We start from the raw sequence: 71,015 nt of genomic DNA on the forward strand, positions 1-71,015 counted from the left end.
TTTCGAATTTTTGAGTCATCACCCTGCTAAACTCTTCACAAGACTTTTGGTTAGTAGAACCAAATATTATGTCATCGACATAAATTTGGCACACAAAAAGATCATCATCACAAGTCTTAGTAAAAAGAGTTGGATCGACTTTCCCAACCTTGAAAGCATTAGCAATTAAAAAGTCTCTAAGGCATTCATACCATGCTCTTGGGGCTTGCTTAAGTCCATAGAGCGCCTTAGAGAGCTTACACACGTGGTCGCGGTACCGTTCATCCTCGAAGCCAGGGGGTTGCTCTACGTACACCTCCTCCTTGATTGGCCCGTTGAGGAAAGCGCTCTTCACATCCATTTGGAACAACCTGAAGGAATGGTGAGCGGCATATGCTAGCAAGATACGAATGGACTCTAGCCTAGCCACAGGAGCAAAAGTCTCCTCAAAGTCCAAACATGCGACTTGGGCATAACCTTTTGCCACAAGTCGTGCCTTGTTCCTTGTAACCACTCCGTGCTCGTCTTGTTTGTTGCGGAACACCCACTTGGTTCCCACAACATTTTGCTTGGGACGAGGCACCAGTGTCCAAACTTCATTTCTTTTGAAGTTGTTGAGCTCCTCTTGCATGGCCAACACCCAGCCTGGATCTAGCAAGGCCTCCTCTACCCTGAAAGGCTCAATAGAAGAGACAAAGGAGTAATGCTCACAAAAATTAACTAATCGAGACCGAGTAGTTACTCCCTTGCTAATATCACCCAAAATCTGGTCGACGGGATGATCCCTTTGAATCATCGCTCGGACTTGGGTTGGAGGTGCCGGTTGTGATTCTTCCTCCATTACATGATCATCTTGTGCTCCCCCTTGATCACACGCCTCCTGTTTATCATCTTGAGTTGGAGGATGCACCATTGTTGAGGAAGAAGGTTGATCTCGTTCATCTTGTTCCTGTGGCCGCACATCTCCAATCGCCATGGTGCGTATTGCGGCCGTTGGAACTTCTTCTTCATCTACATCATCAAAATCAACAACTTGCTCTCTTGGAGAGCCATTAGTCTCATCAAATACAATGTCGCTAGAGACTTTAACCAAACCCGATGATTTGTTGAAGACCCTATACGCCTTTGTATTTGAATCATAACCTAACAAAAACCCTTCTACAGCTTTGGGAGCAAATTTAGAATTCCTACCCTTTCTTCACTAGAATGTAGCATTTACTCCCAAAAACTCGGAAATACGAAACATTGGGTTTGTTACCGGTTAGTAGCTCGTGTGACGTCTTCTTGAGGAGGCGATGAAGGTAGACCTTGTTGATGGCGTGGCGAGTCGTGTTTATGGCTTCCAACCAAAAGCGCTCGGGGGTCTTGAACTCTCCAAGCATCGTCCTCGCCATGTCTATAAGTGTCTTGTTCTTCCTCTCTACCACACCATTTTGTTGTGGTGTGTAGGGAGCGGAGAACTCGTGCTTGATCCCTTCCTCCTCAAGGTACTCCTTCACTTGAAGGTTCTTGAACTCGGACCCATTGTCGCTCCTTATCTTCTTCACCTTGAGCTCAAACTCGTTTTGAGCTCTCCTTAGGAAGCGCTTGAGGGTCCCTTGGGTTTCAGATTTATCCTGCAAAAAGAATACCCAAGTGAAGCGGGAAAAGTCATCAACAATAACTAGTCCATACTTACTTCCTCCTATGCTTAGATAGGCGACCGGTCCGAAGAGGTCCATATGTAGCAGCTCCAGAGGTCTTGATGTGGTCATCACATTCTTGCTGTGATGCGCTCCTCCCACTTGTTTACCTGCTTGACAAGCTGCACAAGGTCTATCTTTTTCGAACGTAACATTAGTTAGACCTATCACGTGTTCTCCCTTTAGAAGCTTGTGAAGGTTCTTCATCCTCACATGTGCTAAGCGGCGATGCCACAGCCAGCCCATGCTAGTCTTAGCAATTAAGCATGCATCTAGACCGGCCTCCTCTTTTGCAAAATCAACTAAGTAAAGTTTGCCGTCTAATACACCCTTAAAAGCTAATGAACCATCACTTCTTCTAAAGACAGACACATCTACATTAGTGAATAGACAATTATATCCCATATTGCAAAGTTGACTCACAGATAACAGATTATACCCAAGCGACTCTACTAAGAATACATTAGAAATAGTGTGCTCATTTGAGATTGCAATTTTTCCTAACCCTTTCACCTTGCCTTGGTTCCCATCACCGAATATTATTGAATCCTGGGGATCCTTGTTCTTGACGTAGGAAGAGAACATCCTCTTTCCCCCCGTCATGTGGTTTGTGCATCCGCTGTCGATAATCCAGCTAGAGCCCCCGGATGCATAAATCTGCAAGGCAAATTTAGGCTTGGGTCTTAGGTACCCAACTCATGTTGGGTCCTACAAGGTTAGTACAAATATCCTTAGGGACCCAAATGCAAGTTTTGTCTCCCTTGCATTTTGCCCCTAATCTTCTAGCTACTATCTTCCTATGATTTCTACAAATAGCGAAGGAAGCATTTAAATCATGATATATTGTAGAAGGTTCATTCATTACTTTCCTAGGAACATGAACAATATTCTTTCTAGGCACATGATGAATATTTTTCCTAGGCATATCTCTACCATGCACAACATGGGAACTAGAAGCAGTCATAGCATATGAAACAACTTTATTGCAATGAACATTCCTAGAATATTTCCTATCATTGTATAAGAAAGCATGGTTCTTTTGCACACTATTTGCCATAGGGGCCTTCCCTTTCTCCTTGATGGAGATGGGAGCCTTATGGCTTGTTAAGTCCTTGGCTTCCCTCTTGAAGCCAAGTCCATCCTTAATTGAGGGGTGTCTACCAATCATGTAGGCATCCCTTGCAAATTTTAGCTTGTTAAATTCATTCTTGCTAGTCTTAAGTTGGTCATTAAGACTAGCCAATTCATCATTCAATTTGGAAATTGAAACTAGGTGTTTACTACAGGCATCAATGTCAAAATCTTTACACCTATTGCAAATCATAACATGTTCTACACAAGAGTTAGATTTACTATCTATTTCTAGCTTAGCATTCAAATCATCATTTATGCTCCTTAAGCTAGAAATTGTCTCATGGCAAGAAGATAGTTCACAAGAAAGCATTTCATTTCTTTTGACTTCTAAAGCATGAGATTTTTGTGCCTCTACAAATTTGTCATGCTCTTCATATGAAAGGTCCTCTTGTTTCTCTAAAAGTCTATCCTTTTCATTCAAGGCATCAATCAATTCATTAATCTTATCTATTTTAGTTCTATTCAATCCCTTGAACAAACTAGAGTAATCTATTTCTTCATCACTGGACTCATCATCACTAGAAGAATCATAAGTGGCATTGTTTCGAGTACATACCTTCTTCTCCTTCGCCATGAGGCATGTGTGGCGCTCGTTGGGGAAGAGGGATGATTTGTTGAAGGCGGTGGCGGCGAGTCCTTCATTGTCGGAGTCGGATGACGAATAATCTGAGTCCCACTCCTTGCCAAGGTGTGCCTCGCCCTTAGCCTTTTTGTATGCCTTCTTCTTCTCCCTCTTGTTCCCCTGTTCCTGGTCACTATCATTATCGGGGCAGTTAGCAATAAAATGACCAATCTTACCACACTTGAAGCATGAGTGCTTCCCCTTTGTCTTGGTCTTGCTTGGCTGCCCCTTGTGACCCTTTAGCGCCGTCTTGAAGCGCTTGATGATGAGAGCCATCTCTTCATCATTTAGCCCTGCCGCTTCAACTTGTGCCACCTTGCTAGGTAGCACCTCCTTGCTTCTTGTTGCCTTGAGAGCAAAGGGTTGAGGCTCATTGATTGGACCATTCAATGCGTAGTCCACGTATCTCGCCTCCTTGATCATCATTCGCCCGCTCATGAACTTCCCAAGAACTTCTTCGGGCGACATCTTGGTGTACCTAGGATTTTCACGAATATTGTTCACCAGATGTGGATCAAGTACAGTAAAGGACCTTAGCATTAGGCGAACGACGTCGTGGTCCGTCCATCGCGTGCTTCCGTAGCTCCTTATTTTGTTGATGAGGGTCTTGAGCCGGTTGTATGTTTGGGTTGGCTCCTCGCCCCTTATCATTGCAAATCTCCCGAGCTCGCCCTCTACCAACTCCATCTTGGTGAGCAAGGTGACGTCGTTCCCCTCATGAGAGATCTTGAGGGTGTCCCAGATCTGCTTGGCATTGTCCAAGCCCCTCACCTTATGATACTCGTCCCTGCACAAAGAGGCTAACAACACAGTAGTAGCTTGTGCATTTTTATGAATCTGTTCATTAATAAATACAGGACTATCCGAGCTATCAAATTTCATTCCATTCTCAACAATCTCCCATATACTTGGATGGAGAGAGAACAGGTGACTACGCATTTTGTGACTCCAAAATCCGTAGTCCTCCCCATCAAAGTGTGGAGGTTTGCCAAGAGGGATGGAAAGCAAATGTGCATTTGAGCTATGCGGAATACGAGAGTAATCGAAAGAAAAGTTTGAATTGACCGTCTTTCTTTTGTTGTAGTCATTGTCGTCGTTGTCCTTTTGGGAAGAAGAGGACTCATCGCTGTCGTCGTAGTAGACGATCTCCTTGATACGCCTCGTCTTCTTCTTCTTCCCGTCTCTTCTTTTGTGGCTCGAGCCCGAGTCCGTAGGCTTGTCATCTTTCGGCTCATTGAAGATAGACTCCCTCTCGTTGTTGTTGACCACCATCCCCTTTCCCTTAGGATCCATCTCTTCGGGCGATTAGTCCCTTCTTGAAGAGAGCGGCTCCGATACCAATTGAGAGCACCTAGAGGGGGGTGAATAGGTGATCCTGTGAAACTTGAAACTTAATCCACAAAAAACTTGATTAGGCGTTAGCATAATAATGCCAAGTGGCTAGAGAGGAGTCTCAACAAAACACAATAACCACAAGAGATCAATCACAGAGATGGCACAATGGTTTATCCCATGGTTCGGCCAAGACCAACGCTTGCCTACTCCACGTTGTGGCGTCCCAACGGACGAGGGTTGCAATCAACCCCTCTCAAGCGGTCCAAAGACCCACTTGAATACCACGGTGTTTTGCTTGCTTTACTATATCTCGTTTGCAAGGAATCTCCACACTTTGGAGCCTCTCGCCCTTACACTTTGATGTTCACAAAGAAGCACGGAGTAAGGGAGGGATGAGCAACTCACACAAGACACAAAGATCACAGCAAATACGCACACACAAGACCCAGACTTGAGCTCAAGAGACTATCACAAGTTTCACACTAGAACGGAGCTCAAATCACTAAGAATGTCGAACAAGTGCGCAAGAATGGAGTGTGAGTGATCAACAATGCTCAAAGGATGCTTGGTGTACTCCTCCATGCGCCTAGGGGTCCCTTTTATAGCCCCAAGGCAGCTAGGAGCCGTTGAGAGCATTCCAGGAAGGCATTTCTTGCCTTCTGACGCCTGGCGCACCGGACAGTCCGGTGCGGATCTCTTTCCTTATTTGGCGAAGCCGACCGTTGGCGCCTTGGAGCCGTTGGCGCACCGGACACTGTCCGGTGCACACCGGACAGTCCGGTGCCCCCTTCTAGCCGTTGGCTCGGCCACGCGTCGTGCCCGGATTAAGCGGCCGACCGTTGGCCCGGCGACCGTTGGCTCACCGGACACTGTCACGCCGTTAATTTCTTCCCGAGAGCAGTAAGTTCGCCTGAGCCAGTCAGCACCACCGGACAGTCCGGTGCACCCAGACAGTGCTGGCTTTGGCTGAACAAGGCCATCTCTTCTTCAATTCGTTTTCTCCTGTTTCCAGCACTTAGACACAATACATTAGTCTCTAAAACAATGTACTAAGTCTGAGAAACATACCTTTATACTTGATTTGTACTTTGTCCACCATTTGACACTTAGGCACTTGTATTGGACACTAAATCACCAAAACACTTAGAAATGGCCCAAGGGCACATTTCCCTTTCACAAGCCCATCAAGACACCCATGGGAACAAATGGGAATCTCGACCTCGACACGGGAGGTAAGTCCGTAGATCAAAAGGTATACCGGTCGATGATAGGATCTTTACTCTACTTATGTGCATCTCGACCGGATATTATGCTTTCAGTATGCATGTGTGCAAGGTTCCAAGCCGATCCTAAGGAAATTCACCTTAGGGCTGTGAAAAGAATCATGAGATATTTAGTTTATACTCCTAAGTTTGGACTTTGGTACCCCAAGGGATCCACTCTTGATTTAATAGGATATTCCGATGCCGATTGGGCAGGGTGTAAGATTGATAGGAAGAGCACATCAGGGACTTGTCAGTTTCTGGGGAGATCTCTGGTGTCTTGGGCTTCAAAGAAACAAAACTCAGTAGCTCTTTCCACCGCCGAAGCCGAGTACATTGCCGCAGGCCATTGCTATGCGCAATTACTTTGGATGAGGCAAACACTCAGGAACTATGGCTACAAATTGAGCAAAGTCCCTCTCCTATGTGATAATGAGAGTGTAATCCGCATGGCGGATAATCCCGTTGAACACAGCCGCACTAAGCAGATAGACATTCGGTATCACTTTCTAAGGGATCACCAACAAAGGGGGATATCGGGATAGCTTATGTTAGCACCAAAGAACAATTATCCAATATCTTTACCAAGCCTTTAGATGAGAAAACCTTTAGCCAACTTAGGAATGAGCTAAATATTCTTGATTCTCGGAACTTTGATTGAAACATTGCACACATAACTCGTTTATATACCTTTGATCTTATCTCTTTCACTTTGGTACTAATGCATATTTCTTATTATTCTCGTACCAAGACTACGACTAATGTGTTTCCAAGTATAGTTCTATACAAAGACGTAGATTGAAAGGGAAATGGAGTCTTCGGCGAAGACAAGGCTTCCACTCCACTCCTAATGGTATCACTTACCCTTCGCTGTCACTCCGCACCACTCTTCGATTGGTATAATCTTTTCACTCATTTTTACGTGTACCAATAGGGAAGAAAGTAAAAAGGGCTCTCAAAGTCTCTGTTTTTTGCGATTAATGCCAAAGGGGAGAAAATATTAAGCCCAAAGCAAAAGGACCGCACCGCCAACTTCAAAAATTTTCAAAATGATGATTTATTCAGGGGGAGTTTTGTTTAAGTCAAAGGAAAAGCATTTGAGACAGGGGGAGAAATTTCAAATCTTGAAAATATTTCTTGCAATCTTATTTATATACCTTTGACTATTTGCAAAAGACTTTGGAAAGATTTTCCAAAAAGATTTGCAAAAACAAAACAAGTGGTGCAAATGTGGTCCAAATATTAAATAGAAGAAAGCAATCCATTCATAACTAATAAGATTATAAATCGGTTTAATTCCAAGTAACCTATGCACTTACCTTATGCAAACTAGTTCATTTCTGCACTTATATATTTGCTTTGGTTTGTGTTGGCATCAATCACCAAAAATGGGGAGATTGAAAGGGAAATAGGGTTAACCTTTTCCTATAATTAATTTTGGTGATTGAATGCCCAACACAAATATTGGACTAACTAGTTTGCTCTAGAGTATATGATCTACAGGTGCATAAAGGTTCAACACAAACCGATAAAAGACTGAAGATAGGGTTCAAATACAAATGAGCAAAGGAACCGAGAATGTCCTGGTCTGGCGCACCGGAATTATAGCGGAGCGCGCTGGCGAAAACCCGAGAGTGGCTGGTTTGAGATCGTACGGTCCTGGTGCACCGGACACTGTCCGGTGTGCCAGCGGAGCAACGACTCATTCGCGCAACTATCGACTGCAAAAGCCGCTGACTCCGTGAACAGTGAAGAACAGTGCGCGCAGAGTCAGAGCGCAGAAATCAGAGGCGCACGAGACACTGAACATTGCCTGTCCGGTGCGGCACCGGACTGTTCAGTGCTACAAGAAGACAAATGCGCCAACGGTCAAATGCTCCAAACTCTAACGGTTGGGTGACGTGGCTAGGGCACCGGATAGTGTCCGGTGGCGCACCGGAATGTCCGGTGCGCCCATCGACAGCAGCCACCCCCAACGACTTGTTGGTGGTTGAGGGCTATAAATACCCCAACCACCACCACTCCAAGCATCCAAGTTTTCCAAGGTTCTCATTCAATACAAGAGCTAGTGCATTCACTCCTAGACACAAATCAAAAGAATCAAAGCCTCTCCAAGTGCCAAATCCACTCCAACCACTTAGTGACTTGAGAGAGTGTTTGCTCGTGTTCTTTGTGCTCTTGTTGCTTGGATCGCTTTCTTCCTTCCTCATTCTTGTTACCAAGTGAATTGTAATCAAAGCAAGAGACACCAAGTGTGGGGTGGTCCTTATGGGGTCTAAGTGACCCGTTTGATTAAAGAGAAAGCTCACTCGGTCTAGGTGACCGTTTGAGAGAGGGAAAGGGTTGAAAGAGACCCGGTCTTTGTGACCACCTCAACGGGGACTAGGTTCTTTAGAACCGAATCTCGGTAAAACAAATCATCGTGTTCATTCGCTTTATTTCTTGGTTGATTTGTTTTCCCCTCTCTTTCAGACTCGGATTCATTTCTAACGCTAACCCCGACTTGTAGTGTGTGCTTAAGTTTATAATTTTCGGATTCCGCCTATTCACCCCTCCTCTAGGCGACTTTCAACTACACCAACAAAAATTAACAAGTTCATGTTTTCCTTTTCCTTGTCCATCTTCCTTTCATTCTGAACATGTTCATATCAAGTTCCCCAATATTTTTTATACCTGTCTTGCATTTATTTGCCCATCTATGTCTGCAGAATATCATCACTGTCCATCCAGTTCTAAATAAAAAATGAACTTTGTAGTTCTCAAAAAAGCTGTCAAGTGTCACATGTAGATAACTAGAAATACGAAGAGTTAGATCATAAAAGTGCCCTACGTAATCTGCCATCTTCCTTGCATTGATCCAATCATTCTCATATGGATACCCACACCTCCTTTGCTTACATACAAAACAATTGCATAGTAAGTGTCTTCTTCCAAATACCTTACAAACACTTTTTCATAAACATCTACAACTTTCAACATAAGATACGTCGAGTCCACCTAGTGCATATATCAAGGCTTAAGAATGCCTTGATTTGCACATTCTACTCCTCTGCAATATCCTTGAATTTAACCAACCTCAACGTTCCATTCTTAATATATCTAACAAATGCATGTACACACTTCACTGAAATGACCACTTCTTTAAGTCCATCTTGTGCAATAAGATACACAATATGTGTATCTCATCTCATAAGGAGGTACTTTCCTACAAGTATGGTACATTTGGTACTATTTGGTTGTCTCTTCAGATATGATAAACACTGTCGTTAGCACTAACATTATCAATTATGACTGTCATAATTTTTATAACCCCCATTTTCCATCAATCATCTATGTAAGTTCTTCCCGGTGCCATCCCCTTACGACCCTCTACTTGGAAAAAGCTAATGACCTTATGCAAATTCCAAACATCATCAACAAAGTGTGCAGTCGCTGTCATATAACTGTATTATTGTTGAGAAGTCCAGCAATAAGTGATAAGGCAAACTCTTTCACATATTTTAAAGTGCATGAACTTTGCTTTTCCTAAAAGGTGAATGGTGTCCCCAGTGCAAGTCCGTCGAGATGAAGGCTCAAAACGAGGGCAAGCAATGCACATAAACTTTCTAAATCTTGCCTTCTCACCAAACACAAAAGGAAGTTCATCTTGTATGACCATTTCATTAAAAAACTTGTCTAAGCAACTCAGGATCATACCTCCATGTGCTAACACCTTTTCCATCATTTTGCTTGCAAAGTACCTTGCTTATTGTCCTTTGTTCAGTTTATGGGGATCACACTTACATATATTAAAGTGCTTTCACATTCCAGATGTACCATTGGTTGTTGTACCAGCTCTAAATTTATAGATGCGATACTTGCACTGTCCCTTCTTCACCACATTGTCGTCATCCTTTATTTTGATGAAATGTTGCCACGTTTTCGGATCAGGGAGCCATCACTTTTCTTCCACTTCCTTTATTTTCTCCATCACTAACTTAAACAACCTCAACAGAACCACCGGTACCTCCCACGATTGAAGCGTAAGCACCATCACCACACATGTTTCAATATAGATGACATCTAAAAAATAAACCAGCAACACATTTATACATCAATAATCATATACCACATGAGTTGCAACAGAGAGAGCATAAACAAGGGTGGGGGAGCAAGGAAGGGGAGACTAGAAAAAATGTTAGAAAGTGTAACCTTAATTGAATCATTCGATTGTTGGCTAACCGAATTCACAAATTGTAACCCTACAGATAAGTCCCTACTTCCTATGTTATTTAGGGAGAGGAGGATAATCATCAGACAGTACAACAGACAACAATAGACGAGCACTTGCATCGAGAGGCTAACTGGCATGGTCGTAGCAGTAGACGGGCATCCAACTTCATACTTGCATCGCCTCTTGAAGGACCAATGACAGACTATAAAAGCTGGACGCTGAAGGCAATGACACTCCTAGAGGGTCGAGGCTAGAAGCAAGTGTCGAGCAGTGTTGTTCGGGTCGCTGGTCCTGGAGATGGAGGCCAGGGGTGAGCGGTGACGATCTTGGTTCTGGGGGCTAGAGGTGGGCGGTAGCACTTTTGGAGGCTAGAGATTGGAGGCGAGTAGATGATGACCGCGCTCATTGACAATCACGATGGTGGCGGCTAGCCTGCACTGCATAGGCAAAGGTAGGTCGACTTGAATGCAGTCATGTAGGATGTCTAGCCCTAGCGACTAACTAGAGGCCTAGTAGGCCAGCACAACACAGGTACTGTAACATCCCAAAATCCCAACCCAGGTTTGAAACCCTAACCCCCCCCCTAATCTCCCCCCCTTGGTTTTATTCTTCTCCCTAACCCTACCCCTAGGTCACCCAATCATTTGCATATACTTAAAATGATTTGAAGCACTTCACATAGGCCACATTTATCACCAAGTTCATTTAGAGAATTTTTGTTAAGAGGAAAAGAAACAAAATGTCACAAAAGTAGAAAAGAAAAAGGAAAGAATTAGAAAAAGAAAAGAAAAAGGAATTTCCTCTCCCCTCTCGCGGCTGGGCCGACTTCGAGCCCAACTCGCGCGCGCCCGCCTCCCTCCCCTCTCTTTCCGGCCTAGGCAGCCCACACCGCGCGCCACTTCCGCCCGCTGACAGCCCGACCCCGCCCATCAGCGCCCCGCCCCTCTCTCTCTCGTGCGGCCCTCTCTCACTGGCAGCCCGACCCCACCTGTCAGCTCCTTCTCCCTCGCCCCTCCCTCCCCGGCGCGATCGCCGCCGAGCACCCTCGCCTCGTCGCCTCGCCATTAATGCTCGCCAGCCCCTCCGCGACAACCCCGCCACTGTGCCCGAGCCGTCCCCTCATCCTCAGCCTGCCCGAGCCGTCTCGTCGCCGTTTGCTCCATGCCCGCCATCATGGAAGCTCGTCGGAGCTCGCCGTCCCCTCCATCCCTCTCCCCCTCCCGTGCGCCTATAAAAGGGACAGCCGAGCCCGAGCACTCCACACCAGCCCCGGCCTCCTCCTCCACACCTCCCCGAGCTCAATCGAGCTAGCAGCGCCGCCGTGCTTCCCTCCACCGCTCCGGTAAGCTTCCCTCTCCCTCCCTGGTGACCTTCCGTTCAATCAAATAGTGCCAAGAGTTCTACCACACTTCCACGTTCACGACACGCCACCTTCCCCACTCTATCTCGACCGGAAAACTCACCGGCGGCTTCGCCGTCGCGGAAGCCCGCCACCGTGCCGCGGACCGGCCGCCCTAGGCCCCCGCAGGCGAAATTAGCCCCGCCCCTGTGATCCTCATCTACCACTCATGCTCCGCCACCGCCTCCCCGTCGCAAAACCGGACCGACGGCGGAGAACCGCCGCGGATCCTCACCGTCGGTCGGCCCCGGTCGAGCCCCTTCCCCCCTCCGTTGTCGCCAACACCGTCAGCCCCATCCTCTCTCGCTGGCTGGTGGGCCCGCGCCTCCACGCCGTCCCCCGTCGTCTCCCCCGCACAGCTGGGCCAGTTGGGCCGCCAGCCTCGCCCGCGCGAGCGCCCGCGCCCATGTGGGCCAAAAATCCCCCCCGGCCCACAAGGAAAGGAAATCCTTTTTCTTTTTCTTTTCCCATTTCTTTTTCCCATTTTCCCATATATACTTATATGCTGATATTTTATGCACCAATAATAGTTTAAATAAATTATTAGGGCACAAAAATAATAAAGTATAACAATTTGCACACTCCACAAAAGTCACCATGTTTGATGTATTGTTTTTGGCTATGTTTTAATTAGTGGAAGAGGGATCCGATCCTCCGAAACTCTTAGCTCCGGAAGAAGGGCAGGAACCCGACCCCTCCGAGATTAACCTTTTGTGCCAGGAAAGCTTCGACGAAGGCAAGTCCATCCTTCCCTTGATGCATTATTTACCTATTTCTCTCTACCACTGCCTATGCCTGGATTATGGGATGGGAATCGAATTGCATGGTAAGCATGAGAGAGCCTGCATTAACTATTATTTCGATTAAAGATATGGGACAAGTAAAAAGGGGTATAAGTGAAATGTTTTCCAAAAAGAGTGCGATGATGGGTACTCACCCTCATCACCTAGTGAAGTGGGATGATCAGGGACTCCCTGGTTTAGGGGAGGGCCTAAGGTGTTGGCTCAGCTGGTTTAGGCGTGAGCAGAAGGATCGTCCTCTCATATAAGGACCGGTTTGTCATCTTTCATTACCTGTACTCCCAAAAAGTACAACCACTCGAGGCTGTGTGGGCAGCCACTCAATCTGAACTCGTACGGTCCCACCCCAGGGTTATGAAGGCTGGGGTAGCACCGGGAGGATAAGGAAGGGGAATGTTTTGTCCGGTTTGGACATGGTGGTGGCCTGACTCCTTCCGGTATAACCATTAAGGTTCGGACGTACAAGGAAGGAAAGAGTTTCCGATTCGGGTCTCATTGGCCATGAGATCGCAGAGCCGGACTAGTGGGTAAAGTGTACCCCTCTGCGCAGAGTCTAAACCTATTCGAATAGTCCGTGTCCACTGGTATGGACGAGTCTGGTATGGTATGACAATTAGTGTTTTCTACCACAACTGGGAACAGGGAAATGTGTGTGTATGTTCTGGAAAGAAAGTAGAACCACGGGAGCGGGAAGCTCAGTGGTAGTCAAGCAAGTGTTACTTCTATTGTTTTGGGAAAACCCTAACTATTGAGTACTGCCTTTCTCTGAAAAAGTATGAGTGACTTCAACTCCACCACAATAAGCATGTACAATATAGGTCACTTTCTCTTTACGGGAGCCGGGTGGGCTTGCGGAATACCTAGTGTATTCACCCAGATTTATTTATGTTTTTTAGCAGCTGAAGACTTCTTTTCTGCTATGCTTGATTGATGGGGTTGTGTCTTCACCCAGTTCTGCCTATGGCCTAGGCTATTTTATCTTCCACTGCGCTTTATTTTGTTTCGGCTCACTTTCGAGCTTGTATCCCCGGTATTGTAATAACATTATTCAGACTCTGTAACTATTTGAAGTAATGAATGTGATTACTAGCCTCCTGGGACTAGTAATTGTATCACATTTGAGTCCCAAAGGATCGGGACGCTTCAGGTGGTATCAAAGCCTATAGGACTGGCCGTAGACCACAGCCCTGACCTTAAAAGTTGCCTTAACAAGAAAACACCTCTTACCTCCAAGAAACACTCTTTCCCCTTTTCCCCGATATTAATAGACCTTTCTTTTCGTCTACCAGATGGAAAACCCCTGTGTGATTAGGACATCCTATTGCTCAGAGGAGGAAGGCTTTCCTCACCTTCTTCGAAGCTGCGCACTGCGCTTGGGGATCCGCAAGAAGCCCGAATACGTCTGGAAAGAGTACCGTGAAAATGGAATGGAAAAGTGCTCTATGGCGGTCTACTTGGGAGAAAGCCGGAACTACCCAAACCACCCTCCTTTCCAAATTACCTTCATCGGGCACCGCTTCCCAGACACATGCCAGAGCGTTGCTCGAAAAGCCCTCAAACAACTATGCCAAAACTATGGCCGAGAGATCTTTGAGACTCCCCTCCGATATTTCCCACCCAGCAACAAAAACGCCCCAACCTGGAAGAAAAGACTCCAGGCTCTGTCAGGAGGAGATCCCATAGAAGATGATCCCACTATCGTCTACATGGTCGGATACCTCCACACCCTCGACAACCACTACGATGAGCTCTCCTCCCATTGTACCCACCTAAACTCCCGAGTGGAAAGCCTAGAGCAGCAAGTCAAAGAGCTTACGCAAGAGAAGGCATCTCTCCAGGAGAGTCTCAGCATAGTGGAAGGCGAGGAAGCCAACACCCGTGAGGCCTATCGGACCTTGAAGAAAGACTTTGACAAGAAGCTGAAGGCACTCGCCCCCAAAAAGAAGATCCAGAAGAAGACCACTAACCAAGGATGCCAGACAAAGAAGAAGAAGAAGAAGGCCCCTCTAGCCCTACCTCCCCCCAGAATCGATGACTGGTCCGACGAAGAAGATGTATCCCTAGCCAGCCTCGATGATCTTCTCAAGGCATTTGGGGACACCTTAGACAAGGAACTCGCTAGCACCTCGAAGAACGCCCTCGTGTAGTTTTCCTCTGTAGTAGTCTTATGCTTGTAATGTGATGGTGTAATGAATAAAATAACTTGGTTGAGAACAATTTGCATGTGCATAATAGTGACTCTCTTCCCTGGCAGATGGCTTCGGATAAAACCACGCCTACCGCCTCAGGGATTGGAGCAGGTTTCCCCCGAAGAGCTGAAGGGGAAGTCGTTAGAGAGGAAAGTGAAACCCACCTCCCCGCACCTCCACCCCTACCCTTAGACCTAGCCCAAGTTCTAGCCAATCAGACCCGACTCATCGAGGTCCTCACTCGAAATCTGGATAATCAGCGGCCAAATGGTGGAAGACCGCAAGACAGAATGGGGGACTTCCTGAGACTCAAACCTCCCACGTTCGCCGGATCAAGCAACCCCCTCGATGCAGACGATTGGATGCGAACGATCAAAAGGAAGCTGGAAGCCATTGGTTGCCCAGAAAATCAGCGTGTTCAACTGGCTGCCCACCAACTCTCTGGGATGGCCTTAGCCTGGTGGGACACCTTCAACGTCACCATCAGAGATGCTACCTGGGTGGAATTTGAAGCAGCTTTCCGGGAGCACCATGTGCCCCAAGGATTGGTACAGCTTAAGGAGGACGAGTTCCGAGAATTGACTCAAGACGGAAGATCTGTCAGCGAATATGTGCACAAGTTCACGGAGTTAGCCCGCTACGCGCCAGATGATGTCAATACTGAGAGCAAGAAGATGGCCCGTTTCCTCAAGGGACTCAGGCCAGAACTCAAGACAATTCTGGCTAGCCAAGACTTCCTCAACTTCTCTCACCTTTCCAACAAGGCCATGCAAGTTGAAAGAGCTAAGGAGGAAGAAAAAGGACACCTCAAAAGGAAGTTCCAGGTTCTCCGGGCACAGCAGCAGGACCGGCACCAGAAGACTCGATCATTTGGGTTTCCACCCAAGGGGCCCAACTTCAGTAGGCCAGCTAGACCCACTCCGTCACGATTCAGCCAGCAGAGTCAGAGCTCTTTCCATTCTCCCTCGGTGGCAAGCAACCAACCTTCGGCTAATGCATGTTGGCACTGCGGTGATCCAAGTCACTTCAAGAACAACTGTCCGCAGCTGAAGCCGCAGGGACCCGCCTACTCCAACTCGGTGAATGGCCCGAAGAATACCTCGGCACCCGCCCCCAAGGCGCCCTCCGCCGTCAGCCAGCAGAACAAGACTCCGTACCAAGGAAGGGCACGTGTAAATCACGTCGATGCCAGGAAGCTCAGCAGGCTCCGGGAGTAGTACTCGGTGAGTTCCTTGTTGAATTTACTCCCGCTACCGTACTTTTCGATTCTGGAGCATCCCACTCTTTCATAGCCACTAGCTTTGTGGAAAAATATGGCATTCCCTCTACTCCCCTAGAGATTCCTTTGGTCACCCGAACCCCAAGGTCCGACCTCCTATGCCAGCTAAAATGTTCCCAAGTCAAAATCCTTTTAAGTGGGGTAGTGTTCCTGGCAGACTTAACCGTCTTGCCATCCAAGGGAATTGATGTAATCCTAGGGATGGATTGGCTAACTAAACACAAAGGCATCATCAGTTGCGCAGACAAGACAGTCCTCCTCACCGACCAGCAGGGAAAGTCAGTCTCTTGCCAGGCACAGCCACCCGCCAGTGACCCAATGATGTTCAGTATAACAACGGAAAGTATATCAGTAGTAGAAGAATTCATGGATGTGTTTCCCGAAGAATTGTCAGGAATGCCGCTAGAAAGAGAAGTGGAGTTCTACATAGATCTGATTCCTGGAACAGCACCCATCACAAAGAGACCATACCGCATGGCTCCAACCGAGTTAGCAGAACTGAAGCTTCAAATCTCAGATCTTCAGCAAAAAGGGGTACATTCGTCCCAGCTCATCACCTTGGGGAGCACCAGTCCTGTTTGTCTCCAAGAAGGATGGAAGCATGAGAATGTGCATTGATTACCGATCGTTAAATGAAGTTACCATCAAGAACAAGTACCCACTTCCTCGGATCGACGACCTCTTCGATCAGCTTCAAGGAGCCAAGTACTTCTCCAAGATAGACCTAAGGTCTGGTTACCACCAATTGAGGATCAAGGAAGCGGATATCCAAAAGACTGCATTTGTCACCCGGTACGGGCAATATGAATTCACGGTAATGCCGTTCGAACTGACAAACGCACCCGCCTTTTTCATGAACCTCATGAATAAAGTGTTTATGGAAGAGCTAGATAAGTTTGTCGTAGTCTTCATCGACGACATCCTTATTTACTCCAAGAACCGCGAAGACCATAAGTGTCACCTTCGGATCGTCCTTGGAAAACTCAGAGCACACCAACTTTTTGCCAAACTCAGTAAATGTGAATTCTGGTTGGAAAAGATAGCCTTCCTTGGGCATATCTTAACCGCAGAAGGAATAGAAGTGGACCCTTCCAAAGTAGAAGCAGTGTCAAAATGGAGGCAACCAACCAACGTCAGTGAAGTTCGAAGCTTCCTAGGAATGGCAGGGTATTACCGCCGCTTCATCAAAGGATTCTCCAGCATCGCAAGGCCAATGACAGAACTTCTCAAGAAAGACCATAAATTTATGTGGACCCCAAAATGTGAAGAAAGTTTCCAAATCATAAAGGAAAAACTTACAACGGCACCCGTTCTATCACTGCCAGATATTCATCAAGATTTTGTCGTCTTCTGTGATGCCTCGAGGCAAGGCTTAGGGTGTGTGCTAATGCAGAACGAGAAAGTCATCGCTTACGCATCACGCCTACTCAAGCCGCACGAGCAGAATTACCCCACCCATGATCTGGAATTGGCAGCCATAGTGCATGCCTTGAAGATATGGAGGCATTACCTAATCGGAAACAAATGCCACATTTTCACCGATCACAAGAGTCTGAGGTACATATTCACTCAACCTGATCTCAACCTCCGTCAGCGAAGATGGTTAGAGCTAATCAAGGATTATGACCTCGAAATTCACTATCACCCCGGGAAGGCCAATGTGGTAGCCGACGCTCTCAGTCGAAAGCCATTCGGAATAAAAGGGACCAACTTTCTAGAAGACTAGAAGGAAGAATCAGCACAACTAAATGCATGTCTGGGAAACAACGACAGTCTCGAAGTCAAGCCAATGCTAGAAGACCTCATCTGCAAGGCTCAACATCTAGACCCAGAGACGGCAAGGCTTGTGGAGAAAGCCCGCAAGGAACAACTCCCGGACCTCAGGACAGATGACCAAGGAGTCCTTTGGTTCAAACACCGTCTGTGTGTACCAAAAGGGGAGGCCCGAGAAGTCCTACTCAAGGAAGCTCACGACTCGGCCTACTCCATCCACCCCGGAACTACCAAGATGTACCTGGACCTCAAGACCAGATACTGGTGGAAGGGGATGAAGAAAGAAATAGCTCAGTATGTGGCCCGATGTGACATCTGCCAACGGACGAAGGCCGAACACCATAAACCTGCTGGCTTATTACAACCCCTCCCGATACCTGAATGGAAGTGGGAAGAAATAGGCATGGACTTCGTAACCGGACTACCCCGGACGCAGAAAGGGAATGACTCCATCTAGGTAATAATAGATCGCCTCACCAAGGTAGCCCATTTCATTCCAGTGAAAACTACCTTTGGAGGAGCCACCCTTGCCCGAATTTACCTCAAGGAGATAGTCAGACTCCATGGCATCCCAGGGAAGATAGTATCAGACAGAGGAACCCAGTTCACATCCAAACTCTGGACAAGCCTTCAGAAAGCTATGGGCACCAAGCTAGATTTCAGTACCGCTTATCACCCTCAGACAGATGGGCAGACAGAGAGAGTCAACAAAGTCCTTGAAGATCTCTTAAGAGCATGTGTGTTAGCTTTTGATATAAGTTGGGAGTCCAGTCTACCCTACGCAGAGTTCTCCTACAACAATAGCTATCAGTCCAGCATCAAGATGTCACCATTCGAAGCACTGTATGGACGAAAATGCCAGACCCCTCTCATGTGGTCCAACGTGGGGGAAAAAGCACTAGAAGGACCTGCCTTTGTCAAGGAGGCAGAGGAGAAAGTTGCACTGATCCGCAGAAGGTTGCTTGAAGCTCAGAGTCGACAGAAGAGTTACGCAGACAACAGGCGGAGGGAACTCCGATTTGAGGAAGGAGACTTCGTCTACCTTAAGGTTTCTCCAATGCGTGGTGTCAGGAGGTTCCAAGTCAAAGGGAAGCTAGCCCCACGTTTTGTAGGTCCCTATCCCATCATTGGCAAGGTAGGACCCGCCGCATACCGCCTGGAACTACCAGAATCCATGTCCGACATCCACAATGTGTTCCACGTGTCCCAGCTCCGCAAATGCCTGCAAGCACCAGAAAGTCACCTCGAAGAAGAGACAGTGCAGATTCAGAAAGACCTTCAATATCGTGAGAAACCAGTGAAGATTCTTGATTCAGCAGTCAGAAAGACCCGCACCTCAGAAGTAAAGCTCTGTAAAGTTCAGTGGAGCAGAGAAGGAGAAGAGGAAGCCACCTGGGAGAGTGAGGACTTCTTGAGGAGGGAATACCCTTACCTTTTCCCAAATCCAGTCTAAATCTCGAGGGCGAGATTCCTTTAAGTGGGGTAGGTTTGTAACATCCCAAAATCCCAACCCAGGTTTGAAACCCTAACCCCCCTAATCTCCCCCCTTGGTTTTATTCTTCTCCCTAACCCTACCCCTAGGTCACCCAATCATTTGCATATACTTAAAATGATTTGAAGCACTTCACATAGGCCACATTTATCACCAAGTTCATTTAGAGAATTTTTGTTAAGAGGAAAAGAAACAAAATGTCACAAAAGTAGAAAAGAAAAAGGAAAGAATTAGAAAAAGAAAAGAAAAAGGAATTTCCTCTCCCCTCTCGCGGCTGGGCCGACTTCCAGCCCAACTCGCGCGCGCCCGCCTCCCTCCCCTCTCTTTCCGGCCCAGGCGGCCCACACCGCGCGCCACTTCCGCCCGCTGACAGCCCGACCCCGCCCGTCAGCGCCCCGCCCCTCTCTCTCTCGCGCGGCCCTCTCTCACTGGCAGCCCGACCCCACCTGTCAGCTCCTTCTCCCTCGCCCATCCCTCCCCGGCGCGATCGCCGCCGAGCACCCTCGCCTCGTCGCCTCGCCATTAATGCTCGCCAGCCCCTCCACGACAACCCCGCCACTGTGCCCGAGCCGTCCCCTCATCCTCAGCCTGCCCGAGCCGTCTCGTCGCCGTTTGCTCCATGCCCGCCATCATGGAAGCTCGTCGGAGCTCGCCGTCCCCTCCATCCCTCTCCCCCTCCCGGGCGCCTATAAAAGGGACAGCCGAGCCTGAGCACTCCACACCAGCCCCGGCCTCCTCCTCCACACCTCCCCGAGCTCAATCGAGCTAGCAGCGCCGCCGTGCTTCCCTCCACCGCTCCGGTAAGCTTCCCTCTCCCTCCCTGGCGACCTTCCGTTCAATCAAATAGTGCCAAGAGTTCTACCACACTTCCACGTTCACGACACGCCACCTTCCCCACTCTATCTCGGCCGGAAAACTCACCGGCGGCTTCACCGTCGCGGAAGCCCGCCACCGTGCCGCGGACCGGCCGCCCTAGGCCCCCGCAGGCGAAATTAGCCCCGCCCCTGTGATCCTCATCTACCACTCATGCTCCGCCACCGCCTCCCCATCGCAAAACCGGACCGACGGCGGAGAACCGCCGCGGATCCTCACCGCCGGTCGGCCCTGAGAGCACCTAGAGGGGGGGTGAATAGGTGATCCTGTAAAAACTTAACTTATAGCCACAAAAACTTGTTAGAGGTTAGCACAATAATTGCCAAGTGGCTAAAGAGAAGATCTTGCACAATACGACAATCACAGAGAATTCAACACAGAGGAGACACGGTGATTTATCTCGTGGTTCGGCCAAGTACAAAACTTGCCTACTCCACGTTGTGGCGTCCCAACGGACGAGGGTTGCAATCAACCCCTCTCAAGCGGTCCAAAGACCCACTTGAATACCACAGTATTTTGCCTTGCTTATCTTTATCCCACTTGCGAGGAATCTCCACAAATTGGAGTCTCTCGCCCTTACACTTAAGATTCACAAAGAAGCACGGAGTAAGGGAGGGAAGCAACACACACAAATCCACAGCGAAACGCGCACACACACAGCCAAGATTCGAGCTCAAAGACTATCTCACAGTTTCTCACAAGAACAGAGCTCGAATCACTTAGAATCACAAACGGATGCGCAAAGACTTAGTGTGGATGATCAAGTATGCTCAAGAGTTGCTTGGTGTTCTCCTCCATGCGCCTAGGGGTCCCTTTTATAGCCCCAAGGCAGCTAGGAGCCGTTGAGAACAAATCTGGAAGGCCATCTTTGCCTTCTGTCGTCGGGCGCACCGGACAGTCCGGTGCACACCGGACAGTGTCCGGTGCCCGATTCCTTTCCTTAAATGGCGAAGCCGACCGTTGCCGACCGTTGCAGATCTGGCGCACCGGACAGTCCGGTGCACACCGGACAGTCCGGTGCTTCCTTCCGACCGTTGGCCAGACCACGTGTCGCGCGCAGATTCCGCGGCCGACCGTTGGCTCGGCCGACCGTTGGCTCACCGGACAGTCCGGTGCACACCGGACAGTCCGGTGAATTTTAGCTGTACGCCGTCAGCAAATTCCCGAGAGCGGGCTCTTCGGCCGAGGGAGCCTGGCGCACCGGACACTGTCCGGTGCACCACCGGACAGTCCGGTGCCCCAGACCGAAACAGTCCCTTGGCTGTACACAGCCAAGTCTTCTCTTATCTTCTTCTATCTGTTTCTAACACTTAGACAAATATATTAGTACACAAAACCAATGTACTAAGACTTAGAAACATACCTTTGTTGTAGATTTGCACTTTGTTCATTCATGGGCATTGGTTCACATCTAAGCACTTGTGTTGACACTTAATCACCAAAATACTTAGAAATGGGCCAAGGGCACATTTCCCTTTCAATCTCCCCCTTTTTGGTGATTTATGCCAACACAACATAAAGTAGATAGAACAAGTGCAAAATCACTTCAAATAAAAACTCAAATTGGTTTTGATTCAATTTTGGCATATATGGATCATCCTTTGCCACCACTTGGTTTGTTTTTGCAAATCAAACTCAAATCTCTATTTCTATGTCAAACACACATGTTGAGGCATAAAGAGAGTCATTCCAAAAGAGATTGATCAAGGATTTCAAAAACTCCCCCTATTTCCCATAATCAACACTTCTCCCCACAAGAAGCCAACTTTTGACAATAGAGACAATAAGAGACAATAAAAGCTTTTGACAAAACAAAAACTCACAAAAATTCTATTCTACTATTTTCAAAATCTCTCAAGTGGTAGCTGATCCATTTATTACTTTGGCCTTTATTTTCTCCCCCTTTGGCATCAAGCACCAAAACGGGATCAATCTTGGCCTTTTAACCCCATTGCCTCACCAAAGTCTTCAATTAAGAGCAAATGGCAATAAGATTTCATGAGATGAACTTGGAATTAGTTACCCTCTCATCGGAGTGCAGTGGAAGTCTTTCATGGTCCAAGTCCACCTTTTCCCTTTCAATCCTCCTTCGAGACTAAATTATCAAACTCAAGCACAAGGTTAGTCTCAAAGGGTCAAGTTGTAACACATCTCCCCCTAAACATGTGCATCACTTTGCAACGGACTTGTGAGGTCCAGGGAGTGTTTGTACAACTTGAGCACCATAATAAGCAACAAAATGCAAAAAGGAACATGATCAAAAGCATAAGTACATGTATGCTACAATTCAATCCAGGTTCCGCGAATCTATGACATTTAGCTCACTACGCAACCTGCAAAAGGTCTTCTCATCTAGAGGCTTAGTGAAGATATCGGCTAGCTGGTTCTCGGTGCTAACATGAAACACTTCGATATCTCCCTTTTGCTGGTGGTCTCTCAAAAAGTGATGCCGGATGTCTATGTGCTTTGTGCGGCTGTGCTCAACAGGATTCTCCGCCATGCGGATAGCACTCTCATTGTCACATAGGAGTGGGACTTTGCTCAGATTGTAGCCAAAGTCCCGGAGGGTTTGCCTCATCCAAAGTAGTTGCGCGCAACACTGACCTGCGGCAACGTACTCGGCCTCAGCGGTGGATAGGGCAACGGATGTTTGTTTCTTAGAGTTCCATGACACCAGGGACCTTCCTAAGAATTGGCACGTCCCCGATGTACTCTTCCTATCGACCTTACATCCAGCATAGTCGGAATCTGAGTATCCAACTAAGTCAAAGGTAGACCCCTTTGGATACCAGAGCCCGAAGCAAGGCGTAGCAACCAAATATCGAAGAATTCGCTTCACCGCCACTAAGTGACACTCCTTAGGATCGGATTGAAATCTAGCACACATGCATACGCTAAGCATAATATCCGGTCTACTAGCACATAAGTAAAGCAAAGAACCTATCATTGACCGGTATGCTTTTTGATCAACGGACTTACCTCCTTTGTTGAGGTCGGTGTGTCCGTCGGTCCCCATCGGAGTCTTTGCGGGCTTGGCGTCCTTCATCCCAAACCGCTTTAGCAGATCTTGCGTGTACTTCGTTTGGGAGATGAAGGTGCCGTCCTTGAGTTGCTTCACTTGGAACCCAAGGAAGTAGTTCAACTCGCCCATCATCGACATCTCGAATTTCTGCGTCATCACCCTGCTAAACTCTTCACAAGACTTTTGGTTAGTAGAACCAAATATTATGTCATCGACATAAATTTGGCACACAAACAAATCACCATCACATGTCTTTGTAAAAAGAGTTGGATCGGCTTTCCCAACCTTGAAAGCATTAGCAATTAAAAAGTCTCTGAGGCATTCATACCATGCTCTTGGGGCTTGCTTAAGTCCATAGAGCGCCTTAGAGAGCTTACACACGTGGTCGGGGTACCGTTAATCCTCGAAGCCAGGGGGTTGCTCTACGTACACTTCCTCCTTGATTGGCCCGTTGAGGAAAGCGCTCTTCACATCCATTTGGTACAACCTGAAAGAATGGTGAGCGGCATATGCTAGCAAGATACGAATTGACTCTAGCCTAGCCACAGGAGCGAAAGTCTCCTCAAAGTCCAAACCTGCGACTTGGGCATAACCTTTTGCCACAAGTCGAGCCTTGTTTCTTGTCACCACCCCGTGTTCGTCCTGTTTGTTGCGGAACACCCACTTGGTTCCCACAACATTTTGCTTCGGACGAGGCACCAGCGTCCAAACTTCATTTCTCTTAAAGTTGTTGAGCTCCTCCTGCATGGCCAATACCCAGTCCGGATCTAGCAAGGCCTCCTCTACCCTGAAAGGCTCAATAGAAGAGACAAAGGAGTAATGCTCACAAAAATTAACTAATCGAGATCGAGTAGTTACTCCCTTGCTAATGTCACCCAGAATTTGGTCGACGGGATGATCCCTTTGAATCATCGCTCGAACTTGGGTTGGAGGTGCCGGTAGCGCTTCTTCCTCCATCACTTGATCACCTTGTGCTCCCCCTTGATCAAGCGCCTCCACTTGAGGTACCTGTTCGTCATCTTCGGTTGGGAGTTGCACCATAGTTGAGGAAGAAGGTTGATCTCGTTCATCTTGTTCCTGTGGCCGTACTTCTCCAATCGCCATGGTCCGTATAGCTGCCGTCGGAACAACTTCTTCATCTACATCATCACAATCAACAACTTGCTCTCTTGGAGAGCCATTAGTCTCATCAAATACATCGTCGCTAGAGACTTCAACCAAACCCGATGATTTGTTGAAGACTCTATACGCCTTTGTATTTGAGTCATAACCTAACAAAAACCCTTCTACAGCTTTGGGAGCAAACTTAGAATTTCTACCTTTCTTCACTAGAATGTAGCACTTGCTCCCAAATACACGAAAGTAAGATACATTGGGTTTGTTATCGGTTAGAAGCTCATACGAAGTCTTCTTGAGGAGGCGATGAAGGTAGACCCTGTTGATGGCGTGGCAAGCCGTGTTCACGGCTTCCGACCAGAAACACTCAGGGGTCTTGAATTCTCCAAGCATTGTCCTCGCCATATCGATTAGCGTCCTGTTCTTCCTCTCTACCACACCATTTTGCTGTGGTGTGTAGGGAGCGGAGAACTCGTGCTTGATCCCTTCCTCCTCAAGGAATTCCTCTACTTGAAGGTTCTTGAATTCGGACCCGTTGTCGCTCCTTATCTTCTTCACCTTGAGCTCAAACTCATTTTGAGCTCTCCTGAGGAAGCGCTTGAGGGTCCCTTGGGTTTCAGACTTATCCTGCAAAAAGAACACCCAAGTGAAGCGGGAAAAATCATCAACAATAACTAAACCATACTTACTCCCTCCTATGCTCAGATAGGCGACAGGTCCGAAGAGGTCCATATGCAGCAGCTCCAGGGGTCTTGAAGTGGTCATCACGTTCTTGCTGTGATGCGCTCCTCCCACTTGTTTACCTGCTTGACAAGCTGCACAAGGTCTATCTTTTTCGAAATGCACGTTAGTCAAACCTATCACGTGTTCTCCCTTTAGAAGCTTGTGAAGGTTCTTCATCCCCACATGTGCTAAGCGGCGATGCCACAGCCAGCCCATGCTAGTCTTAGCTATTAAGCATGCATCTAGACCGGCCTCTTCTTTTGCAAAATCAACTAAATAAAGTTTGCCGTCTAATACACCCTTAAAAGCTAGTGAACCATCACTTCTTCTAAAGACAGACACATCTACATTTGTAAATAGACAGTTATACCCCATATGACATAATTGACTAACAGATAGCAAATTATATCCAAGACTCTCTACTAAAAATACATTAGAGATAGAATGCTCATTAGAAATCGCAATTTTACCTAACCCTTTTACCTTGCCTTGATTCCCATCACCGAATATAATTGAATCTTGGGAATCCTTATTCTTGACGTAGGAGGTGAACATCTTCTTCTCCCCCGTCATATGGTTTGTGCATCCGCTATCAATAATCCAGCTTGAACCCCCGGATGCATAAACCTGCAAGGAAAATTTAGGCTTGGGACTTAGGTACCCAACTCATGTTGGGTCCTACAAGGTTAGCACAAATATTCTTAGGGACCCAAATGCAAGTTTTGTCTCCCTTGCATCTTGCCCCTAACTTCCTAGCAATTACCTTTCTATCCTTTCTACAAATTGCAAAGGAAGCATTCAACGCATGATATATTGTAGAAGGCTCATTAACTTTCCTAGGAATATTAATAACATTTCTCCTAGGCATATTATGAACAACATCCCTTCTATCAACATTTCTATCATGCACATATGAAGAGCTAGAAGCAAACATAGCATGAGAAAAATCATCGTACTCATTATAACTCTTATAAGCATTTCTAGTTTGTCTCCTATCATGATATAAAAAGGCATGGTTCTTTTTAGCACTAGTAGCCATAGGGGCCTTCCCTTTCTCCTTAGTGGGAATGGGAGCCTTATGGCTTGTTAAGTTCTTGGCTTCCCTCTTGAAGCCAAGCCCATCCTTAATTGAGGGGTGTCTACCAACCGTGTAGGCATCCCTAGCAAATTTTAGTTTATCAAAATTACTCTTGCTAGTCTTAAGTTGAGCATTAAGACTAGCTAATTCATCATTCAATTTTGAAATGGAAATTAAGTGTTCGCTACAAGCATTAATATCAATATCCTTACACCTAGTGCAAATTTCAACATATTTAACACAAGAGTTGGATTTATTTGCTTCTACTAGTTTAGCATTTAAATCATCGTTTATGCTCTCTAAGTTAGAAATAGAATCATGGCATGTTGACACTTCACAAGCAAGCATTTCATTCCTCTTAATTTCTAATGCAAGGGATTTTTGAGCCTCTACAAACTTATCATGTTCTTCGTACAACAAATCCTCTTGCTTTTCTAAAAGTATATTCTTTTCATTCAAGGCATCAATTAATTCATTAATTTTGTCTATCTTAGATCTATCTAAGCCCTTGAACAAACATGAATAATCTACTTCATCCTCATCACTAGATTCGTCCTCACTTGAAGAAGCATAGGTAGAGTTGCGAGTACATACCTTCTTCTCCTTTGCCATAAGGCATGTGTGACGCTCGTTGGGGAAGAGGGTTGATTTGTTGAAGGCGGTGGCGGCGAGTCCTTCATTGTCGGAGTCGGAAGAGGAGCAATCCGAGTCCCACTCCTTGCCTAGATGCGCCTCGCCCTTTGCCTTCTTGTAATGCTTCTTCTTTTCCCTCTTGTTTCCCTTTTCCTGATCACTATCATTATCGGGGCAGTTAGCGATAAAATGACCAATCTTACCGCACTTGAAGCATGAGCGCTTTCCCTTCGTCTTGGTCTTGCTTGGCTGCCCCTTGTGACCCTTTAGCACCGTCTTGAAGCGTTTGATGATGAGAGCCATCTCTTCATCATTAAGTCCGACCGCCTCAATTTGTGCCACCTTGCTAGGTAGCGCCTCCTTACTTCTTGATGCTTTGAGAGCAATAGGTTGTGGTTCGTTGATCGGTCCATTCAAGGCGTCGTCCACGTATCTTGCCTCCTTGATCATCATTCGCCCGCTGACGAATTTTCCTAAGACTTCTTCGGGCGACATTTTGGTGTACCTGGGATTCTCATGAATATTATTCACCAAATGAGGATCAAGAACGGTAAAGGACCTTAGCATTAGTCGGACGACGTCGTGGTCCGTCCATCGCGTGCTTCCGTAGCTCCTTATTTTGTTGATAAGGGTCTTGAGCCGGTTGTATGTTTGAGTTGGCTCCTCGCCCCTTATCATCGCGAACCGTCCAAGCTCGCCCTCCACCAACTCCATTTTGGTGAGCAAGGTAGCGTCATTTCCCTCATGAGAGATCTTGAGGGTATCCCAGATTTGCTTGGTGTTATCCAAGCCACTCACTTTGTTATATTCATCCCTGCACAATGAAGCTAGAAGAACAGTAGTAGCTTGTGCATTCTTATGGATTTGCTCATTAATGAATATAGGACTATCTGAACTATTAAAGTGCATTCCACTATCTACAATCTCCCATATACTAGGATGGAGAGAAAATAGGTGACTACGCATTTTGTGGCCCCAAAATCCGTAGTCCTCCCCATCAAAGTGTGGGGGCTTGCCGAGTGGAATGGAAAGCAAATGTGAATTTGAGCTTTGCGGAATACGAGAGTAGTCAAAGGAAAAGTTAGAATTAACCGGTTTCCTTTGCTCGTAGTCGTTGTGGTCGTCGTCCTTTTGGGAAGAAGTAGACTCATCACTGTCGTCGTAGTAGACGATCTCCTTGATGCGCCTCGTCTTCTTCTTCTTCCCTTCCTTTCGTCTATGACCCGAGCCGGAGTCGGTAGGCTTGTCATCTTTGAGCTCATTGACGAAGGACTCCTTCTCCTTATCGTTGATCACGATTCCCTTCCCCTTAGGATCCATCTCTTCGGGCGGCTAGTCCCTTTCTTGAAGAGAACGGCTCTGATACCAATTGAGAGCACCTAGAGGGGGGGGGGGGTGAATAGGTGATCCTGTAAAAACTTAACTTATAGCCACAAAAACTTGTTAGAGGTTAGCACAATAATTGCCAAGTGGCTAAAGAGAAGATCTTGCACAATACGACAATCACAGAGAATTCAACACAGAGGAGACACGGTGATTTATCCCGTGGTTCGGCCAAGTACAAAACTTGCCTACTCCACGTTGTGGCGTCCCAACGGACGAGGGTTGCAATCAACCCCTCTCAAGCGGTCCAAAGACCCACTTGAATACCACAGTATTTTGCCTTGCTTATCTTTATCCCACTTGCGAGGAATCTCCACAATTTGGAGTCTCTCGCCCTTACACTTAAGATTCACAAAGAAGCACGGAGTAAGGGAGGGAAGCAACACACACAAATCCACAGCGAAACGCGCACACACACAGCCAAGATTCGAGCTCAAAGACTATCTCACAGTTTCTCACAAGAACAGAGCTCGAATCACTTAGAATCACAAACGGATGCGCAAAGACTTAGTGTGGATGATCAAGTATGCTCAAGAGTTGCTTGGTGTTCTCCTCCATGCGCCTAGGGGTCCCTTTTATAGCCCCAAGGCAGCTAGGAGCCGTTGAGAACAAATCTGGAAGGCCATCTTTGCCTTCTGTCGTCGGGCGCACCGGACAGTCCGGTGCACACCGGACAGTGTCCGGTGCCCGATTCCTTTCCTTAAATGGCGAAGCCGACCGTTGCCGACCGTTGCAGATCTGGCGCACCGGACAGTCCGGTGCACACCGGACAGTCCGGTGCTTCCTTCCGACCGTTGGCCAGACCACGTGTCGCGCGCAGATTCCGCGGCCGACCGTTGGCTCGGCCGACCGTTGGCTCACCGGACAGTCCGGTGCACACCGGACAGTCCGGTGAATTTTAGCCGTACGCCGTCAGCAAATTCCCGAGAGCGGGCTCTTCGGCCGAGGGAGCCTGGCGCACCGGACACTGTCCGGTGCACCACCGGACAGTCCGGTGCCCCAGACCGAAACAGTCCCTTGGCTGTACACAGCCAAGTCTTCTCTTATCTTCTTCTATCTGTTTCCAACACTTAGACAAATATATTAGTACACAAAACCAATGTACTAAGACTTAGAAACATACCTTTGTTGTAGATTTGCACTTTGTTCATTCATAGGGCATTGGTTCACATCTAAGCACTTGTGTTGACACTTAATCACCAAAATACTTAGAAATGGGCCAAGGGCACATTTCCCTTTCAGGCCCCGGTCGAGCCCCTTCCCCCCTCCGTTGTCGCCAACGCCGTCAGCCCCCTCCTCTCTCGCTGGCTGGTGGGCCCGCGCCTCCACGCCGTCCCCCGCCGTCTCCCCCGCATAGCTGGGCCAGCTGGGCCGCCAGCCTCGCCCGCGCGAGCGCCCGCGCCCATGTTGGCCAAAAATCCCCCCGGCCCACAAGGAAAGGAAATCCTTTTTCTTTTTCTTTTCCCATTTCTTTTTCCCATTTTCCCATATATACTTATATGCTGATATTTTATGCACCAAAAATAGTTTAAATAAATCATTAGGGCACAAAAATAATAAAGTATAACAATTTGCACACTCCACAAAAGTCACCATGTTTGATGTATTGTTTTTGGCTATGTTTTAATTAGTGGAAGAGGGATCCGATCCTCCGGAACTCTTAGCTCCGGAAGAAGGGCAGGAACCCGACCCCTCCGAGATTAACCTTTTGTGCCAGGAAAGCTTCGACGAAGGCAAGTCCACCCTTCCCTTGATGCATTATTTACCTATTTCTCTCTACCACTGCTTATGACTGAATTATGGGATGGGAATCGAATTGCATGGTAAGCATGAGAGAGCCCGCATTAACTATTATTTCGATTAAAGATATGGGACAAGTAAAAAGGGGTATAAGTGAAATGTTTTCCAAAAAGAGTGCGATGATGGGTACTCACCCTCATCACCTAGTGAAGTGGGATGATCAGGGACTCCCTGGTTTAGGGGAGGGTCTAAGGTGTTGGCTCAGCTGGTTTAGGCGTGAGCAGAAGGATCGTCCTCTCATATAAGGACCGGTTTGTCATCTTTCATTACCTGTACTCCCAAAAAGTACAACCACTCGAGGCTGTGTGGGCAGCCACTCAATCTGAACTCGTACGGTCCCACCCCAGGGTTATGAAGGCTGGGGTAGCACCGGGAGGATAAGGAAGGGGAATGTTTTGTCCGGTTTGGACATGGTGGTGGCCTGACTCCTTCCGGTATAACCATTAAGGTTCGGACGTACAAGGAAGGAAAGAGTTTCGGATTCGGGTCTCATTGGCCATGAGATCGCAGAGCCGGACTAGTGGGTAAAGTGTACCCCTCTGCGCAGAGTCTAAACCTATTCGAATAGTCCGTGTCCACTGGTATAGACGAGTCTGGTATGATATGACAATTAGTGTTTTCTACCACAACTGGGAACAGGGAAATGTGTGTGTATGTTCTGGAAAGAAAGTAGTACCACGGGAGCGGGAAGCTCAGTGGTAGTCAAGCAAGTGTTACTTCTATTGTTTTGGGAAAACCCTAACTATTGAGTACTGCCTTTCTCTGAAAAAGTATGAGTGACTTCAACTCCACCACAATAAGCATGTACAATATAGGTCACTTTCTCTTTACGGGAGCCGAGTGGGCTTGCGGAATACCTAGTGTATTCACCCAGATTTATTTATGTTTTTCAGCAGCTGAAGACTTCTTTTCTGCTATGCTTGATTGATGGGGCTGTGTCTTCACCCAGTTCTGCCTGTGGCCTGGGCTATTTTATCTTCCACTGCGCTTTATTTTGTTTCGGCTCACTTTCGAGCTTGTATCCCCGGTATTGTAATAACATTATTCAGACTCTGTAACTATTTGAAGTAATGAATGTGATTACTAGCCTCCTGGGACTAGTAATTGTATCACATTTGAGTCCCAAAGGATCGGGACGCTTCAGGTACACCAACTTCTTTAGTCTAATTCAGGATTTCAGGTATCCGAGACAAAGAACTCCGAAATTATTATTTTGGGTTTCTAGATTTATTACCCAATTAAGTATTTGATACTCGTTTTTTGGTTGGTTTTGGTTTCAATATTGATTCTTGTCCTGATTCTTTGGTATTTGGACGTTGGTTCTTAAACTATTTTTAGTAGCTTATCTCTATATTTATATTTAAACTCTATTTTAAAGATAATGCAGTTTATAATACAAAACACTAGAAACAAGACGATTTAGATAAACTATGGTACGACTTATGTCGAGGCCTGCATACGGTCATACGTGTTATTTCCGAAAGCCAATTTTGTGTCACACCTCCTCCGCTACCACCATTCCACACCACCGCGGGTCCTCCCGCCAGCCTCGAGAGAACCGCGCGCCGCGCCCCCATCTTTTCCCCCAAACCCTCCGCGCGAGCCCGAGGCCCCGAGCGTCAGGCAAGGCCGCACACCGCCGCCGCTTCCCCTCATCATCCGTCTCCTCCCCATCCCTTTCCCCTCATCCGCATTCGGTAGGCTGTGGCGCCAGTGTCCGCTTCAGGACTGGATTGGTCGTGGGAAGCAAGAACCGCCCGCCCGCGCATTAGAACCCTAGCCCCCGCCAATCTAACAGCGCAAAGAATCCGGAAAACCCCCGGCTTTTCGGTCTCCCGAGCCCGGGAGATCCATCCTTCGCTGCGTCGGAGATGGTGAGTGCGTTCTTGACACCCCCCCTCTGGTATTCTTCCCTCCACGGAGATTTGTTTGGCTAGCGGTTTCTTGGTTCGTTTCCTGTTCTTGACTTCCAATGCCTGATCGATTCTTTCGTTGTTTTCCGGGGGCGCAGTCGTCCGACATCCGTAAATGGTTCATGAAGCCGCAGGACAAGAGCGCGGCGGCATCTGGAGCCGCCGGGAAGCCCTCGGGGTCGGCGGCTGAGAAGAAGCCCGTGCTCAGCATTCCGGAGAAGAAGTCGGCGCCCCCCGCATTGGTAGGATTCTGCTCTGTGTTCGTAATTGTTGCCTTGTTAGCCGTAGATTTGGTTTTGACCTACTAGTTACTAGTTAGATTAGATTATTGACAAGGCTTTTGAGTTTCCTCAGCATTGCATCGATGGTATCTATGGCATTATGTAACAAATGAGCACCACCTTGTTTGGTTTGTTTGGTCAAAGCTAACAGCAGTTCTTCTCTATTTTTTCATTATTGTTCTACAATGTTTGGTGCTGCCCAAGTTCTGACATTATTAATGCCACATCTTGAGTCAATCAGGCGTCCTGTGACCATGATACTTCCGCTAGAAGGAAGACAAGCAAATATTTTGGGTCAAAAGCAGAAAAGGACTCAGATGTCCAAATGGCAGACGCCTCTGGGGGGAAGAGTGCGGCTAAAAGAAAACTTCAGAAATGCAACGATGAAGTCAAGGAGGACAGCAAGCCTTTTCCAGCAAAGAAAATGTTTGATGATGAAGAAGATGACGATTTTGTGGCACCTGCAAAGAAGAAAACTCCAGTGAAGCCACCACCTTCAAAAAAGCTTAAAGTTGAATCTAATGTTGAAGCCCCTGCAAAGACTACTGGTGTTGATGATGCTGAGGATGAGGACAGGATGGATGAAGATGCCAAGACCCCCTCTAAAGGAGCTGGAAGGGGAAGGGGAAGAGGAGGAAGAGGAGGAGCAGGAGCTGCCCCTGGGGGCAGAGGTAGAGGAGGTGGGAGAGGTTTTATGAATTTTGGTGAGAGGAAAGATCCTCCTCACAAAGGAGAAAAGGTAACACTAACGTTACTGTCAATGTTTTGAAAAATTCAAAAACTCAATGCTGAACTGTCTATTCCACCTTCTATAATTTGTAGGAGGTCCCAGAGGGTGCCCCTGACTGTTTATCTGGTCTGACATTTGTCATAAGTGGTACCCTCGACAGGTGCCAATTTCTATGTATAATATTTTTCTCTCTTACTTTTTCACTTTTTGTGGTGGCTTTTGTTAGGTTTCAGCTCTAGCATTCCCTAACTTGCTTGGGACTAAAAGTCTTTGTTGTTGTTGATAATATCATGTAGCATAGTTTAATGATAATGCAATGACCAATTAGTTAAAGACCACCTTATGTTTGTTTCTGTGTGCAGTCTTGAACGTGAGGAAGCAACTGATCTAATTAAGCGTTATGGTGGCCGTGTGACTGGCTCTATTAGTAAAAAGACGGTATGTATACTAGTAGGGCATCTTTTTATGTGACTATTGTTGTCCTTCATATATTTAATAATTTGCTGATAGTGCTTGTTCACAGAGCTACTTATTGGCCGACGAAGACATTGGTGGAGTCAAATCTAACAAAGCAAAAGATCTGGGGTATTACTTACTATTTTTCATGAAAAATATGTTGTGTATTCATTTTATTTTGTCATTTTTATACGTGCTTACACATCATTGCAGTGTTCCATTCTTGACTGAAGATGGTTTATTTGATTTGATCCGAAAATCAAAGCCTGCAAAGGCTCCTGTAGACAAACGTCAAAACAACAACAGTTCTGAAAAGCTTCAGAAATCACAGACAAAGAGCTCTCCAGCTAAAGTTGAAAAACGAGGTAGACTGGAGCTCCTAACTTCTAATGATTCTATAGTTGGATAGCATGTTGCGAGATCTTGCTTAGCATAACTTAATACTTAATTTTTTCATGCTCATAGTTGCTTGGATCTGATTATCTGAGACATGACTTTTCTGTTCAATGTGTTTGCTAACAACTTTATCATTGTGGATATTAACTTGATCCTGTTGTTATGCTTGCATTCTTTGGAGAATCAACTCACTGTCACTTATTCTTTGTTTCTGATTTTGCATGTCTCATGTTAATATGTTATATTGTTATGCTTGATTTTCTTCAGCCGAAGCAAGTGCTGTAGGCAAAAGTATTGCTTCAAACAGTAATGCTGCAAGTGCCTCCGCTGACAAACAAAAGCCCAAGATTGTTGACCGTGGTTCTATGCAATGGACAGAAAAATATCGGCCAAAAGTTCCAAATGACATAGTTGGCAATCAATCAATGGTGAGTAGTTCTGCTTTTGGTTATGTTAGTTAATTCATATATGTAGCGATACTTTATTACAAACTTCATATATAGGTCAAACAACTTCATGATTGGTTAAAAAGTTGGGATGCACTATTCCTTCATTCTGGCCAAAAGGGTAAGGGAAAGAAACAAACTGACAGTGCAGCCAAAAAGGCTGTGTTGCTGAGTGGACCTCCTGGTATCGGTAAGACTACAACTGCTAAAGTTGTTAGTCAGATGCTTGGTTTGCAGGCCATTGAGGTATTAGTCTTTCCACTATTTATTCCCCATTTTTACTTGGCAGGCCTGAATTCAAACAATATTTTTTTTGTGATAGGTAAATGCGAGTGATAGCCGTGGTAAGGCAGACTCCAAGATCGAGAAGGGTGTTGGGGGGAGTACATCAAATTCTATCAAAGAGCTTATCAACAACGCGACTCTGAATTATAGTGACAATCGGTTGGTGTTGCAGCATGAATCATGAACTTTTTTGACTTTGTATTTTGATTATTATATATTAAGTGGGCAACAATTCCATAGGTTAAAACATCCCAAAGCTGTACTAGTTATGGATGAAGTTGATGGTATGTCTGCTGGAGATAGAGGTGGTGTTGCTGATCTTATTGCTAGCATCAAGATATCCAAGATCCCTATTATCTGCATTTGTAATGACCGTTATAGTCAGAAATTGAAGAATCTTGTGAATTACTGCCTTATGCTCAACTTCAGAAAGCCAACAAAACAACAGGTTATTTTTTTTTGCCATGTTCAGTCCTAGTGAAGCAATGAGCTTCAGAATTACTAATGTTTCCTTGAATTACAAGAACCCAGCACCACATTCTTTACTTTTGTTGTATCTAGGCATGCACAATTTAGTTAGCCTGGTGCAATTCATGTCATGTATGAAATGAATCTGTATTTGGTTTGTTTCTGATTCTAAAATTTGCTGTTTGTAAACTATGGTTTTATTGTGGACTCTGAACTTCTGAACATTGCTGTTTGTGTACACTTGCACCTAATTGATAAAAAACCCTGGCCATTGGTTGTCACAAGCTACCAACTACAATGCTCTTTCTGTTGCAATTCTTCTCATCTTACATGATGTATACAGTTGCATGTGTTAAAAAGAGAGAACTATTAATTTTCTACCTGGACGTGGATGACTGGATGTTCATTTTCTTTTCTTGGTTCTAACTTCTTTACTTGACAGATGGGTAAAAGATTGATGGAAATTGCCAAAAAGGAAGGTATTCAAGCTCAAGAGGTATGCCCTATTGCCCTGTATATTTCCCAGACTCCAGTGCTTCTAACCTTGCATGAAATTTTTGAGATTTAAATTAACAGAAACAGATCAGTTAACAAAATTAAATTAGTGTTTGTTGTCTCTTATATTTCTGTGTAGGCTTCTAGTATGCTTATCTCTTTCTGACTCTGTTATGTAGACTTCAATGTTCTGCTACTAATTTTTTTCTATTATGCTAGAATGCAATGGAAGAGCTTGCTGAAAGAGTGCACGGAGATATTCGCATGGCACTCAACCATTTGCAGTATATGAGCCTCTCCCAGTCTGTGGTCAAATATGATGATATAAAGGAGCGACTTAATAGCAGTTCAAAGGATGAAGATATTTCTCCTTTTACTGCTGTTGACAAGTATTGCCATTTCCTTAGTATTTCTTCAACGTCAAATACCATCGTGGAATTATTTCTATCTTTTCCCTTGATATTCTTTTCCTGTATGTCTACATTTTTTATGGGCTGATAACAAGCGGTTATTTAATTTCAGACTTGAAGGAATGGGAGTTTATGCTAAGTGTTACGCCTATTAAATTTTGACATATGTGTTGGTTTGATAACCGAATCTTATTGTTACTCTAGCTCTACCATAATATCACTAGAAAACCATGGGAATCCTCACTGGATATTTTTTCAAGGAAAAAAAATGCTTGAGCCTGCACTAGTTATCTGCTCTAGGATTAGGTTATGATAAGTTGGAGCTTTAGATCTGTGCTTTGACATGGGACGAACGGGTGTTTTGTAAACCCAACTTGAAATTTGCTCTCACGAGGAGTTGAACTCAGGACCGAAGGAGTGCTACTTAGACCATCTAACCAACTCAGCTAGAGACCGTTTCACTTACTGTGGGGTTTAGAGTTGCTTGAGTTTTTAATGGCATGCTTTCTTTTCCTTTTGTGCATTTATGCCTGCAGTCTTTATATTATTCATGGTTATTCATTGAACTTTCAGACTTTTTGGTTTCAATGGCGGGAGGTTAAGGATGGATGAGAGAATGGATTTTGGCATGAGCGATCCTGATTTAGTTCCCTTGATCATCCAGGTTTGGAATACTTATGGCAATCCTTTGTATAAGTGTTAATTTTTATATGTTTCTTTATTGAGTTGCTACTACTACAAATTTCATTCCAAATACTGTGCACGAACTATTTATTTTTATACTACCTGTAGTGTGTGTCACAGCTTTCTTTATGGCTTCAAAGCTGGGATGCTCACATGTATAATAATTAATTGGTGTATTTTGTGAATTCTGAAGGAAATTTTGTCATTTATGTTTGCCAAATGAATGTGTATCATAATTGTTTAAACATGTATCATTTTGGACTTCATTTGCTATTACCTTTTTATTGCTGTGACTTCAGTCCAGTACTGTTGAATTCTACTCCATTCCAAATTATAAGACGTTTTGGCTTTTATAATGCATTGATTTTACTATGTACCTAGACATAAGTGTATAATGCATAGCAAACCTATGTCTCTAGAAAAGCCAAAACGTCTTATAATTTGGAATGGAGGGAGTATTTGTTTTTGAGATTGCCATTACCTGATATACATGGATCAGCACGTTCTCTTTTTTCTGCTCCTGACCACTGATATCTTGGAAATCAAAGTTCTTGTGAAGTTCACATTTAAAAATGTGTCCCATTGTAGGAAAATTATATCAATTATCGGCCTAACACCATCGGCAAGGATGAAAGTGGAGTTAAAAGAATGAATGCTTTAGCCCGGGCTGCTGAATCTATAGCGGACGGTGATCTTGTTAATGTACAGATAAGAAGATATCGACAGTGGCAGCTGTCACAAGCTGCTTGTTTTGCTTCATCTATAGTACCGTAAGTATTGATCAGGGTCATAGTTCATTATATATGTTAGCATTGGTATTACTTTATTTTGAATTTGCCAACCTGGTTTCTAACCTTGCACATTTTACAGTGCCGCTTTGATGCATGGGAACAGAGAAATCCTTGAAGCAGTAATGTTCAAACACCTAACTGACACTATATTTAATATATTACTTCAGCTTATTGGGCTAAATTAAGTTGGGTAACAAATACATTTCAGGGTGAGCGAAACTTTAATAGGTTTGGTGGATGGTTGGGTAAGTACTCGACTACTAACAAAAACAGAAGGCTACTGGAAGATGTCCACAGTCATATTCTTGCCTCCCAGCAAGCAAACTTGGACAGGTTGTTGCTTTTACATATATTTGAGATCTACCTGTGCCTTCTTTCATGGCTTGTGCTTATTGTCACATATCTGATTTGTTATTAGTGTGCCGGTATGGTATTGCGAGGCTATCCGTTTTCTTATCTGGACATGTCCTGAATCTGCACTTATTTCAGTTTTTTGTATCTTTGTTTTAGACCTCCTTAGGAGGTTTCCCTTGTATCCGAGTCCATTTTGGACTTTCTCTACTTGCTTCTTAATATAATCATGCGCAGCTCTCCTGCGCGTTCGAAAAAAAAAACTGCACTTATTATGTATTTTTTGTGTGCAAAATCTCAGCAATCTTTTTCTGGTTGTAAATATGGTTTTGAATGGTACTTTTTTCTTTGGCAAGTATAAGACTTAGATTCCATAAGAGGTAAATGGTTTGACTAATCCAATTGACTGGAGCTAAATGATTGGTAGCCAATCCACACACTTTTTGTGTCATCGCTCTCTAAAGGGAAAAGATTGTTTCACAGTGCCATTTTGAGTGAAGAGGAATAACGTTACTAGATATTTTCTAAAGCCAGATTATTTCATACTGAATTTTGTTTCCTTAAATTGAGGTTATGAGGAATAACCATGGATATCCTGAACATCAGCCCAAGAGCCATGTTCAGGTGTGGTACTGGTACATAGCAGGGTGGTGGTACAAATTGTCTTACATTTTTTTGAACCTACAGAACTCAATCCAACTCTTTTTGACTAGTTTCTTAGCAGCAGAGATCTACTATATTCAAAATACCACCTCAATATTCAGCAGTATTCAATTATTCATATGATAAGGTCCTTGATGGTCACTTCTACTTATGCTATATATCACTACGCCAGAGCAATATTTATGCAATGATTTTTTTTCATGGAATTTTGTTCAATTAGGAACCAGATCTAAATTTCTGACATCATGCTCCTTTTCTGATATAATTGGTTTGAAATGGGTACCCAGTACAGTGATCAGAATTAATAGCTAGCTAGCAACTTTTAGTTGCTTGCTATCCGTTAAAGCTAGCTGCTAACTCTAATTGCTAGCAACCAATTTGTTAGTTAACAACTTAACATGCTTCCTTGAGATCCCGAAGATAAAATATTGTTCTATTCTAAATTATGAGGATTGAGGATTGAAGAAATTAGCCATTGGTTTGTGTACTTTTGTTGTGTCAGAACTGACAAATTTCGTGAATGTTTTTTCCTGTTGTAACTTTCAATAGTTGAATGATGTCCAAACTTTTAAGTGATTGTTTATTATGGCTCTTAAGTTTTATAGTTCTTGAGAACTGCAGGGATGCATTGAGGTTGGATTATCTTACTCTTATCTTGAGAGAGCTGACTGACCCACTGAAAAAAATGTCAAAGGTTGTATGAACTCCATCTTTCATTTATCCATCATTGTTGGTCTCATGATGGTATTAATCCCCAGTGCTTCATTAGGTGTTTGGAGTTGGTCCCAAATTTTGTTGTTTTCAGTAGTTTTGAAAATTGAGATGCCACACAACTGATGAATGATGAAATTAAGTTTTGCTTCATAAATTCCCATAGATGACAGAACTGCAGACTTGAAATTAAGACTGTAGAAATAGTATTCTATGCCAACTTCTGGAGTCGTCCAAGCACCTTACTACATATTATCTGAACTTTGAAATGCATAGCTTAGAAGTTATTATTATTTTTTATCCTTTTTTTTTCCAGAAAATATGTGTAATACCTGAAGTTCTGTAGCTGAATTACTAAGTATTTAAGTAACCTACCATAACATGGAGTTACTGAATTGCTTAGTCAGTAACTAGCATTTGTAGCTCTTGTTTTTTAATACAGCAATCTCAAATACAATTTCCTTTGTAGAAATATTTTAGTTGAGCAATCTGCTGGAAATTTAATATTTTCGATTCATCCAGGATGAAGCTGTTCAAAAGGTGGTAGAGTTTATGGATACATACTCTTTAAGCCAGGAAGACTTCGATACAATTGTTGAAGTATCCAAATTTAAGGTTAGTAATATCCTAGAATCATTTTGGTTCTACAGTCTAACGTGGTGTTCACTTGAGCATCCTTGAATAGTCACATTTTTTTTGCATTTGCGTTGAGATTTTTTGTTTTGCATGGTCCATTGTGTGAACGACTATTATTATTCTTAATTGTCTTGAGTAGTGTGTTCAGGCTGTAGCCTGTTGAGCACTTCAACAGCTCAGCTATCACGTTCAATTCTGTGCAATTTGCTTGCATTGTCGCCACATCATGTCAACTGTAAAATGTGTGATGGGAACATATCATAGAAATGTGCAATCATGTGATTTATGTCTGGATATTGGATACAAAACTATAGACTTGGAAATGCAACAATTATGTTACAGGACTTGTAGATAAACACATTTATCGAATTATGTTGGAAGCATTTATGCAGTGTTGTCCCTAGCTGAGTAAACTTGTTTTTCATAGTTTACCTTTGTTTTCGTTCCCTGTCATTATGGATCTGAATAAATTTTATTTTATAATGTAGGGTCATCCAAGTCCTATGGATGGGATTCAACCTGCTGTTAAAAGTGCCTTGACAAAGGCATACAAACAAGGAAGTAGTTCCCGTGTTGTTCGAGCAGCAGATCTAATAAACATTCCAGGCATGAAAAAGCCTTTAAAGAAACGAGTGGCGGCGATCTTGGAGCCGGTAGAAGAGAGCCTACCTGAAGAAAATGGACTAGCATCAGCTGAAGATGATGAAGATGGTTCTTCTGATGCTGAAAATAATGGTGCATGTTCTCCTTTCCCACGTAACAAACATAAAAAATCTGGTAGATGCCTGTTTGTTTGGCTAATGTGTCAGGCATTAGGATAAAATGGATCTGTTTTGAGGCAACTTTGTGGTGCCACACTGACTGACTTCATTTAACGCAATTGTGAAAGTACCCATTTTTATGGAGATTTGTAGCATCATTCAGGCAAATGCAAATCGAGATCATATAGACATGAACTTGTGAAATAGCTACACCTAACTATAGACAGGTTTACATAATTACATGTACTTCAAGACACACCATACTAATATATGGTAGAGCCAGTTCTATCGCAAGTTTTTAGTCAGTTGGATGCTAATGGAAGCTGCATCCATTAGCACAGTTGGTAAAGCGTTTTTAGTCAGTTGGGATGCTTTGGGAGTTGCATCCAGAAAGGTTCATATGGCTTGCTGTCTAATCACTTTTTTCCCTTCAGATGAGCTTGTGCCTGCTGACTCTACGCCGAAGCTGGACCTGCAAAGCGACAAGAAGAAAGGTTCCCATACTTGCTGGGCATATGGTGCCTATCCATCCCTCTGAATTCACTGCACCTAACTTCCCGGTAACCTCATCTGCTTCCAGGAATCCAAGTGCAGCTTGACCTGAAGAGCAATGGGGATGGCCCGCGCGGGAAGAAGGCGCCTGCTGCCAGGTCAAGAGCAACCGGGTCAGGTGGGAAGGCCGCGGCGGGAGGAGGTTCGGCTGGGAAGAGGAAGAGGTAAATGAGACATTTGGCGCCTGCCCACAGTTGGCCGGTGGTTAGTTTGGACGCACAGATCCCTTGGTAAATAAGGAGCAGGGGTGGTAAGCTTCAGAGTTTTGCTCATCTAATGGCACATGTAGGCACTAGGCTACTGTGCCTGCTCCCATATTTTCTCCCAGGGCACCCATGTCTTGCTACCAGAATTTGTTTGCACTTAGGCTACTTCCAGGTTGTGGCAATCGAGAGTTTGGTGTTGTCTGTTTCATTTAGCGAATTTGTCAGTACTCTATACCACGGGTCGTTGCCTCGTTGGCTTTGTCTTCGTATTCTCTTGTGCATTTTCGCGTTGGTAGACAGGGTTTTATGTGTAAAGAAAATGCAGTAGCGAGGCATTTAGGCAGGTAAGGAGAAACAAAAAGATTGCTTGGTTGTGGTTTACTATTACTATTAGGCCAACCCCATCGCTCCATGCTGGCTTGTAATCCCAGCTTGCATAGTTCACGTTTTTTGATCCTCCAGATTTGCTGGTGTAAGTGTTTGGATAACGTCTTTGTAACTTTAAAAAGCCGTAGGCGATGGATTGTTCTGTTCACCGACCAGCAGCTTATGCATCCGACCATCCCTATATCAACATTTAAACTATGCGAACAATGTAAATAGTGTTTTGGATGACCATGTGTCCATTATAGATAAACTGTTGAACCTATATATAGATGAACTGCTGGACTGACGGTCTAATGTACAAATACAAGAATAAAGAAGGGAGGGATTTCAACCACCAAAGATTTTCTCCTTATTTTTATAGATAGAAATAGCTAGCCAATTTCTAGATTATGAAATAAAACCGTGTTCTAAAAATAAAAGGAAACATCACATGGATCTTATGTAAGAGCATCTCTACCTGGACTAAAGAAACCAAACATGGCCTAACATGTATGGATAGATAGTCAGAACCAATGATTTCAAGTCGTGTGGTCGATCCCTAGTCGCAATTAGGCGACGACTAGGGCGATTAGTCGACTCTTAGTCGGTCCCTTGTCGTCCTAGACTAGTAGTTATATATAGGTATATATATATATATATATAAATATACCTGTATACATTATATAAATTAGAACAAATAGCTAGGATAAACAAAATAACATATTGCCTCATTATGATTTTGTGACTTATCACTTACTTAAACCTGACATGTGACGTACCAGAACTACAAAAGAAGGGGGAAAGTTGGAGGAACTTTGAGATGACGAGCTCATCTCGTCGATGCAGGTCTGCTGGAGCTTGGAGATACCGTTAGTCTGTCACTGGCTCACAGTCGCCGGTGGATATTGCAGCAGGCGAGCAAGGGAAGGGGCAGGGTGTGTCGCCGCTGGTGTAGTTGTCTGTGATGTAGCAGCCAGTGATGTAGCGGTCGGTGAGCCGTAGGTCTGAAGGGCAGGGGCAGCCGGCGGCGACTAGGTGTGAATGGCGATGACTGGAACAGCCAGGCTAGCAAGAGCGGAGAGTAGGAGACGTTGTGCACTGTTTGGCGGCTAAGTATTAGTAGATGAGACGGTAGTCTAAAGTGTACATGGATTGAAAATGTCTCAATAACAAAACCCTAGCTGTGACAATCAGGAAATATTAATCGCCCTAATCGGTGACTAGTCGGACGACTAGGGCGACCAACCTATCTAGTGGAGTCGTCCAACTAATCGAGCCCAAATTGCCAACCAGGCCGACTAATCACGATTAATCGTGATTCGTCGTACGACTTAAAATCATTGATCAGAACGTCGTTCATGTATAGATAGGTAACCATCTAGTTTGATTAAGGGCTTGTTTGTTTGGAACTGTAATATGTGCAGATTATATAATACAATATATTTTAGATTAATACTTAGTCCAAAATATATTGGATTATATAATCTGGACTGAATATAATCCCAAACAAATAGGCCTTAACACTTAGCCTTCTAGCAACACAGTTACTTAAGATCAACTATAATCAGAGGTTGTAAATAATGTGAAGAAGAGAGAGAGGTGTTTTGGCTGTAAACTTTTTGTCAGCTTATGGATATTTAGTTTCTAGAACTAATTTTTAGTTTTTCTATTTTATTTTCTCTAAATTACCAAATACGGAAACTAAAATAAAGTTCTAATTTTCGTATTTAGCATTTTATATTTAGCAATTTAAAGACTAAAATAGAATAAAATAGAGAGACTAAAAATTAAATTAGTGTCTAGAAACTAAACACCTCCTTCTTAGAGATGTATACTTTGTGAGAGAGATATGTGAAGTCCTATATTAATATAATGAAGAGCTAACTAGTGTACGGATGAGTAAAAGGTACGCTGTTACAGCCATCAGTCGGGTGTATTATTAAAGGGCTGTTTGATTTGCTGCCTAAAGCGCCACAACGTGCCTAACTTTTTTGTGTAAGCTTAGTTCTTCAATTCAAACGTCTAAAGTTAGGCAGATTGTAGCACCTTAGGTAGGAAACCAAACAGACCATAAACCTGCTCTAAGCTGTCTAAGCGGTTGTTATGCAGCCACCACAGTAATTAACACAAAAAGCCTAGCCGTTCATTCCATCCAAGATGAGCCACCGAACCGCCGAGTCATGATCTTGTTCTGCAGCATCCTGTAGTACTGCTGCTGTATCCCGGACATGGCGCTGGTGTCCTTGGCCATGATCCTCTCCTCTTCCAGCATCACCTTCAGATCCACCTCCTTGGTCCTGAGCTCCACTTCTCTCCTCCTTATCTCGAGGCTCCTCGCCTCGTTGGCAGCCCTGGCTTGGTCCAGCGCCAGCGCGACCGTGCGCTGTTGTTCCAGCGCACGCTTCTCTCGCGCGCCGTTGCTGAGCTGCTGCATCGTCCTCGCGCCGGCCTGCTGTTCGCCATTGTCGTCAGCCGCTTTCCTCTTTCCCCACCACAGATCGTCCGCCGCCTCCAGGTACAGACTAGCCCCGCCCACGCCCACGCCCCCGCCCTGCTGTAACTCCTCCTCCTCCTCGGTCCCATCCACTGGCTGCTGCATCGCGTGCACAGCCTCCTCCTCCTCCTCCTCGCGTTCTTGGGCGGCTGCAGCATCTAGACCGTCGTCGAGAGCACGCGGCGGAGCGCACGGACTGGGGCTCGGGCTCGGAGCCGTCTTCTGCTTCTTCTGGGACGGCGGCGGCCTACTGGTCCACGCCAGCTTCGGCGAAGAGGTCTGCGACTGCGACGACCTCTCCATCCACTTCCGCTGCGACCTCAGGAGGATCCAGCAGTGCATGAACTGGAACGGCTTGTTGTTCTTGTCCCGGGACTTGAACAGGGCCAGCGCGCGCACAACCTGCGCACAGACACGGCATCAGTGAGAGAGAGAGAGAGAGAGAGAGAGAGAGAGAGAGAGAGAGAGAGAGAGAGAGAGAGAGAGAGAGAGAGAAACCGACGGCCGGGCAAGCCGAGGGGAGAGCGGCGTGCCAGCGTCACGTTACCGTGTCCTGCGGCGTGAGCCCTCCCTCGGCCGCGCCCGCGGCCGCTCCCGCCACGTCGGCGACGCAGCGGTCGAAGCGCCTGACGTTGTCCTGGACGGTGGACCAGCGGTGCAGGAGCGAGTTCTCGCTGCGCTCCGACGCGAAGTCCCGGTGCGCGTGGAAGTGGTCGTGCAGCCGGCTCCAGAAGGGCGCGCGCCCGGCGGCGGGGTCCGCGCTGACGCGGAGCCACGCCAGCGCCAGCATCTCGTCCTCCCTGTCGCTGAAGTTCTTGGTCCGCTTCTGGTTCGGCCGCCGCCGCACGGCGCGGGCGGCGGGTAGCGCTGGCGCCTCGGTCGGCGACTGCTCCTGCTCCTCCGCTTCCTCGTCCTCCTCCTTGACTGTAGGCTCGTCATCGTCGCCGCCGCAGCGCGCGGAGGGCAGGGCGACGACGACGTAGTGGCCGTTCTCGTCCATGGTTCCTGTCAGTTCACGGTAAGTAAGAGGAAGGAATGAATGCTGGCTTGCGCTGGAATTCAGTTAACAGTGAGTCGATCTGTCTACACAGCTACTGCTGTCTGCTGCTGCTGCTCCACAGGATGGGAATGGGATACTGGTTATTATTACTGCGATACGTAAATATTTATTTACCTTGGTTGGCCTCACGCCGGTGGGGCCCGGTGGGTCGGAGGCGGCGGAGTGCGCCGACGCCCTGCACGCCGGGGCGGCCGGCCGTGGGAGGAGATTTGGGAGGGGCGCGCGGGGCCGGGGCGTCAGATTGGGGACGCCACGAGCAGCGAGGTTGGCGTTGGGTAGGGCTCGGTGAAGATGAGGACGAAGCTGGGGAACTTGGATTTCTACGCGGATCGATCCCTATACATCGGATGGGATTTCTACGCGGATCGAAGAGGGACTGGTTTGCCGCACGATCTAGGGTAAATCCCTTACAGATGCTCTTTTCTTTTGTTTCCCCCTTACAAATGGGAAGTAAATAGCTCGTCTTTTTTTCCCCACTCTTCCTACTGAGTGTCCGGCTCCAGCACCGGCTCCTACCTCGCAAAACAGCTCCTGAGCAGGAGCCATAATACGGCTAAGAGCGGGAGCCCAGATTTTTGGCTCTCCACGGCTCCACATATGGGCGCTGCGCTGCGTCTCTCCCCGAGCAGACACCTCTCTCCAAGCCACCTCATGCCTGATGCAAGAAGATGCAGCTAGCAGCGAGACCGTTTTACTCCAAATCAAATAATACACGAGAGGAGCCGGACCCATTTTTACAGGTGCCGTAGCCCTCCAAACGGGCCCTGAATCTAGCCATAATCGATATGGAACGTTTTGGATGTGTCTTGCTAAACTTAAATCACAAAACAAGTTTAACAGATATTGACTTGGAATGGGTTCATGTATACACACAGGCATGAGGCTTCGGAAGATGCATATCTTGTGTACAGCAAAATTCGTCAGTTCACCCACACAACAGGAAACCGTCCCACGGTACACTTGCATAGCATCAGCAGCAGCAAACTTCGCTGTCCCAATCATATTTGTAACTGATCCGCGCACCACGAAGATGCCATATCCGTTATTTGTACCGGTAAACATCTTTTCTCACAAGTTCTTTTTTACAGAAGACATAAGGGCATGTACAGTGAAGAGACACCAAAACGGTTATCCAAGCACAAGAGACAACTAAGAGACTCTATTATACAATGGAGTGTCTATAAATGTAGTCTATTAATAAATACAGAATTAAATGCATTTGTACAGCAGCAGATCGATAGAACAGACGACAAATTCGTACAATAGGAAGTGAGACGTCTGTTACTACTTGGTTTACGAGCCAGAGGCGTCTCTTCACGGAGAGACGGCTCTAATTTTTTTTGCAAATACACCCCTTAAACACCTTAGGAGCCTCCACATTAAACACCACTGTACATGTTTAGTACATGCCCTAAACAGAAGATTTTTTGAGATCGGACTTCCCCTAAGCCACACGCATGCAGTTTATGCAGTGCTTGAGATAAAAATGGCAGCATCGTGTTACTGCACTTCTGCTCTACCGCCAGGTTGTCAACTTGGAACTGGAGCATCGTGTTACTGCACTTCTGCTCCACCTGTTAGTTTTAGTTTGATCCATCCGAGGCTCTAAGATGAGGACGAAGCTGGGGAACTACCTTTCAAGATGAAGAATAGGCACGTGTAAGCCTTCTTTCTCGGACCCTTACATGATAAAAACAGTATCTGAATATAGACACAGCACCTGTTAAAAAAAACCTAGGACTAGATACAGTAGTGCTATTTCCAGAAGAAACGACAGCATCCTGTTCAGCATCATCATAGGTTAGCATCGACCAACATTACAATGTTCAAGCATGACATACTGAAAAATGTCAAGTTTGCAAACAACTTGGAACAACAAGAACAAAAATATGGTTCAGAAACATGCAGTTTTTCTCGAAAACAAATAACATGACTTACTCAACCACTAACAAAAATTAACTTCGTTCACTCCTCACTTGCTTGACGACGAGTTTCCAATAACCCTTGCCAATATCTCCTGTTGCTTAGCCTCGTAGCATTGTCGAAGTAGGGGGTTACATTTACTCAGATCCATGCCCAATATCATGACCTCCTCTTCCTTGTCCTCCTTCAATTTCTGCCGATCCATCCTAAGTTTCTCCAGGTTTAGCTTCTTCCTCTCCAAGATGAGTTTTTGCCTCTCGTTTTTGTTCATAGACTCCAACTTCCTCTCCTCAATTGAAGCTACTAATTTGAACACAGACAACCGTTCCAAAGATATTTCACCCATCCACCTGAGGTACTCAGAAAAAGTGGACGATGTGTCAACAGACCTTTGCTTCTTTGCCTTTTCCTTGGACGAATCATGACCTAGCGGCCTCTTCGAAGTAAAGCTTGATGGAACAGAGTCTTCAGCATCTAAGTCTACAGTATTTGATTGGATACCGATTGGGTTGGGTGGTGGATTTTGGTGACTCATGTGTTGATCCATCCATTTTGGTTGATCCTTCAATATTGCCCAACAATGTAAGAAATGGAAGGGCTTATTTTCAACAGCAGCTTACTACAGATATAACCCCTATATGTAAAATATCTCAACTAACAAAATGACAACTTACTGCAGAAGGGTCACTCTCACAGAAGGCCTCAAGGCAAATGTTGCATGCATCCTGAATGCCACCCTCCACAAAGGCTGCAGCAGATGTCAAACTCTCCATCTTAGCTTTCTCATCAGTTTCAGATGCCATTGCAATGGAATCACAGCCCTGAAACCAAACAGGCAAAAAAAAAAAAAAAAAATCAGAATCGGGAATTTAATTTCTCCATAGTCAAGAGGAAATAAAAATATGTTCAGCTATTTATTAGTATTTATTATAAGTTCAAATTCTTAACACTATTAAAGAAGTTTTGAGATATTCAAGTTTTCTTATACATCTTTTGTTAAATAGTCCAGCCGAGCCGCTAATCACACTACGACGAGGCCATGAGGGGAACACAATACTAGGGAAAATTATCAATCTAAAACAACACTCAGGTACGAAAACACGTTACAGTTTGCAGGATAGGAGCATATTATCATTCATTTTGCATTCTAATCCAACAAATTCTACGTAATAACCACGTCAACAAAGCCTTGACATATTTATGCAAGTAATGCTCTAGAGAAGCATTAGCAACCTCACAAAAATGCACACCTTTTTAGTAAGTCAATCTAATCACTGGAGCAGCAAAAAAACAGAAGGGAAAGTTAACGTGTTGTGAACCCGGCTGCGATGCGCAGGGCGGGGAGGAGTGCACCACGAAGGGTGGGATATTAAGGTGGATTGAGTAGAAGAACGCAGGGAATAGGGTATCCTGTGTGGCGGCTGGGAGCTAAGATCACCAGATGGCGTAGGTTCTGCCAGGGTGATCAAGCAGCCGCACCCACAGGCACAACTTCTTTGATAAATCTCCTAGTACAATCTAAGGCCACCTTTATAGCTTAGGTGCCTAACCATATTACAGATTTTCTAGGGGATAAGATAACTCTCCCGGGAGGATAAGCCTCCTTAATTATTGCCTAACTTTTAGTACTTAACAAACTAAATCTGGCGCCTAGCATAATGCCTTCCAACAAAAGAATCTACAACACTTCCCCCCTCCCCAACAAACAGCTCGTCCGCGAGCGCCACATGTGGATATTGGCGTTTAAATGCCTCAACTTCTTCCCATGACGTATCTGCTTCTGAGCGCCCTACCCATTTTACCAGCAGCTCCCAGACTCCTCTATTCAGCCTTGCTCGGAGGACCTTCTCAGGCGATGGAATAACCCGCCCATGTAACAAGGGTGGTAAGGGAACCAGCTGTGTTGGCACGGTGCCTTCGAACTTCTTCAGGAGAGCAACATGGAAAACGTCATGAATGCGTGCATTTGGTGGTAGTTGCAGCTTGTAGGACACCTCCCCTATCTTTTGTGTGATTTGATATGGACCATAAAATTTTGGTCCCAACTTGGAGGGAGAAGCCGTAGTGACCCCTACAGTCGTTCGCTGTTGTAGCCGTAGCCAGACCCAATCTCCCACACTGAATTCCACTTCTCTGCGACGCTGATCCTGGTAGCTTTTCATAGTGACTTGAGCTTGCACTAGACGTGCTTTGATTTCCTCAAGAAATGCATCTCTGTCCTGCAGCTGGACATCAACGGCTGCTACCTTGGAGTTCCCTAGCTGGTAGGAAACCATAGGAGGAGGGTCCCTGCCATACACTACTTTGAATGGCGAGCACTTTAGAGCCGACTGATATGATGAATTATAGCAATATTCAGCCCATGGAAGCCACTTCAACCACGATTTAGGCCGATCCCCAGCGAGACAGCGGAGGTACATAGTTATAATCCGGTTCACCACTTCTGATTGACCATCTGATTGTGGGTGAAAGGCTGAGCTCATCTGTAACTTAACCCCGGCCATGTGAAACAGTTCAGTCCAAAACTGGCTAGTGAAAACTGTGTCCCGATCACTTACAATGGAACATGGTAGACCATGGAGTTTGACAATATCATCGAAGAAAGCCTTCGCCACTGAGACTGCCGTGTAGGGGTGGCCCAAGGCAATGAAATGGCCATACTTTGAGAATCGGTCTACAACTGTCAGCACTACTGACTTGCCACCAACCTTTGGAAAGCCCTCAATGAAGTCCATTGATATGTCAGCCCAAACCATAGAAGGAATGGGCAAGGGTTGCAGCAAACCAGCTGGATGAAGGTGCTGAGTCTTGTTGCGTTGGCAAACTGCACAACTGCGCACGAACTCACGTACCCGGTGGAGTGCTTTTGGACTGTAAAAAGATGTTCTCCACCTGTGAATTGTCTTTTGCACGCCTTCATGACCAGATTCATGAGCTTGGGCAAGAAGTACAGACCATAATGACGACGCCTCTGGAATGAATACTTTGCCCTTGAACCGTAGCAGACCATCCGTTGTAGTCCAACCCGGACTAGCAGTGCCATCAGCCAACTGCTTGCAGATTGCAGCCACCTGTGAATCAGTTTCAGCTTCTGCCTTTAAAGTAGCAAATAAATCAAAGGAAGGCGAGGAGATGGTGTACATAGTTCCCATATCCTCATCCCGACGGGACAACGCATCTGCTGCGCCATTGAGTTTGCCTGGCCGGTATTCCACCGTGATGTCATATCCAAAAAGCTTGCTGACCCACGTGTGTTGAGGAATCGTTGACAATCGTTGATCGAGCAGGAACTTCAAGCTATAATGGTCAGTCCTGACTGTGAATGGTCGACCCCATACATATGGTCTCCAATGCCGAACTGCTTTGACCAACCCAATCAATTCCCTCTCATAGGCTGGCAGTTTCTGATGATGGCGAGACACAGGCCTGCTGAAAAATGCTATGGCTCCATCCCCTTGGTGTAGAACTGCCCCAAATCCTGAGCCCGACGCATCACAGTCAATGAAGAATCTTTTGGTGAAATCGGGTAACTGAAGAAGTGGTGCTGTTAATAGTGATTGTTTCAGCTGGCAAAAAGCCTCTGCTGCCTCATCTGTCCATTGGAAGGCATCCCTTTTTAGAAGAGCAGTGAGAGGGCTTGCAACAGACCCATAACCAGCTATGAACTTGCGATAATATCCTGTAAGACCAAGAAAACCGCGGAGAGCTCTGAGTGTACGTGGTATTGGCCACGACTCCACTGCATCCACTTTAGATGGATCCATAGCGACCCCCTGTGCTGATACAATATGTCCAAGATATGACACTGCCGGTTCACCGAAGGAGCATTTGGAACGCTTGAGAACTAGCTCGTTGTCACTCAGCAGCTGGAACACCTGCTTTACATGCCTCAGGTGGTCTGTCCAGGACGAACTATATATTAAGATGTCGTCGAAGAAAACCAATGTGAACTTTCGGATGAAGGGCTTCAAGATGTCATTCATGAGAGCTTGGAAAGTGGATGGTGCATTGGTAAGGCCGAATGGCATTACAAGAAACTCGAAATGACCACAATGTGTTCGGAAAGTTGTCTTGTGGATGTCGCTGGGATGCATTCGAACTTGATGATATCCACTGCGAAGATCAAGCTTGGTGAAGAAGCATGAACCCCATAGCTCATCTAGAAGTTCATCAACCACTGGGATTGGAAACTTGTCTTTTACTGTTTTTGCATTCAACTCACGATAGTCTATACAAAACCGCCATGTATTGTCTGCCTTCTTTACCAACAAGACGGGCGATGAAAATGCTGATGTGCACTCACGAATGATCCCCTGCTGCAACATTTGGTCACACTGCCTCTCGATTTCATCCTTCAGAAGTTGGGGGTATCTGTACGGTCGCACTGCCACCGGTTCTGTTCCAGACAGTAACCGAATATGATGATCATGGCGACGCGAAGGCGGCAGACCGTGTGGTTCTTCAAACAAAGCAGCAAATGATTGTAGAAGTTCCTCCATGCATTCTCGGCTTTTGTCAATGGCTGTGCTGCAGAGAATCGGGTCCCCCATGCCTGTCAAGCGGATCAGCCATCCTTGGCGCCAAAATGCCATGGTGTGGTTGTCAAAATTACATATGACGGGTCCTAAAGACCGCAACCACTCAACCCCCAGAACTAGATCGAAGCCGTCCAATGGTAAGGAGTAGCATGTTGTGGGGAAATCCTCAGTGCCGATGGTGAGTGTGGTAGTGACCCTGCCCCTGCTGGATATGCGCTCGCCATTGGCCACTTTTACTGAGAGACCGGGTTGAGGAACCACTTGTAAGCCTAGGCGCGATACTGCAGCGTCACAAAGAAAAGTGTGGGTGGAACCTGAATCAACCAATGCAGTGAGTGTGATGCCATTGATGCTGACCGGAAGTCTGAGGGTGTGAGCGACTTCTATTCCGGTCATAGCCTGCAGTGAAATACCCAAGTCTTCTGGTGAGCCAGTTTCTGTGGTGGTGTCATCTTCCTCCAGTTCTAGCAGGAACACGCCGCGAGCAGTACACTTGTGATCAGGAGAATATTTCTCTTTGCAATGGTAACATTCACCATTGGCTCGCTTAGCAGCAATCTCCTCAGGAGATAGACGTCGGAAGCGAGGCCTGCTGGAGGCCGATGATGTTGGTCGTGCTGCTGCAGTTGTTGGGGATTTGGATGGCGCTGCTGGTGCCTGATATGAGGTGGTGTTGGAGCTGGCAGATAGCAGCAGACGTCTTTCATACACTCGGGCCAAATGCATTGCCCGTTGAAGTGTCTCTGGCATCTCCATCTCCACATCAGTGCGCAGGGGCTCCCCCAATCCTGCTGTGTACATGTTGGTCTGCTGCCGATGAGTCATGTCATCACAGCGGCACAAGATTGTTAAAAGCTGTCGAGTGTAGTCTTCGACGGTGCCGGTGCGCTGTAATGCTTTCAAGTCAGCCATGCCATTGAAACGGAGTGGTGGCCCAAAACGCATCTGGAGAAATTCTATAAACCTTGACCAAGTGAGTACGCCACCAATGTCACGCTCCAGGGCATAAAACCACTCCGCTGCGACGCCTTCCAAGTGCAAGGATGCCTGCCAAACCCGCTCATCTTGATGAACGCCCATGCCGCGAAAATATGTGTCGCATTTGTTGATCCAAGGCAAGGGGTCTGCTTCACCGTCAAAGTGTGGAAAGGTAAAATTTGGTCGCCGTGGTCCACCGTCTTCATAGCGATCACGGTGGCTGCTGTGCAGTGGAGCTCGGCGACCACCGCCGAATCCGCCATTGTAAGCGCCAGAACTGGGAAGCTCTGCACCTGCGTGACTCTCCAGGGCAGGACCCGTGGACAGGGTAGCCGCGGCCAGAGGTGGCGCTAGCGGTGATCCTGTCGGCTGAACAGGTTCCTGTTCTAGGAGAGCGAGCCGTTGAGCGTGGGCGTCCAGGCGGTTGTTCATTGTGGCCAGCTGTCCCAGAATACGGTCCAGCTTCTCGGAGTCAGTCATCTTCCCAGGATCTTCGTCGCTGCCGGACATGGATGTCGCTGCAGCTTTGGAATCTGATACCAAATTGTTGTGAACCCGGCTGCGATGCGCAGGGCGGGGAGGAGTGCACCACGAAGGGTGGGATATTAAGGTGGATTGAGTAGAAGAACGCAGGGAATAGAGTATCCTGTGTGGCGGCTGGGAGCTAAGATCACCAGATGGCGTAGGTTCTGCCAGGGTGATCAAGCAGCCGCACCCACAGGCACAACTTCTTTGATAAATCTCCTAGTACAATCTAAGGCCACCTTTATAGCTTAGGTGCCTAACCATATTACAGATTTTCTAGGGGATAAGATAACTCTCCCGGGAGGATAAGCCTCCTTAATTATTGCCTAACTTTTAGTACTTCTTAACAAACTAAATCTGGCGCCTAGCATAATGCCTTCCAACAAAAGAATCTACAACATAACGGCACACAGAATTATCTGCAAGGTTATTAAAACTATAAAACGTTGGAACGTTCATGGGTGAAATTTTGACTTTTAAACGTTTAAACTTAGTTTAAACGTAGTTTTAAACAACATAGGAAAAATACCAATACATCATAATTTCAGACAATAATATGAAGTTAAATACCAAAATAGAGATGTTAGTGGCTTACCAAAACTCCACCCATAGTTGGATTGAACCCCAAAAGTAACTAATAGACTGGGTCCAAAAGTAGCTAATGGTCTAAAATGCATAAAACACAGCGTTTTACAGTTTAGAACGCCAAAACGCTAAAACGTGGTTTCAATCTCTAATTAGAGTTTTGACGTTTAAACGTAGTTTAAACATCGTTTAAACGTAGTTTTAATAACACTGATTATCTGTCTCGGACAAGACATGGGCTCAGCATAAGTACTCCATACAACTAGCAGACACATGAAAACTGATTTCAGAAATCAAAATTTAGGTGTAAAACAAAAGATCAGTGATTGTCACTGGTACTGATATCTCCCTTGCTATCAAGCCGTTAGACCTTACACACAAATGGAACAAATGCATCTCAAGTTTTTAGGTGTAACATGCAACAAAGAAACCCACTTTGAATTCCCGCGTCCAGAAAACCAAATCCACACAGCCCCCAACCAGCTCACAGCGACAAGGACGACCACCCTAAAATCGCCTAGGACGAGCAAGCACGGCACCTACCACACAGGCCTGAATCATCTGCGAACCGAATTCCAGACGATTAGCTTCCCAAATCAAACCCAACCGCAATTGCAACAGCCCGGACCCTCCCCCGAGGTCAAAGAGGGGAGGAGGCAAGCGGGGGGATGTGGCCTTACCAAGCACCGCCGGCGATTCGCAGCAACCCCGACCCGGCTCGGATTCGATGCGTGAGGCGTGGGGGGCACAAAACCCTAGCCCTCTCTCTCCCCCCTCACTCTCTCTCTCTCTCCTCTTGCGCTCTGTGATTGCGGAGGAAAGGCAGAGAAGAGACGAAAAGGGGTGTGAGCCGAGCGAGGCAAGCACCTCGTCTTCACTCGCCCTCCACCGCCCGCCCGCCGAGTTTATTGGAGCTGAGGTATCCCGAACGGCGAGCTTCGGAAGTTAGGTACCCCAACCTTGCAATTGTAATCTTAGTATTATAATAGACTTCCGTTTGGAAATTTGTCATCGTGGGCACTTTTATCCGTCGCCGGCTGCTGTTACGTTGAAGATTTGGATTTCCCGTTCGTCAAAACGGATCGGCCTTCCTCTATTATTCAGAACGGATCGCGAGCTCGCTCCTTTCTTCCTCTTCGTCTCTGTCCGGCTCCCCGACTGATTCCGGCGCTCCCCTCGCCGGACTGATTCCTCTCCGTCTCTCCGTCTCCGTCTCTTTCTTCGTCCCAATGGAAACTCCGGCAGTCCCCTCGCCGGACGAACTCTCGCCGGACCTCGCAGTCCATGCAGCCGGCGAGTTAGCCTCGTCGTTGCCTCCAAGCGATGTCGTAGGCAGCGACACAGGGCTGAGCCTCAATCCGTCGCCGTTCGTCGATGCTGCTCTGACGATCGCCGACGTTGACAACTTTTGGTTGGAGGCACCACCAGATTGTCGTGAAGATCCTGTTGAAACGGTAACTGATTTGGCACCATTCTGTTTGTGCCCAATGGTCAACAATTTCTGTTTGTGAATGACATGAAAATGTAGTCAACATTTTCTGTTTGTGCCCAGCTGTCAACAATTTCTGGGAGGGTGAACTGCTGTTTCTGTTTGTGCCCATGCGATGTCAACTTGACTGGGCCAAAATTATTCAGTTAACAGTTAACTTGACTGCTCCTCATAATTTTTGTAGGGCACTGTCAATTTTCAGTTAACAGTGTTTGACCCATCGCAAGTATTTGGTTGTTTATCTAATAATCATCTGCACAGGAAAAGGAAACCAAGAAAGAACTCAACAAAGAAATGGTTTCCTAAGGAGCCAGCTGAAGCTTCTTCATCACAGCCAAACTAGGGGATTCTGGTCAACACCAACTTGTCTCCACTGATGTTCCAGAAGAAATAGTTGATACTACCCCACAGAGGAGAGTGAGGTGTGCTGTCAAAAAGAAGATTACTCCGAAGAAGAAGATCTGCTTCTGAGTAGCTGCTTAAGTATGGCAGTTGTGTCTGTATTTTAAGTATGAATTATGGCAGTTGTGTTTGTATTTTAAGTATGAATTATGGCAGTTGTTTCTGGCAGCTGTCAACAATTTCTGTTTGTGCCTGAGATGAAAATGTAGTACTGGTTGTGTTTAGAAACGTGACAGGCAACAACCCAGTAGTGATTGAAGTAGTGAACTATTTCTGTTTGTGCCCAGTGGTCAACAATTTCTGTTTGTGAATGACATGAAAATGTAGTCAACATTTTCTGTTTGTGCCCAGCTGTCAACAATTTCTACCAACTGTTGTTTCTGTTTGTGCCCAGGTGAACTGATGTTTCTGTTTGTGCCCAGGTCAACAATTTCTGGCAGCTGTTTGTTAAAGTAGTGATTACAGTTGCAGGAGAACTGCTGTTTCTAGCAGCTGTTTCTGGCAGCTCTTACAGGCAACAACTCCTTCAGTTGCTTACTCTCCCTTACAGTAGAATCAAAAGACAGTAGATCTCTGTTTGTGGTAGTGAACAATTTATGCTTGTATTCTCTGAACAAATCTTATGTGGTGTGAACAATTTCTGTGCAATATAGTGTTGTCCAAAAAGCTCATTTCTGTTTGTGCTCATTTCTGTTTGTGCTCAATTCTGTTCGTGCTCCAGTTTAGTTAGCTTATTGGCTGCCAGATTTGGTATGGCTGCCATATTTGTGCTCCAGTTCAGTTAGCTCATTTCTGTTTGTGCTGCAGTCCAGTTCAGTTCAGTTAGCTCATTTCTGAAAATGCACATAAATGACCAATTTCACTTAGCTGCTATAAATGAGCATTTTCAGTTTAGCCATACTAAAAACGCCTGAACACAAGGCAGTAGAGATATTTGGGCTGCTTACCGACGCCTAAAAACAGATGACTGAAAACATATCACTGAACACAAGCTGAACACAGGCGTCGGTTCAGTTCACTCATACTGCCAGATTTTCTAGATCGTTTCAGTCACAAGCTGCCAGTCACAAGCTGTTCTAATTTAACTATTGTCCTTTTCAGTCACAAGCTGCCAGTCAAATACAATGTGCACATCACAAGCTGTTCTAATTTCAACCATCACATGCTAGATCGTTTCACACATAGTACAAGTTCAAGATACATTATGGCCGAAACCAAGTTGAACTAAAAATACATCATGAACTACAAGTCTCACAAAATACATTGCCAATAGAATACTACATCAAATTAAAACATGGCTATTGTCCAGGAGGCAACTCTATCATAGACAAATAGCTCAGATAGGCTCACTTCATATAAGGCCCTTCATACAGCGATCAGGGATCTCATCAGAGTCAAAAGAAGAGTTGTCCTCATCCGAACCACACTGCTCAGTACAATCACAATGAACATCAGCTTTGAAATCATTGTACATTCCAAGGGCTTCATAATCCTCAAGTAGAGGTTGCGGACCAATAAGAACTTCCTCCAAATCCCTGCTCATAGTGTCTAGACCTTTTGCAATTTCAGTAACATCACTCATGGCATTAATCAAGCAATTCTTGTGCAACATATCCAAATACTCAGGCACATGATTGCGGTGGCTCAACTTCCTCAACTCATCGGCAGATAATTGCATCTGTCTAATGGCGTCTAAAAGACCATCCCAAACTCGATTATATCTCTGCGCCTACAACCAAATGAATAATGAGATTCAATATCAAATTAGTATTGACTGTTACTACAATAACACATTATGTTATTTACAGTAAATCATACCGGATCATGTGTCCTACATAATCGATGGCGTGGACGTAATCTACTAGTGCCATAATCAATCTTGCTCATGTCGACGATGCTTGTGCGCCTACTCCCTTCTGCACCTTCTGCGACAACTTTGCGTGTGTCGGCCCTAGCAGCTCCAGATCCGATAGGAATGGATCTTGGAGATTTCTCCATGGCCGCGGGGAAGGACCTACGACGACCTGCTCAAGATTGAGTCCAATTCAGTTAGCTTCAGTCAGTCAAATTTCTGAAAACCGAACTTTGAAAATGATACTGAGTTATGGTTCAGTTAGCTTCAGTTTCTGAAAACCGAGTTCAGTTTTCAGAGCATGCTACTTTTTTGTAAAAGCTTCTGCTAATCTGTGGGGTATATTTTGCACAGGATTTTTAGCCTTTTTTGCTGTTCAATAAATTGTAGTCTTTGGGATTAATCTGCGTTAAATAAATAATTATTTGAGCTAGTTCCTTGAGATTCTGTGAGCTGGATGCACTCCAACGCCATTTGTTTATGCCTACAGCTTGTTCAGTTATCTTCAGTTTTGACAGAACAGAAACTGCATTTTTCAGATTTTACTACACCAAAATGTTCTGCCGAGCACCATGGAGAGGAGCAGGAGTGAGAGGGGCGCCACGGAAGAGAAATGGGCACTCCAGAGGATACCTTGGAGAGGAGCGCCGTCGAGGAGAGGAGCGCCGTCGAGGAGGAGCGGTCGTCGAGGAGGAGCGCTCGTCGGGGAGAACTGGATCGCCTAAGGAGAGCAGCGCTCGGGGAAGAGGAGCACCCGTAGATCCGTTGTAAGAAACGGAATGCCGTAGAAACGAGGATTACTGGGCTAAATCTGACGCAGATACTACAATTCCGAAGTTCAACGGATTATAATACTATAATTCGGATTGCGCTGTTGGGGATACTGATTTTCAGAAGCCCAGTGTTCGGGATATCACGGTTCCAAAAAACTCGCGCCCGCCCCAGCGGGGTGAGTACATCCCCCCTCTTTCTTATAGCTAGTTTGTGAGCTTATAAAAAAACTTAAGTGGATTAGATGAACTAAAATTTTGTTTTTATTTTTATTTAAAATTAAATAAAAAGAGGATTTTAGCACCTCCAATTTCATCTGATTTTGTGGCTTCTAAACTAGCCCTTAGAGATGACAACGGGTGGCGTCCATTAGAATATATATATATATACGAGCTAAATATTCTATTCATATGTCTTTTATTAGAAAAAAACTATCACCAAATGGGTAAACGAGTGTTAGAATGTTCTGCTCGCATCCATACCTGTTAACCTGTAGGCATAAATACATAGTATAAACTTGGCCAAAAAACATAAACTTAAGCACTTGGCCTAGCCCAAAATAAAATGAAACCCTAGCTATATAATCTATAAGCAGATTTTATAGTTATTACAAACTTTCAGCATATTACAAACTTTGCTTAAGATCATAAAGGAAGAGCACCCTATCTACACATATTAACTCTACTTTCTTATTGCTTAGAAATTGGATATTACAGCCTTTCAACTAAAGAAAGCAGAATCTTGTCTTTTCAAGTGCCTCATTCCGAAGTGTTATAACCTCTGAGCATAGATTTCTGAAGTCTATTTTAGTGCTCTCATCCTCACAATCTTTTTGTGCATTCAAAGCTTTGCTTAAAATAAGACCCTAATAACGACAAAAAGAAAACAAGTAAATACTTTAATCAAAACAATTGCCAAGAGCTCGAAGAAAAAAGTAAGCACAAACCTTCAAACTATTGTATGCCAAACAGTTTGCCAGATGGTCCTTCGGCATTAAGGACAACCCGAGCTCAAGCTTCGGGTAACCCATGTTATCCATCATGTGTCGACAGATGTCAACTTCCTTGCTATCAAGAAGGCAGTATAGGAAATCATCTTCTTCATCACCTTCGTACACTAGGGATCGTCGAGGATACTTCAGATCTGAAAGGATCACGATACTCAAGAGGGGGGGTTGAATTGGGCTTTTCTAAAAATCAACACTAATTAAAACCTAAGCAAGAGCTAAGCAAGAGCCCAACTTCACCCCAACAACTAGCACTAAGATAATAATACTAGAAATACAATAGCGCTACGATAATACTTCAAATACTTGATAAACAAATACACAATGTAAAGTGCTTGAATTAAGTGCGGAATGTAAAGCAAAGTTTAGAAGACTCCTCCAATTTTTTACCAAGGTATCGAAGAGTCGGCACTCTCCACTAGTCCTCGTTGGAGCACCCGCGCAAGGGTATCGCTCCCCCTTGGTCCTCGCAAGAACCAAGTGCTCACTACGAGATGATCCTTTGCCACTCCGGTGCGGTGGATCCCTCGAGACCGCTTACAAACTTGAGTCGGGTCACCAACAAGATCTTCACGGTGATCACCGAGCTCCCAACGCCACCAAGCCGTCTAGGTGATACCGATCACCAAGAGTAACAAGCCGTAGACTTTCACTTGACCAAGAGAAGCCTAATTCAAGTGGTGTGTGCTCTAGGTGGCACTCGCTAGCGCTAATGAGGAACAAATGCGGGATTAATATTCTCTAATCTCCTCACTAGGCTTTTGGTGCTTGCAATGCTCTAGCAATGTGCTGGAATTAATGTGGGCTGCAAGACATTGAATATGGTGGGTGGAGGGAGTATAAATAGCCCTCACCCACCAACTAGCTGTTACCAGCAATCTTCTGCGCATGGGCGCACCGGACAGTCCGGTGCGCCAACGATCGACTCCAACGGCTAGTTCTGACAGCTAGCCGTTGGGCTGATGGCACACCGGACAGTGAACAGTCACTGTCCGGTGCACACCGGACAGTCCGGTGCACTGTCCGGTGCGCCACTAAAGTTAATTTCTGGAACAGGCGCTCTCGGGTTTCTGGGGGAACAAACTCTTCCCCAGGGCCACCTTGGCCCCACCTGGCAGATGGTGCACCGGACAATCCGGTGCCCCAGGGCCAGAAACCCTATTTCTTGTTTTTCAGCTGATTTTCAAATCGGTTTTCGTTCTAACTTGTGAATGAGTTCTAGAGTGACTCCTAGAACTCTCTTGGTCAAACTACTCATCAACAACCCCTCTTTATAGTACGGCTAAAAGAGAATAAAAAACCTAACTAAATCACGAGTGTCCACATCTCCTTGACACTCGGACTCCGTAGTCCTTCACCTTTTGTTTTGTCGTTTTAGCCGTCGCTTCGAGTTCTTATCTCCGGGATTGTTTTCACGGTTGTAGTACTTCTACCTGTAATGCGACCTAACTTACCATTTGTCTCTGCAAAAACACACGTTAGTCACATATAACATTACGTTGTCATTAATCACTAAAACCAACCAGGGGCCTAGATGCTTTCAATCTCCCCCTTTTTGGTGATTGATGACAACCCTACAAGATTTGTGAGAGTAGTTTGATTTGAAATTTCTGTCAATAGAAAAGATGGTTAGTTATACTCAGTAATCTTTGACAGAAAGAATGTGTACCATAATAATAAGAATGAGCGCATACACATCGTAAGTTTCTTGTTCATATAAAAGTGAAATCAAATCGATGAACAAGAACTAAAAGACTGGTGATAACATATAAGGTGAAAACATAATACACACAGTCAATCATAAGCATCGAGAGTATATATAGAGTTTGTGAGCCAAAAGCACCAAGCTAGTACAGAGAGTAACAAGCACATATATTACATCAAAATAACTCTCTACTAACTCCCTAACTCCCCCTGGCTCTCACAACTCATATCTGTCTCCCCCTTTAGCGTCAAACACCAAAAGGGCACCCGAACCTACACATCTGAAGCGGGAGGAGGCGGTGGAGGCGCATCCGATCGCGGTCGAGGCAGTAGAGCGAACGCCAGCTGGGGATCAGAGTCAGTCTCGGATCCAGGATCTGCTGTAGAAGCTGGAGCTGGTACTGACTCGGACTGAGGCTGCGCTGCAGGAGCTGCCTGATCTGAAGTGGTCACAGACACCATTCAGTAGTAGTGGTAACAACAGAAGCTGGTGGCACTGACGGCTGAGGGCAGACGGAGCTGAGAACCGGTGACGTGAAAGCCAGGGTGACCGGCCGGAGCGGAGAGGAAGAAGGACCAACTGAAGGAAGAGGGGGTCCTGGCTGAATCGCTGGCACAACAGGAGCGTGAAGAGGAGGAGGAAGTGCAGACTGAACCAGGGGAATCGATACTCCAGAATGCTGTAGCATAAGAGTCATGAAGGCCCTGCTCTCAGCCCGATCCTGAAGAAGCTGCTGCTGAAGAGAATCCTACCTGTCCTGTATTGTTTGAAACATCGAGAACATCCTCTTGGACAACTGCTGATGGGCTGCTGCCTGGCGGGTCTGCTCAGCTGCCAAGTGAGCCTGCTGCTGAGTAAGTGTCTGGAGAATCAAAGCAAGAGCAGGGTCAATGGCAGGAGGGGCAGCAGAGGTAGGACGAGAACTTCCAGTCTCATGATCATGTGAGCGTGGAGGCATAGGAGGCGGAGGCGGAGGTGGGATCCCAAAATCATCATCATCATCATCAACTGCTGTGTCCTGAGCTTCGAACTGATGAAGAGCAGTATCCTCAGCCTGAGTGTCAAATACTGGAGCAGGTGCTGGCACAGGATGCTCAGGCGCTGGACGGTAGGACCCAAAGACAAGGCGTGAGGCCTGAAGTGTGCCCTGGAACTGTGGAGGCCGAATCAGCTGGGCAAAAATGTGACACGGGTAGTGAGCATACGGCAGCTGTCGACGTGCACGCAGACCATCCAGAACGGTGTCCTTGATCTCACAAATAAGGAAATCCACAACGTCAAACTCTGAGTGAGAGACCAGGGCACCAAGGAGCCAGAGCTGGATATGAGTGGTGGCCTCCCTGTACCCCATCCGCGGCAGAAGAGTCCGTCTCATAAGCTGAAATAGAAACTTTGCTGCGGTGGTGAAATCTGTCGGTGAGCGTCGCGACCCATCTGAGAAGGACGGTCGGAATAGAGCCGCGACGTGAGCTGTACCCGGAGCGACACCGCCGTGAGGGCGACGAGGAGGGTCAGAGGTGCCGTAGCATAAGCTGTGAAGACGAGTCGATGACTCGTGAAATCCAAAGAGCTGGCGAATCTGGCTGGCATGAATAGTGACATCCTCTCGCTCAAAACAAAACCTCATCCAGTGGTGATCAGGGTCTATCCATACAGTCGCGTAGAAAACTCGGACCCATTCCTCAACATACCTGCCGCTAGTAGATAAAAGAGTCAGAAGGCCAGGCAGATATGAGAGGTGCACCTCAGAGTCAGCACCGGCGGCTAGCAGAAAAGCTGGAAGGTCCAAAAGCTGGTGCACTCGCAGAGCAATCTGTGCAGACATCTGTGCCCTGAAGAAGGATTCCTGAATCCTGGTGCTGAAGAGGTCAACTGCAGCAGGGTCCCTGTGAGCCGGTAACCAAGACTCCACGGGTACGTATCTGAACCTACGTACCTGTGCCGCTGTAGCACGCTGAAGGTCAAACAACCTGGGATCTGCAGCCAGAGGTCGCACCTCAGTCTCATCGCGCTCCCGGAAGCGAGCAGGTGGGATAGGAGGAGCGGAAACAGGAGCGGGAGGAGGAGCAGTGGAAGTTGGTGTAGAGGAGGTGGTGGATGGCGCAACAGGGGTGACAGGCGCAGGCAAAGTGGGTGGTGGAGTGGAAGCAGTGGTGTGAGTGGAGGAGCGAGGCCGGGAGGCGAGGCGACGAACACGGTACACAATCTGATCTGAAGGAGTCTGAGGCTGATCTCCTAGCTCGGCCTGCTCAGCGGCGGCTGCTGCTGCTGCCGCTGCTCGGGCTGCTCTGTCCATACGCCGCTTCTTGCGGCCTTCCTGCTGCTCCAAGTATACGGTCTTGCCCTTGACCTGCCTGAAGGGGCGACGAGGATCCTCATCATCGCCTCCCCCTGGCGCCAACACATTCTTCGTGCGCGGCATCATGAACTGATGACTGCAAATGAGAGAGAGTGACTAAGCACAGATTGATAATATCCGATAGAATAGCAAAAGATGAGAATTTAACTTAAAGCAACACCGAATAAAATTAGTAAAGAGTAGTGCAAGAAAAACTTAGAAAGGGAAAGAACAAACAAATCACAAGCAATAAGCACACGAGACACGGGTGATTTGTTTTACCGAGGTTCGGCCCTCGAAGGCCTAGTCCCCGTTGAGGAGTCCACTAAGGATAGGTCTTTTTCAACCCTTTCCCTCTCTCCACCGATCACTCAAGATCGGCGAGCTCTTCTTCTTCTCAAGGATCACTTAAGACCCCACAAGGATCACCACACTCTTTGGGTCTCTTGCTTAGCTTTTACAAGCCTCCAAAACTTTGGAGGAAGTTCAATGGGAGTCAAAACTCCACGCGCAAATGAATACAAAGATGTAGCACACACTATCTCTCAAGGAATCTCACAAGGCACTAGTGCTAAACTCAAATGAGTAGCCCTCTCTTGCTTGCTTTCTCTTTTGTGGCACTTGTGTTGGTTGTAGTGGTCTAAATCTTGTGTATAGGATGAATCAATGAATATATATGGTTGGGAGGGCTTGAGTATGTCAACTAGATGACTTGGAATGTTGCTTGGGCTACCTCCCCTTGAAGTGGCCGGTTGGGGTGGTATTTATAGCCACTAACCAAATTGTAGCCGTTGGAGAAGGCTGCTGGCGATGGGCGCACCGGACAGTCCGATGCGCCACCGGACAGTGTCTGGTGCGCCGCCACGTCATCCTGTCGTTAGGTCTTGGAGCTGGTCGATCGTTGGAGGCTCTGTCCTCATGTGGCACCGGACAGTCCGGTGTCGCACCGGACAGTCTGGTGCCCCTCTGACCGCTGCTCTGACTTCTGCCACGATATTGTTCATCCGTCAGAGTCGACCGTTGCATGCAGATAGTCGTTGCTCCGCTGGTGCACCGGACAGTCCGGTGAATTATAGCGGAGCTGCGCCTGGGAAACCCGAAGGTGAAGAGTTCGAGCTGATTCACCCTGGGGCACCGGACTGTCCGGTGCGCCAGACCAGGGCAACCTTCGGTTTGATTTTTGCTCCTTTCTTTTGAGACCTAACTTGTTCTTTTGATTGGTTTGTGTTGAACCTTTGGCACCTGTAGAATGTATAATCTTGAACAAACTAGTTAGTCCAATTATTTGTGTTGGGCAATTCAACCACCAAAATCAATTAGGGAAAGGTTTGACCCGATTTCCCTTTCAATCTCCCCCTTTTTGGTGATTGATGCCAACACAAACCAAAGCAAATATATAAGTGCATAATTGAACTAGTTTGCATAATATATGTGCAAAGATTGCTTGGAATTAAACCAATCTATTATTTCATAAGATTTGCATGAATGCATTCTTCATATTTAATGTTTTGGACCATGCTTGCACCATTTGTTTTGTTTTTACAAATTCTTTTGGAAGTTCTTTTCAAAGTCTTTTGAAAAATAGTCAAAGGTATATGAAAAAGATTTTGAAAAGCATTTTCAAGATTTGAAATTTTCCCTGTTTCAAATGCTTTTCCATTGACTAAACAAAACTCCCCCTCAATAAAATCCTCCTCTTAGTGTTCAAGAGGGTTTTAGATGTTAGTTTTTGAAGAGGGTGAACCAATTTGAAATTCTATCAAAAAATAAGATACCAATTGAAAAATTCATCATTTCAAGACCTTTTAAATTTTGAAAATTGGTGGTGGTGCGGTCCTTTTGCTTTGGGCTAATACTTTCTCCCCCTTTTGCATGAATCGCCAAAAACGGATACTTGAGTGAAATATAAGCCCTTTTACTTTCTCTCCCCCTTTGTCAAGCAATATATGAGATGGCGAAGATTATACCAAAATGGAGAGATGGTGGAATACCGGCAAAGAGTGGATAATACCAATGGAGTTGAGTGGAAGCGATGTCTTTGCCGAATACTCCATTTCCCTTTCAATCTAAGACTTAATACATGAGATGCTCATGAAAACATATTAGTCTTAGCCTTGGCACAAATAGAAATAAGAAATATGCAAATGTACCAAAGGAAAGAGACATGATTAAAAAGTATATGTCAATTAAGCTTAAACAATTCTATATAATATAGATTGCTCCCCCTAAATATGTGCTTTGAGAGGAACACAATTTTTGGTCTTAAATGCCAAATGCACATAATTAGGTTAATGAGATCATGTCTATATCGTAGAGAATGAGAAGTGCATTGTGTCATAGTATAAGTGTGATGCTCATGACAGTTTATGCACTTATGAAAGCAAGTTAAATATCTCAAGCATTTTCCCTTAAGGATTTCAAAGAGACTTAAGGACCATCCACCTTTTGGAACAAAGGCAACTTATCCTCGTTACAAGGTCAAGCTTTAAGCTCTTTGACGATAAAAATTACTTCATCCAGTTTTAACAAAGATGCAATAAATGTTTGAGAAGTTAAACTAGGTATGAAGCAGGGATAATGCATGGACATGCTTTCTCTTCCTTTTAAAACAAAATATGCAAGGAATGTAGGAAGATTTAGGTACATGTGTGAATGAGATGGAGTAGTTTGACCTTTTTGTACCTTTACATAGAGATGCTCTCTTCATTGTGCTTTGTCCTTAGTCTTGGTCACTTAAGACCTATATTCAAGACAATATATGGAAATATTTTGCACAAGAGAGAGTTCTACAACTAGTGATCCTTTTCTAAGTCATTGTTATTATATATCAAGTAGATCACAAATTGCATAAATGTATCATGAATTCTCCTTTTAACTTAGTGCATATCAAGAAAGATATCGATTGATAGAATATGCGGCACTAAGAGACATAAGTGTTAATTGAAGTTATTCAACGATCAAACAAATACCAGATGTGATCAAAACAACAACATATGCATTAGATTATCAAATAAGCTCAAAAATAGGAGAATCCAATAAATATGCTACTTTAGCAATGAAAGCATTTAACAAGTTGGATTGATATGTAGTAGCATACATCATGAGAAACTTATTCTTGAGCAAGAGACTATATAAGATTACTAGGATAAAGCAATAGTCTCAACATAATCAAGATATAGACATAGACTCCCCCTAGAGATATGCATCAAAGAATTTTAATGAGATGAATAGATGCATTTAATTTAGAGACGTGTAGGGAGAAGCATTATACATCTTGATCAAGGCTTATAAGATTTGCAATAAACAATTTATGCCTGGTATTCTCACAATGAAAGAGATTTAGAATGCTCACAACCACACCATTGATGTTTTGAAGATCTCATTATCCAAGTAGGTGTTGTTGCTCTTGATGTCTTTCTCTTTCATGTGAGTGTCCTCCCTTTGTAGTTGTTTCTTTTTCCTTCCAAACTTATTGAAAAATACTCAAGAAGGATGTTAAGAGCACAAGGGAGTATATGATGAATGCTGATTTCTTTAGATAGAAAAATAAAAACAATTCATCATCCATAAGTCATATAGACATGAAGTAAACTTCTTGACATTAGTACACAAAAGAATATGCATTTTTTAAACATTTTTATCAAACATGTGAAATTTACTTCTTCATATTGAATTCATTAATCATTACTTAGAAGCAAGTCAATATGAGAACATATATAGCAAAGGCATGAAATAGATTCTAATGAACAAGTGCATTTTATGAGAATGAGATTGAATGCACATCTAGCCGACTTTGGTCCAATAAAGAATCTATTCTTCACATAGGTATAATTAGAGTAAACAATCATTGATGGGAACTATATTTGATTAAGAAGATGAGTTCCCATACCTTTGCTTTCACCTTTCTTCCTTTGGGTGAAGATCAACCCTTTGAGGCTTGTGGCATTAAACTTGCACTTACTTTCTTGTAGATTTTCATAAGTAGACTCAAGAGAAATGTTAATAGCAACACAAACACTAGTTTCCCTTTTTGTAATCATTTTGATAAGGAATGAAAAGTGTATTACTAAAGCATGGAAACTCTATAATATGAACTAGATTATTCCTTGAAGTACGCTCAGTTTTAACTTATGGAACAAGCATAGTTAGTTCTTTAAGATTACGGGAATAAATCTAATTCATAACATGGAGAGCGATAGATGTAGAAGAATCATATCCAATATAAGCAAGAAGCAAAACAACATAAATCATTGGATTGACTTTTCTTTTTATGTTAAATTACGCATCTCCAAAGAGAAACATATTCTCTACTAGTGAGACTACATGGGTTATTTGGATAAAAGCATTGGTCTCACTATTCTAGTTATAGAGAGAATCTTCCTTTTGTAGGTGTCGTAGGGATTTGAATTTCTTACATGACATCCTATTCTTTTAGGAACTTGGAATATCTCTCTATATCTAGAATCATGGCAATAACAAGATAATAAGTGTAAAACATGCTATGAGTTGCTCAATAATTTAAAACATGTAGATTGCCATAGTATAGAAATGATGAATGTACAATCTACCATATGGGAGGAATTTCTTCAAAGAATGGTGACAAAATTTAAAAAATTTGGAGTGCTCTCTTTTTCCTATGAGATTACACAAGACAATTAAGAAATGATATTCTAAGATACTTTGCATTTAGAAGCATAAATGTTACCATCCTTTGGCTTTCCTCCATGTTGTAGGTCTTGACTTTTCGGCATAGGATAATTCTTTATTTCCTACAACATCAACATCTTCCTTCGAGATGATATGAGTTTAAGATATAGTAATTTGAAAAATAATGTTGGGTCAATCATAGATATCGATCTTTGAAGATTGATAGCTTGAGTTAACAAGAATTGTCTTGACTCTCTTAAGCCCCCAAGGCTTCATACCATCTCCTTTTCCTGCAAAGCTTCTCGAGCATGTTTTGGTACTCATTGCTTGATGGGTCCATCATGGTTAGTCAACAAAAATCTAGGAACCCAAGACTCCTTTGTGTTAGCACTTGGTAAACTCATTACCTTTCTAACACAAGTTGCAATTTTGGGTTGCCTAGTTACATGAGAATTAATTGACAAGCTAGGAGTGGGATTTTTACCAATGGGACAATCTTTGCATTGATGTCCCTTCTTTCGGCATATGTAGCATAGGTGATCCTCAAGTCTTGAAGATTTCTTCTTTATTTGTTTCTTTCTTGCTACATGGTTAGTGAATATTTATTTTCTAACATTATGCCTTTTTGTTTCAAATGGGGACAAGATTTAATAAAGTGTCCCTTCTTTGAACATTCAAAACAAAGTTTATCATCCTTGTTAATAATCAATCCATTTTTAATATAGGGACATGACCTAATCAAGTGCCCCTTTTCAAAGCATTCACTACACTTCTTATTTCTATTTGTATGAAGTGTGACTTGATTATTACCTTGGATGTCACCTTTTATGGAGGCATGGTTGAGGCTTTTGGAAGATGTATTGATTTTCTTCTTTTGTTCCCTCTTGGCAATCCTCAGGTTCTTGACATTTTCTTTAAGGGTTTTATTGCATGCCTCGGTTGATCCCGTCTCAAGCTTCTTCACCATGTGATCACGGTTATCTTGAGAAGGTTGAGCAATGCACTTCCCTTTAAGTTGTGTCAAGCACATTTTTAGCCTCTCATTTTCTTCTTTGAGCTTTTGATATGTATCATCTTTTGTTCCTGCAAATTCTAGCTCAAAGGAAGATTTGCTTGTCGACGCACAACAAGCATTAGCACATGGTAATGTAGTTTCAATTTGAATACATGTGCATGAGTGAGGTTGTTGGGATTTTAAGTTTTCTATCACAACCTCATGAGCAATATTTAATATGATATGATCATCCATAAGATTTTTATGAGAACATAGGAGCATATCATATTTTTCTTGAAAAGCTAGATTTTCATCTTTTAGCTTTTCCACTTGGTCCTTAAGCAAGGTATTCTTATTTACTAATTGAGAGATACAATTTAAAGCGTTATCTTACTCAATTGAAATAGTTTCATACCTTTGGACCAAATCAACATGAGAGCGCTTTAGCTCCTCATGTTCTTTAGTCAACTCGTCAAAGCATTGCATTTTCATGGAGAGAACATTCTCTAGTTTTTGACGAGCTTCGCTTTGCTCTCTCGCTCTTTCTAGAAGTTTGAGCATGACCGCCTTATCTTCTTGGCTTAGGCGAGCGTAGAGTTGCACGGAGCTTCTTTCTTCCTCCTCATCCTCGTTTGTGCTTCCACTATCATTTTCATTAGCCACACAACATATGTGGGAATCGAAATGGGAAGACAAACCTCTTGGAGAGGTGGATTCATCGTTTGGTCTCCATCGGTCATTTTCTTCTTCTTCCTTGCAAGGGTTAGTATCACAAGGACTAAAGGAAGTAGAAGCACAAAATGAACTATCATGTTTGGACTCATCAAATTTATTTTTAATTCTAGTCCAAATATCATGTGCATCACGAATAGATTCATTATAATTCATTATGAAGGCATGATAATCTTCTTTGCTAAGAGAATTACTTAAGATGTCATAAGCTAGATAGTTTAAGCGTATACATCTTTGATCTTCCTCGAAAGTATTTTTCCTATCATAACTAGGAGGAATAATACTCTTGTCTAAGATTTGTTCTAATTGTGGATCTACGGTTCTAAAAGCATTTATCACTCTAGTAGACCATGAATCATAATTAGAACAACCGGAAAGTAATATTTCAAGAGTTACCTCCTTGTTCCCCTTCGGAGTTGTCTTCTTGTTCTTTTGAGATCTTCTACAAGCCATCACTTCGAGTTGTTAGACTCAATATGAAGTGCCTAGCTCCGATACCAATTGAAAGTCGCCTAGAGGGGGGTGGATAGGCGAAACCTGAAAATTAAAACTTTATCCCCAACTAGATCCCTTGATTAGTGGTTAGAACAAGATATAGAATTAGGAGTATACAAAACTAAGTCCTTGCTTGTAAAGAGTATTGCTTTCAAATAATGCGGAAATGTTAGATCAATACTACTAATAAGTCTATGAGAATAAAGCAATAGGACTTAGATGAGAATAGCAATAACACAAGTTCTTTCTTGCAATGTGTTGCTTCGCTAAATGAGAATTTAACTTAAAGCAACACCGAATAAAATTAGTAAAGAGTAGTGCAAGAAAAACTTAGAAAGGGAAAGAACAAACAAATCACAAGCAATAAGCACACGAGACACGGGTGATTTGCTTTACCGAGGTTCAGCCCTCGAAGGCCTAGTCCCCGTTGAGGAGTCCACTAAGGACGGGTCTTTTTCAACCCTTTCCCTCTCTCCACCGATCACTCAAGATCGGCGAGCTCTTCTTCTTCTCAAGGATCACTTAAGATCCCACAAGGATCACCACACTCTTTGGTGTCTCTTGCTTAGCTTTTACAAGCCTCCAAAACTTTGGAGGAAGTTCAATGGGAGTCAAAACTCCACGCGCAAATGAATACAAAGATGTAGCACACACTATCTCTCAAGGAATCTCACAAGGCACTAGTGCTAAACTCAAATGAGTAGCCCTCTCTTGCTTGCTTTCTCTTTTGTGGCACTTGTGTTGGTTGTAGTGGTCTAAATCTTGTGTATAGGATGGATCAATGAATATATATGGTTGGGAGGGCTTGAGTATGTCAACTAGATGACTTGGAATGTTGCTTGGGCTACCTCCCCTTGAAGTGGCCGGTTGGGGTGGTATTTATAGCCACCAACCAAATTGTAGCAGTTGGAGAAGGCTGCTGGCGATGGGCGCACCGGACAGTGTCCGGTGCGCCGCCACGTCATCCTGCCGTTAGGTCTTGGAGCTGGTCGACCGTTGGAGGCTCTGTCCTCATGTGGCACCGGACAGTCCAGTGCCCCTCTGACCGCTGCTCTGACTTCTGCCGCGATACTGTTCATCCGTCAGAGTCGAC

At 45.1% G+C, this 71,015-nt stretch overlaps 3 protein-coding genes and 1 long non-coding RNA gene across 9 annotated transcripts; 2 read left to right on the top strand and 2 right to left on the bottom strand.

The window, feature by feature from the left end:
* The first annotated feature begins 31,241 nt into the window (after window positions 1-31,241).
* On the top strand, window positions 31,242-41,404 carry LOC103648088 (replication factor C subunit 1). The gene is made up of 22 exons (XM_008672591.4): window positions 31,242-31,661; window positions 31,799-31,942; window positions 32,223-32,720; window positions 32,804-32,871; window positions 33,074-33,149; window positions 33,235-33,296; window positions 33,381-33,532; window positions 33,831-33,991; window positions 34,067-34,255; window positions 34,332-34,453; window positions 34,535-34,742; window positions 35,205-35,258; window positions 35,477-35,646; window positions 36,241-36,331; window positions 36,940-37,121; window positions 37,222-37,261; window positions 37,351-37,475; window positions 38,778-38,850; window positions 39,390-39,482; window positions 39,992-40,238; window positions 40,699-40,758; window positions 40,845-41,404. The coding sequence occupies exons 1-22, from the start codon at window positions 31,659-31,661 to the stop codon at window positions 40,982-40,984; spliced, it is 2,958 nt and encodes a 985-aa protein (XP_008670813.1). The 5' UTR covers window positions 31,242-31,658; the 3' UTR covers window positions 40,985-41,404.
* Window positions 41,405-43,238: 1,834 nt separating this feature from the next.
* On the bottom strand, window positions 43,239-45,787 carry LOC100285478 (uncharacterized). Of its 2 annotated transcripts, XM_020547797.2 has the most exons (3): window positions 45,057-45,787; window positions 44,430-44,887; window positions 43,239-44,284 (listed from the first exon to the last, which is right to left on the bottom strand). In XM_020547797.2, exons 2-3 carry the CDS (start codon window positions 44,880-44,882, stop codon window positions 43,532-43,534), a joined length of 1,206 nt encoding a protein of 401 aa, XP_020403386.1. In that variant the 5' UTR covers window positions 44,883-44,887; window positions 45,057-45,787; the 3' UTR covers window positions 43,239-43,531. The 2 variants fall into 2 exon arrangements, with proteins under 2 accessions (XP_020403386.1, NP_001305025.1); NM_001318096.1 differs by lacking the exon at window positions 45,057-45,787 and having other exon boundaries at window positions 43,514-44,284.
* On the top strand, window positions 45,182-55,747 carry LOC109944098 (uncharacterized). The gene is made up of 2 exons (XR_004856518.1): window positions 45,182-45,340; window positions 55,242-55,747. It is a non-coding gene; the product is annotated as an uncharacterized lncRNA (long non-coding RNA).
* Window positions 46,128-54,447, bottom strand: LOC103648089 (uncharacterized). Of its 5 annotated transcripts, none has more exons than XR_002266994.3 (6): window positions 54,172-54,447; window positions 54,035-54,052; window positions 47,540-47,686; window positions 46,881-47,427; window positions 46,663-46,723; window positions 46,128-46,572 (listed from the first exon to the last, which is right to left on the bottom strand). XR_002266994.3 is itself a non-coding variant. In XM_008672593.3 (4 exons), the coding sequence occupies exons 2-4, from the start codon at window positions 54,050-54,052 to the stop codon at window positions 46,915-46,917; spliced, it is 678 nt and encodes a 225-aa protein (XP_008670815.1). In that variant the 5' UTR covers window positions 54,172-54,447; the 3' UTR covers window positions 46,699-46,914. The 5 variants fall into 5 exon arrangements, 3 of the variants coding, with proteins under 3 accessions (XP_008670815.1, NP_001402795.1, NP_001316461.1); XR_002266993.3 differs by having other exon boundaries at window positions 46,128-46,576; XM_008672593.3 differs by lacking the exon at window positions 46,128-46,572 and having other exon boundaries at window positions 46,699-47,427.
* Window positions 55,748-71,015: the final 15,268 nt, after the last annotated feature.

This window comes from Zea mays, chromosome 2, assembly GCF_902167145.1.
Source record: "Zea mays cultivar B73 chromosome 2, Zm-B73-REFERENCE-NAM-5.0, whole genome shotgun sequence".
In the NCBI taxonomy this organism is placed as follows: Eukaryota; Viridiplantae; Streptophyta; class Magnoliopsida; order Poales; family Poaceae; genus Zea; species Zea mays.

What these genes read in the sequence shown, in the direction of transcription:
- LOC103648088 (XM_008672591.4), top strand. An exon ending in ATAAGTGGTACCCTCGACAG is followed by an intron (nt 32,872 to 33,073) that starts GTGCCAATTTCT and finishes TTCTGTGTGCAG; the next exon opens with TCTTGAACGTGAGGAAGCAA. An exon ending in CCTTTTACTGCTGTTGACAA is followed by an intron (nt 35,647 to 36,240) that starts GTATTGCCATTT and finishes TTGAACTTTCAG; the next exon opens with ACTTTTTGGTTTCAATGGCG.
- LOC100285478 (XM_020547797.2), bottom strand. Translation starts at nt 44,882, where the DNA reads ATGGACGAGAACGGCCACTACGTCGTCGTCGCCCTGCCCTCCGCGCGC. An exon ending in GGCTCACGCCGCAGGACACG is followed by an intron (nt 44,285 to 44,429) that starts GTAACGTGACGC and finishes GTCTGTGCGCAG; the next exon opens with GTTGTGCGCGCGCTGGCCCT.
- LOC103648089 (XM_008672593.3), bottom strand. An exon ending in GTGAGAGTGACCCTTCTGCA is followed by an intron (nt 47,428 to 47,539) that starts GTAAGTTGTCAT and finishes GCAATATTGAAG; the next exon opens with GATCAACCAAAATGGATGGA.